The following is a 72,089-nucleotide window of genomic DNA, read 5'->3' as shown; positions in this document are numbered from 1 at the left end:
GCTCGTTAATCAAAGATGGTTATGTTTCCTAACCATGAACAAAGAGTTGTTATTTGATTAACGGGATCACATCATTAGGTGAATGATCTGATTGACATGACCCATTCCATTAGCTTAGCACCCGATCGTTTAGTATGTTGCTATTGCTTTCTTCATGACTTATACATGTTCCTATGACTATGAGATTATGCAACTCCCGTTTGCCGGAGGAACACTTTGTGTGCTACCAAACGTCACAACGTAACTGGGTGATTATAAAGGAGCTCTACAAGGTGTCTCCAAAGGTAAATGTTGGGTTGGCGTATTTCGAGATTAGGATTTGTCACTCCGATTGTCGGAGAGGTATCTCTGGGCCCTCTCAGTAATGCACATCACATAAGCCTTGCAAGCATTGCAACTAATGAGTTAGTTGTGAGATGATGTATTACGAAATGAGTAAAGAGACTTGCCGGTAACGAGATTAAACTAGGTAATGGATACCGACGATCGAATCTCGGGCAAGTAACATACCGATGACAAAAGGAACAACGTATGTTGTTATGCGGTCTGACCGATAAAGATCTTCGTAGAATATGTAGGAGCCAATATGGGCATCCAGGTCCCGCTATTGGTTATTGACCGGAGACATGTCTCGGTCATGTCTACATCGTTCTCGAACCCGTAGGGTCCGTACGCTTAAGGTTTCGATGACAGTTATATTATGAGTTTATGAGTTTTGATGTACCGAAGGAGTTCGGAGTCCAGGATGAGATCGGGGACATGACGAGGAGTCTTGAAATGGTCGAGACGTAAAGATCTATATATTGGACGACTATATTCGGACATCGGAAAGGTTCCGAGTGATTCGGGTATTTTTCGGAGTACCGGGTAGTTACGGGAGAAGCAATGGGCCTTGATGGGCTTTAGTGGGAAGAGAAGAAAGGGCCAAGGGGCTGCTGCGGCCCCCCCCTCCCCTCTGGTCCGAATTGGACTAGGGAAAAGGGGGCCGGCCACCTTTCCTTCTCCTCCACTTCCTTCTCCCTTCCTCCCCTCTTGGTGGACTCCTACTAGGACTTGGAGTCCTAGTAGGACTCCACATCCTGGCCGCACCAAGCCTTGGCCGGCCTCCTCCTCCTCCATCCTTTATATACAGGGGCAGGGGGCACCCCATAGACACACAAGTTGATCTTCGTGATCGTTCCTTAGCCGTGTGCGGTGCCCCCCTCCACCATATTCCACCTCGGTCATATTGTAGCGGTGCTTAGGCGAAGCCCTGCGACGGTAGAACATCAAGATCGTCACCACGCCGTCGTGCTGACGGAACTCCTCCCCGACGCTTTGCTGGATCGGAACCCGAGGATCGTCATCGAGCTGAACGTGTGCTAGAACTCGGAGGTGCCGTAGTTTCGGTGCTTGATCGGTCGGACCGTGGAGACGTATGACTACATCAACCAAACGCTTCCGTTGTCGATCTACAAGGGTACGTAGATCACACTCTCCCCTTCTCGTTGCTATGCATCACCATGATCTTGCGTGTGCGTAGGAAATTTTTTGAAATTACTACGTTCCCCAACAGTGGCATCCGAGCCTAGGTTTTTATGGTTTGATGTTATATGCACGAGTAGAACACAAGTGAGTTGTGGGCGATATAAGTCATACTGCTTACCAGCATGTCATACTTTGGTTCGGCGGTATTGTTGGATGAAGCGGCCCGGACCGACATTACGCGTACACTTACGCAAGACCGGTTCTCCCGACGTGCTTTGCACAGAGGTGGCTTGCGGGTGACAGTTTCTCCAACTTTAGTTGAACCGAGTGTGGCTACGCCCGGTCCTTGCTAAGGTTAAAACATCACCAACTTGACAAACTATCATTGTGGTTTTGATGCGTAGGTAAGATTGGTTCTTGCTTAAGCCCGTAGCAGCCACGTAAAACTTGCAACAACAAAGTAGAGGACGTCTAACTTGTTTTTTCCGGGCATGTTGTGATGTGATATGGTCAAAACGTGATGAGATATAAGTTGTTGTATGAGATGATCATGTTTTGTTAAAGTTATTGGCAACTGGCAAAAACCTTATGGTTGTCTCTTTATTGCATAAGATGCAAGTGCCAAATAATTGCTTTACTTTATCACTATGCGATAGCAATAGTTGCAAGAGCAATAGTTGGCGAGACGACCGTGTGACGACACATTGATATAGATCAAGATGATGGAGATCATGGTGTCATGCCGGTGACGATAGAGATCATGACAGTACTTTGGAGATGGAGATCAAAGGCGCAAGATGATGATGGCCATATCATGTCACATATTTTGATTGCATATGATGTTTATCTTTTATACATCTTATTTTGCTTAGTTTGACGGTAGCATTTTAAGATGATCTCTCACTAATTATCAAGAAGTGTTCTCCCTGAGTATGCACCGTTGCGAAAGTTCTTCGTGCTGAGACACCACGTGATGATCGGGTGTGATAGGCTCTACGTTCAAATACAACGGGTGCAAAACAGTTGCACACGCGGAATACTCAGGTTATACTTGACGAGCCAAGCATATACAGATATGGCCTCGGAAAACGGAGACCGAAAGGTCGAGCGTGAATCATATAGTAGATATGATCAACATAGTGATGTTCACCAATGAAACTACTCCATCTCACGTGATGATCGGACATGGTTTAGTTGACTTGGATCACGTGATCACTTAGAGGATTAGAGGGATGTCTATCTAAGTGGGAGTTCTTAAGTAATATGATTAATTGAACTTTAATTTATCATGAACTTAGTCCTGGTAGTATTAGCATATCTATGTTGTAGATCAATAGCTCACGTTGTTGCTTTCATATGTTTATTTTGATATGTTCCTAGAGAAAAATTGTGTTGAAAGATGTTAGTAGCAATGATGCGGATTGGATCCGTGATCTGAGGTTTATCCTCATTGCTGCACAGAAGAATTATGTCCTTAATGCACCGCTAGGTGACAGACCTATTGCAGGAGCAGATGCAGACGTTATGAACGTTTGGCTAGCTCAATATGATGACTACTTGATAGTTTAGTGCACCATGCTTAATGGCTTAGAATCGGGACTTCAAAGACGTTTTGAACGTCATAGACCATATGAGATGTTCCAGGAGTTGAAGTTAATATTTCAAGCAAATACCCGAGTTGAGAGATATGAAGTCTCCAACAAGTTCTATAGCTAAAAGATGGAGGAGAATCGCTCAACTAGTGAGCATGTGCTCAGATTGTCTGGGTACTACAATTGCTTGAATCAAGTGGAAGTTAATCTTCCAGATAAAATAGTGATTGACAAAATTCTCTAGTCACCATCACCAAGTTAGTAGAACTTCGTGATGAACTATAATATGCAAGGGATAACGGAAACAATTCCCAAGCTCTTCGTGATGCTGAAATCGACGAAGGTAGAAATCAAGAAAAACATCAAGTGTTGATGGTTAACAAGACCACTAGTTTCAAGAAAAGGGCAAAGGAAAGAAGGGGAACTTCAAGAAGAACAGCAAGCAAGTTGCTACTCAAGTGAAGAAGCCCAAGTCTGGTCCTAAGCCTGAGACTAAGTGCTTCTACTGCAAAGGGACTGGTCACTGGAAGCGGAACTACCCCAAGTGATTGGCGGATAAGAAGGATGGCAAAGTGAACATAAGTATTTTTGATATACATATTATTGATGTGTAGTTTACTAGTGTTTATAGCAACCCCTAAGTATTTGATACTAGTTCAGTTGCTAAGATTAGTAACTCAAAACGGGAGTTGCAGAATAAACAGAGACTAGTTAAGGGTGAAGTGACGATGTGTGTTGGAAGTGGTTCCAAGATTGATATGATCATCATCGCACACTCCCTATAATTTCGGGATTAGTGTTGAACCTAAATAAGTGTTATTTGGTCTTTGCATTCAGCATGAATATGATTTGATCATGTTTATTGTAATACGGTTATTCATTTAAGTAAGAGAATAAATTGTTGTTCTGCTTACATGAATAAAACCTTATATGGTTACACACCCAATGAAAATAGTTCGTTGGATCTCGATCGTAGTGATACACATAATCATAATATTGAAACCAAAAGATGCAAAGTTAATAAGGATAGTGCAACTTATTTGTGGCACTGCTGTTTAGGTCATATTGGTGTAAAGCGCATGAAGAAACTCCATGCTGATGGGCTTTTGAAATCACTTGATTATGAATCAGTTGATGCTTGCGAACCATGCCTCATGGGCAAGATGACTAAAACTCCGTTCTTCGGAACAATGGAGCGAGCAACAGATTTGTTGGAGATCATACATACTGATGTATGTGGTCCGATGAATATTGAGGCTCGCGACAGGTATCATTATTTTCTGATCTTCACAAATGATTTGAGAAGATATGAGTATATCTACTTGATGAAACATAAGTCCGAAACATTTGAAAAGTTCAAAGAATTTCAGAGTGAAGTGAAAAATCATCGTAACAAGAAAATAAAGTTTCTACGATCTGATCGTAGAGAAGAGTATTTGAGTTACGAGTTTGGCCTTCAGTTAAAAAACAATGTGAAATAGTTTCACTACTCACGCCACTTGGAACACCACAATGTAATGGTGTGTCCGAACGTCATAACCGTACTTTATTAGATATGGTGTGATCTATGATGTCTCTTACCGATCTACCACTATCGTTTTGGGGTTATGCATTAGAGACAGTTGCATTCACGTTAAATAGGGCACCATCTAAATTCGTTGAGACGACACCGTATGAACCATGGTTTGGCAAGAAACCTAAGCTGTCGTTTCTTAAAGTTTGAGGTTGCAATGCTTATGTGAAAAAGTTTCAACCTGATACGTTGAGACGACACCGTATGGACATGACGAGGAGTCTCGAAATGGTCGAGACATAAAGATCGATATATTGGACGACTATATTTGGACATCGGAAAGGTTCCGAGTGATACGGGTATTTTTCGGAGTACCGGGTAGTTACGGGAGAAGCAATGGGCCTTGATGGGCTTTAGTGGGAAGAGGAGAAAGGGCCAAGGGGCTGCTGCGCCCCCCTCCCCTCTGGTCCGAATTGGACTAGGGAAAAGGGGGCCGGCCACCTTTCCTTCTCCTCCACTTCCTTCTCCCTTCCTCCCCTCTTGGTGGACTCCGACTAGGACTTGGAGTCCTAGTAGGACTCCACATCCTGGCCGCACCAAGCCTTGGCCGGCCTCCTCCTCCTCCATCCTTTATATACAGGGGCAGGGGGCACCCCATAGACACACAAGTTGATCTTCGTGATCGTTCCTTAGCCGTGTGCGGTGCCCCCCTCCACCATATTCCACCTCGGTCATATTGTAGCGGTGCTTAGGCGAAGCCCTGCAACGGTAGAACATCAAGATCGTCACCACGCCGTCGTGCTGACGGAACTCCTCCCCAACGCTTTGCTGGATCGGAACCCGGGGATCGTCATCGAGCTGAACGTGTGCTAGAACTCGGAGGTGCCGTAGTTTCGGTGCTTGATCGGTCGGACCGTGGAGACGTACGACTACATCAACCAAACGCTTCCGTTGTCGATCTACAAGGGTACGTAGATCACACTCTCCCCTTCTCGTTGCTATGCATCACCATGATCTTGCGTGTGCGTAGGAATTTTTTTGAAATTACTACGTTCCCCAACAGTCCCATGATCAGTACTTTGATCACTTTAGTATCCATACTCGCAACACCTTGGGAGTATCAGACATATCTGGTTGTTTTACATACCATGGAGTATATGATTAATCCAAACACAAGAGTGCATGGAATCTGCATCATGTATTTTGCTCATCAGTGTTTTGGGACACCGAGTCTTGCAAAAAACTCTTCCATGTGACTCCGGCAAGAATCACTCCTTGGCGGTTTTAAATGCTAAAAGGTTTTAGCACCTTGTCAATATGTATTCATTGCTTAGCCCTATTAGGTAAATCTAATTGCCATAGATCATTATGCCTAATATTGAGGCTATTTAGCCTAAGCACTTCATCAAAAAAACTATTTTCAAATGAAGTCCTAATTTGTGTTAAGAAATTTATTTCCATTTAACAATGTGTCAAGGACACAAGGTTTTTAGAAATATTATTATGCTCCCACTTACTTTCTTGAATTCAAGCATCTTCGTTACCCATTGACGAGGTCAGAACCCTTTGACCATTTCATCAAAGCACGAAGATTCAAATTCCATTTTTCTCTCTTATGTCCATCGCTGGAACTCTGAAGTTTGCACCCTTACTAGCATCCTCTGGATAGACAAAATGCCTTGAACTGTAACACATGCAAGTCCTTAGTTTCATTTCCATCAGATGGAAATCCTATTGTCATCCATGTTTCGTATCTCATGATTGAAATATGTATTAATTGCTAGTTCAACCCGAACTGACTTTAAGCATCGCTACGATGAAAACAACCTCATTGCAGTCAACTCTTGAACTTGTTATTTCAACAAGTCGAGCTTTATGGATAAAACATTTTTATCCATATCAGTTTTAAGTTCCATAAATATTCGTTAGACTCTATGTCTTCCTAAAGGTGTATCAAGGTTTTAATCTTGAATCACTTATATGGAAACTAACTCGGGTTGTATTGGCATTTAGCCAATTCCGGAGTCAAGGCCCATCAACGCTTCCTTTTGTATTGTAGGTATAATGTTGTATAACAACAATATCTCGTTTGCGCACCTGAGAGGTTTGCACGAGCCTTGCCTACGTGGTTCAGCTGCAAGTTCGACTGAAGTTCATACAATATTGTAGAGACTTCCGTATCAGTCGCAGTAGGAAACTCTGGAATTACTTCCAAGGTCTCTTTCCTTTGATCTGATGACAAAGATACTGTTTATCTCGTCGAGTTGCGCTATTCTCCCACTCACCTTTTTGAAAGAACCATTCTCTTTAAAAGCACACCATTTCGCGGCAAAACTATTTGCCTCGGTATAGTAAGGGAGTAACACCCAACATTTTGGTATAACCTACAAAGTAGCACTTGTCTGATTTGGATTAGGTTTGTAACCTTTTACACAAGCTCCATATTCCAAATGTTAAGAAAATATATAACATGGTTGGGCGTACCATACCATGGCTTTATTTCAACAGACCCGATGTAGCTCTTTTCAGTGTAAAAGCCGCAGTCTCTAGAGCATCACTTTAAAAGGGATAATGGCAAATTTATTTATGTCATCTTTGACCTTACCATGTCATAAATGGTTAGATTACATCTCCATGGACTTTCCACTTGCAGTGGTGTTCCGGGAGGTGCAAGTTATGAAACCCCTTTCACAACTCATCAGACATTCGCTAAACATGTAACTCAAATATTCCTTTGTGCAATCAAATTGCAGAAACATAATTTTCTTGTTACAATAACTTCTACTTCATTTTTGAAAACCTTTCGAATCATTTCAAAAGATCCAGATTTACGTCTCATCAAGTAAATATCCATATATCTACTCGAGTCATTTCCAAAGATAAATAAATCCACCACTTGCAACAACATTTATTGAACCACACACATGAAAATGTATGATCACCAATAAGTTTGTTGCTCGTTCCTTATGGCATGTGAACGGTATTTCAGTCACTTCACTTTTCGGAGGAAAGTTGCAAGTGTCCGATGATTCAAAATCAAACGACTTCAAAATCCATCATAATGGAATTTTTCCATGCGGGTTTCTCCAATGTGACCAAATGCAGTGCCACACATGTGTGGTATTCTCATAGTCTCGCGACATTTAGCATCAGCGTTATGGATGTATCATATTACCATCAATATTCATAGCATACATCCCATCTCGGATGGAAGCATGACACTTCATGTTATTCATAATACTTAACAACAATTTTTGGTTTTATGAACAACTCATTTGCAACAAACATTGTGCAATGGGCTAGAGTGTATGAAACTCTAAAATGAATTATGAAAGTAAACCCAGAGGTATTGTATTATTATCAATATTCATAACATACATCTCATTCATAATGAAAGTATGGCCCTTTTGTTATTCATAACATCGAACATAAAAAGTTCTCTTATGAACAACCTTCTTGCAAGATACCTTATGCAATGGGCTAGAGTTTGTAAAACTCTAAATGAATTATGAAAATAAATACAGACGGCAATACACCGATGGAAGGTATAGTAACATTTACAATGTTCCCTGTGTATACCTTAACCTCATTTCTGGCTAGTCTTTTTAGGCCATAGTAGCTCTTACATTGATTCGCAACAGAATGCAATCGAGCGGGTATCTTTCTGATTAACTCACAATACCCAAGAATTAGTGATTAACATTTTTAACCATAATTCCCAAGAACTATATCTTTGACCAGCCTACTATACATCAAAAACTTGTATGACATTCATACATGAGCTGGATATTCCAGTCATCTTTCTTACTGCCTTTATACTTCTAACAGTTTAACTTTTAGTATTTCTCCTACTCCCAAAAGAAGCACCCAACTTAAGAGTGGCGTTAGCCCTGGACTTCCTAGGCGTGTAAGTCATACTAAAACCCTTTGGACACTTCCTTTCTCTTTAAGTTGTTGTTTTATTCACCTTTCATTATATGACAGGCGTTCTTCTGGATCCCTTTGTCACAGCCCCAGAATATTGCTTGTATTAGTTGCATGATAGAGCACTCATGCATCATGTCTAATTTATGAAACTTGAATTGAGGAAAGTGGAAGCCTCGAAATTTTAAATAAAGGGCAAGAACCCTGAAAATGCATTCTGTGAAGCCAAAATGCCCTAAAAATAGTTTTGGTAATTTTGGAAAGAGCTATACATCAAACCAAAATTCTGGAACACTTTTACGGAATATTTTGGGACGTTGAATTTAAATCATATTGTATTTGAATTTGGATCTATATTCTTAATATATACAAAATATATATATATATATATATATTCAAATAACTTTGAAATATTTTATGTGCATGAGGAACAATCCAGTTAGCAACATAAAAATACTCAAAGGTTTATTGGCACTGTTTGGATTCTATTTTGAATTTGAAAACAGTGGCAAAAGACAGAAATAAAAAAACAGAAAGAAAAAATAGAAAAGGACAAAGTGAGAGAAGCCCAACCACTTACCTGGAGCTGGCCCAGTTGGCCCAGCCCACCAACCTACCCTGCCAATCGTCTCCTTGCTTCTGCCAGGAAGACGACGCCGTGTCGACGCGCGTGCAACCGAGCTCCACATCCTGCTTCCCCTTCGCCCTGTCCTCGCGCCACGGAGACGGCCACGAAGCCCCTCGCTCTCTGGTTCTCTCTCCCCTCGCTCCTCTGCTTCCCCTCCCGATGGCCGAGCGCTGCCGTCGTCGCCGCTCGTTGTTGTCACGGCCACCGGCCCTCCCTCGCCCATCCAACATGCTCCAGAGATCCTCCACGCTGTTCCCGTCAACTCCACCGAGCCACATGAGCTGGGAAGCACTGCAACGCCCTCGACGTTGCCGTCTTCTACCATGGGCCACCGAGATCGCCGGCGCCGATTCGCGCCACCCGGGTCGTCCCCAGCCCCACCGTCCGCACCCTTCACCTCGCCGTGAGCCCTGGTCCCTTTCCCCCCTTCTCCCCTCGTCGTCCTCGTGTCGCAGCGCAGTACCCCGCGAGCTCCCGCGCCGCCGTCCGCCATGGCCGTCAGGCCCGTACTCCTGAGCTCTTCCCCTCACGGTCGAGCATAGCAACGTGATCAGCGCGTCTCCAGGAGCTCAAAACACCCAACCGCTGCTCCTAACGTGCTCTGAGGCGTCAACTCGGTCGATACCCGAACTCCGGCGCCGCCGCGAGCTCACTTCCGATGAGCTCCGTCCATCCCACGGCCTCCCACCTGCTCTTTTAGATGCGCGCAAGCGCCAGCCACCCTCGGCACCCATCCACGCATCGAATGGACGCCGGAGCCGCGATTCCGGTGTGCCTCCGCCGTCGGCTGTGGTCGTCGCCGCCATGCTCCGGCGAGTGTCGACGTGGCCGTCATTAAACGCTAACCCTGCCACCTAAGCAACCCTAATAGCCACTGACCAGTGGGCCTAGGCCCTAATTAATCTAGATTAGGTTTAGTTTAATTTTATTTAACTGTGTTAGTTAACCGTGTCACTGACATATGGACCCCACACATCAGGTTTGACCTGGACCGAGCCGTTGACCTACTGACGTCACTGTGAGGTCATGCTGACACAATAATTCCTTTCTAGAATTTAAATAAATCTTAAATGATTTATTATTTTCAGAAAATGCCCAAAACTTCTAAAAATCATATAACATCAATCGTAGCTCAGAATGAAATAATTTATATATGAAAAATGACCAGAAAAATCCAATCTATCCATCCGTACCATTTTCATGCATGTTAGAACAACTTATACCTACTTATCAGGTCAAATCAATTAAATGGCATTTAAACCCTCACATGTGGAGTTTGAATTTGAACCTTGGGTTCAAACCAACTACACTTAATTGTGTTGCTAGTTGCATTAGGCCAAATCACATCATATTGCCATGTCATAATCATGCATCATAATTGTTGCATTGCATTGATTGTGTTCTTCCTTGTTTGCCGGTGTTTGTCCCCTCTCGATAGACGTGGTTTCGATGATGTGATCGATGACACTGATGAAGAACTATACTATCTTCAGAAGTGCCAGGCAAGCAAAACCCCCTTGTTCATTCCGATACAATTCCACTCTTTCGCTCCTGCTCTCTTTTACTGCATTAGTACAACAATGATTCAACTGTTACATGTTGCGGTAGTTGAACCCCTTTCCTCTGCATGACCTGTCATTGCCACAGTAAATAGATGAAACCCACTAGCATGAGTAGGAATTGTTTGAGCCCTGATGTGCTTACTCATTCATGCTTGTTGTCATGCCTGCTATTGCTTAGAGTTGAGTCAGGTCTGATTCATCGGGAATGAATTGGAACGTGGTGAACATGTCCTACTATTGAGAGCTAAGTGTGTGAACATGATTTGGTAAAGGTAGTGGTGAGAGGCCATGTAGGAGTACATGGTGGGTTGTCTCATTGCAGCCTTCCTCAGGAACTGAGTTCTGTGTTTGTGATCCATGAACAGTTACTACCACACATTGGGCTCCGGGCGCTCCAAGCTCTCTCGACTTATTAATCAACCTGATCTGTGTCCAGGAGTTGCAACTAGTTTCTGGTGTTTGTAGGTAGTGTTAGTAGTCTACCAGGTGGCACCCGGTACAGGTGGGCTTGGGACAGACTAGGCACAGTGGTCCGATGTACCAAGTGGCACCCGGATGGTGGGCTTGGGAACCCTGCTCACATCGTTTGGGGCCGTGAGCAACAACCCGGCCGGATCTCCTTGCGGATGGAACCCGAATAGGCGATAAACCTGGACTAGAGACTTGTTGGTTAGTCAGGTCGTGGCCGACTCCCTCGCCAGGCTTCCGCTTGAAGGTTGCCGAGATACACGATGTGTACATGGTGGTAAGTGGCGAGAGCGTGTGTGAAGAAGTACACCCCTGCAGGGTTATCATTATCTATTCGAATAGCCGGATTCCTCGGATATGGAAACTTGGACCCTTTGCATAGTTCATAGACAAGTGAAAGTGGATACTCTAAAATGCGCAAGATAAGTGTGAGTGGTATGGATGGCGTTCTCGCAGGGATACGGGAGCGGATCCATAGTGGTGTATTGGTATGGTGAATATGTGGACTCGTGTGTGCCACCTCAAAAGAGTTACTTGCAGTCATAGTTCAGGATAGCCACCGAGTCAAAACTGGCTTGCTGCAGTTAAACTCCACCACCCCTTTGTTGATACCGATGCATATGTAGATAGTTCTGATGTAAGTCTTGATGGGTACATTTGTAATCACGTTTGCTTAATTTATGTTTTTGCAGAGAGACTTCAGTCTCGCTAGTAGTTCCGTGTGGACTTCGACGTTTAGCTTGATACCTCCGCTACGATCTTGTGCCCTCGGCAGGATCTGGTAGATAGTCAGGCTTCTCAGCCTTCTTCATTTGTAGTTGTCTGTACTCAGACATGTTAAGCTTCCGCATGTGCTTTGACTTGTATGCTCTGGATGTTGGGTCATGAGACCCATGTTTGTTTTATCTGGCTCTTCAGAGCCTAATGAATAAATACTCTGAGTCATAGAGTCTTGTTGTGATGCCATGTTGTATTGCACATATTAAGCATATTGTGTGTATGATTGAAATGCTTGGTATGTGTGGGATCCGACAACCTAGTTGTTTATCCTTGGTAGCCTCTCTTATGGGGAAATGTAGTCTTGTGCTTCCATGAGCCATAGTAGTCCGCTACAGCCTGGTTCACCGTAGTCCTGCTAGCCCAGCACTTCTGCTTTGGAACACTTGACTGGCCGGCATGTGATTCACTTTGTTCATGTGTCTGTCCCTTCGGGGAAATGTCACGCGGTGACATCCGGAGTCCTGCCTAGCCTGCTACAGCCCGACTCACCAGAGTCCTGTTAGCCCAGTGCTACAGCCCGGATTCGCACGCTGCTGGCCGACATGCTCGATGTTGATTCATGTATGCATGTCCCCGTAAGTTAGTGCCACTTTGGGTTCACGACTAGTCATGTCGGCCCGGGTTCTTTGTCATATGGATGCTAGCGACACTATCATATACGTGAGCCGAAAGGCGCAAACGGTCCCGGGCCATGGTAAGGCGACACCCATGGGAATACCGTGCGTGAGGCCGCAAAGTGATATTAGGTGTTATCGGCTAGATCGATATGACTTGGAATCGGGGTCCTGACACCCTTTCCCAACAGTCAAATGCACAGTAAACACTTTTACTAATACTTGCAAACAAACATTGCTTTTTTTGTATCTTTTTCAGTTCCATGAATATCATATAACTATGCCAACTTTCGAAGTTTGGGTTTCATGGAAGCAAACATATTCCACTTGACCGTAGCAGAATTCTAGCTTTTGGATCGAGGGACGAGTGTCACATGATCCATAGCATTAGCGGGAGGATACGGAAAGCATATGATAGGACAAAGTCCTTCTCGGCACTTTTGAGGACAATCCTCACATTACGTTACCAATCGTAAAGTTTTAACTAGATATTTAACAGTTATTCAATTTTAACAGGGAAGGTGGAAACGCGAGCCATTATTCTACAACTATTTTGCAAGAAAAACTTAGACAGTGTTCATAATTAATTGCACTGAGAATTAAACATGTTAATTCAACAATGCGCTCCCACTCAAATCAATATCCCTCATAATTAATTTTGAGTGATACAAGATCCAGACTTCAATTCATCGCCATAGAATCATCATCTCATAACGGGAATTTTAATCGGTAGGCCAACTTGCCGATCACATCTCTATGTGACTCTTGCTCATCTTTCGATGTGCGTGTTCTGAGCTCAGGACGATCTTACCATGAAAGTCAAGACAACCAAGTGATCTTGCTGCGAGGTCTGACCTCACCCGCCTCACACTTCTCTAATCGTTCGTACCCATGCATCCATGGCGCACCCCAAAAAGATAGGTGCTGTGACGGTGCTACACTTGGGAGAACACTAACTACTTGATATTTTAGTGAGAGATCACCCTAATAAAAAGTGACTACCGCGCAATCAAGAAGGGTGCATCATAAGGGATAAACATCTCAGGCAATTCATAATAGCATGATATGGTATAACCCTTTCTGACGAAGAAGTCTTTCATTTCTTCGTCTTCGGCATATGCGTCGGTGTTCACCTTCACGAAGATTGCCACCACCTTGTCGATGCACCGGATAATATTGCTATCTCTATAGCTAATAAAATAAGTGCATTACTTAAGGTTGACACGCAGGTCATTAAAGTGACAATCATATGGCTCCAACCATCATGCTGAATCATGACACACCGGTCATGTTAATTACATCATATAGTCATCTCATACACAATCAAATTGAATATGAGCATTGCTATACCACATCACATGCACATCCTACAAAACCAAGTTAGACGCCTCTAATCGGTTTATGCAAAATTTTAATTTACGTGGCTTCTAAGGTTTTGACTTAAACCGCAGCTATCAACGTTTTATCACCAAGTATGATTATTCAAGTTGCTAGATTAACATCTCGGGGTGTATGAAACACGAGATAATTAAATCTCGAGCCCCATACTAAACTTCGTCATACGCATGACCCCCGTGTAGATCATATCTGCAATGCCCTTTCATCTGCGAATTTCATCTTTCTTTTGACTACGACAGAACCCAAAGAACTAATAGCACTTCCAAGATCAATTAGGATCACGGATTGCCAGAACTTTGTCAAAATTCCACCATGTTGTCTCGAGATTGAGAAAATGCAAGTTCTAGGAAAGCAACAAGAACGTCGGGTAATAGATTTCATCTGTCACCCGCATAAATAATTTTCCGCAATCGATCTCATCTACTACCCAATTATATTATGCAATACCCATACATCTCCATGTATTCTAGATCGAAACCTGCATCTACGCATAGCACGGCTCTTGATGCCACTGTAGGGTAACGCAGCAGAAAACAAAAATTTTCTGACCTACTCACCAGCCCAGGACCACTATGGAGACTGCATACATGGTTTGATCTTTTTCGTTACCGACTCGTACCATAGCGGGAAGTAGAGTCGATGACGATCGGCGGTGCAGATCCCCGCAGCTAGGATTTACAACCTCCCAACCGCGAGGATGCATACCCTCATCTGCTCCTCAGACAGCCCTCCGGGAGGCGGTCGAATAGCCCCCCGGACGGTGTCGCGGACAGCCCTTCGGGAGGACCTTCGAAACTCGAACGGTCACTCGGACAGCCCTTCGGGAGGACCTTCGAAACTCGGACGGTCACACGGACAGCCCTTCGGGAGGCACTCGCCAACTAAGACCGAAACTACGATCTCTCTACAGAGTTGCACACATACGATGTCATCTATCCGGCAGGGCTTCGCCGTCCAGAACTAGTTCTTGCCGGAACCCAGACAGCCTTTCGGCTCTACGAAACTATTTCGCGGGGAGGGAGAGAGAAGCCAGATCATTGCATGGCATTTGTATGTGAGAAGGGATGAGGAGAATGGCAGCCCCTTCTCCTCCTTTTATATGCCAAGGCAAGGGGTGGGGTGGTGGAGGAAATACCAAAACACCCATGCTACATGTCCCACATGAAGGGTGAAATGGTAACTCAAGTGGGGCACCAAGGGGACACCATGGAGGCACCCCCTTAGCCAGCCACAACCTTGCCCCCTCCCATGCCCCCCCCCCAACAAGCCACCAACATGTCTCCTAGAAACATGGGTGCTCCCTAGACAAAAAGCCACCAAACATGTAACCCCCGATTCGTGGGATCTTGTCCCCTCGTGCTGAGACAAGATGTTTTCGGCGAAACATTTTTTCTAAAAAATTCCGGAAGGTCCCAGAACATTTCCGGCACCCTCTAAAATTCTTCTGGGCATGACCCGAAACATTCCCGGTGTGCTGTTTTTTATCAGTGAAAAGCAACAACGGCGGTTATGGCAGCTCCGGAACATTTTCGGTTTTTCTCTCCTAAATTTCCCAAAAGTTCCTAGACCAATTCTGGGGCCCTCTAAGAATTTCCAGGTGAGTGCCGAAACCATTTTGACCTAATAATATATTCCGAAACAACCTTTTGGTTTTACCGAAACTCTTTCGGTGTTCTCTCTCCGGAACTCTTCCGTTGTCTCTGAAACTTTTCCTGTGACTTTCTGTCAGACTCCCTCTCTAGTATTCAGTAGATAGATGACCCTTAAGCGTGTGACCCTATAGGTTCGGTGAAGTATAGACATGACATGTAACCCCTTCCGATCAATGATCAACATCGGAGCCGTGTACACCCATATTGACCCCTATACCCACACGAATGAATATTCGAGTGAACCTCCAGTTGCTGTGTGCTATTCCTGTTGCTTCGTAATATGTTACAAATACCCGAGGTGAGATTTACTTGCATCCCCGTGGATCAACGACTTGTCCACTATGCTAGTTACCTCGTTACCGGTTTTGTTCTCTTTTCTCGTTTCCGTGTTGCAGCATCCCTGTGATCAAAGCACACTGTGTCTGGCCAGACGATGATGGATACCGTCACACCGAGAGGGCCCGAGAATATCTCTCCATCGTCGGAGGAGCAAATCCCAATCTTGAGCTATCAAGTTACTTGACACACTTTTCCATGAACCCGTAAGCCGCCGTAATAGCCACCCATTTACGGATGACGTTTAACAAACCCCAAAGTTCATGAAGCAAGTATGAAGAAACTCGATACTCTCATGGTCTAAGGAATTATGCAAACGTTAACCATCTCTGTGTTATGTACCATTAACTTGTGACGAACGAATCTCATAGCATAACATAAATCCGGGTCGATTCAACACAAATGTTCTCTTAACATTGTGCCCTCAAAGTTGCTGGCATAGACATGCCAATGACCAGGAAAACAGAATCATCATGCAACACTTGAGCTAGTCTTAGAGGCCAGACTAGGAATACTTCTTACCATTTATTATTCCACACGTGCATATGAGTCTTCCTTCGAGCCTCGTGTTATTGCAGACTCGAGAACCATAACAGTTATAGCGTGGAACATAAACATAATTATGAACATGGAGATAACTAATAGCATTTATTATTGCCTCTAGGGCATATCTCCTACAGTACAATGGAAACCTAATGATAGTTCTGAATATTTAATCTCCCATTCAATAACTAATATAATTGATCAACAGTGGTTACATGGCTCCTGAGTATGCAATGGAAGGTGTCTTCTCTACCAAGTCTGATGTCTACAGGTTTGGCGTGTTACTACTGGAGGTTGTCACTGGAATACGGAGAAGCTCCTATAGTCAAACCATGGGCTTCCCTAGTCTCATTGTCTATGTGAGTATGCGCAAGGCTTATCTCGAGTTCTATTTAATGCAAGGGGACCAATTTTTGAAGTGTTTTTAGTTTTACAAACAAATTAATATTGGTATGTTCTTGGTTTTTTCAGTCATGAAATATGTGGAAGGAAGGGAAGACCGAGGATTTGTTGGACTCAGCTATCATGGATACTTGTTCACCGGATGAAGTTTCGCTTTGTGTCCATGTAGGACTCTTGTGTGTCCAGGAGAACCCAGATAACAGACCACATATGTCATATGTTGTGTTCGCCCTAGAGAATGGAAGCACCACACTTCAAACCCCGAATCGCCCTACCTACTTTGCACGACAAGGTTCCCATATTGAGCAAATCAGAAATTATATTCAAACTTCTGTGAATAGGTTTACACTTACAGAGATAGAGGGGCGATGAGATAATATTTGTCTTGTTTCTAGATATATTGAAATATTCTTGGAATAGCAACTTCATATGTATCGCACGCCATACACATTTTGGAAATAATGCACTGCACACTATCAAAATGATTATGTTTTGTTTAGAACTCATTACCAATGAATGTGTTCCTATTCTGTTTTTGGCATCGATAGCAGTCTTGGTAGCAAAAACAAGATATAGTAAGATGTACCTAAAACACAATTCAATATGTGAAGAAAAAGCAATTCCATGAGAGTGATTGTACATCAGACATAAGTGATTTTGTGGTGCTCCAAACAAAGGTGCTCAGGCAGTGAGACAAAAAAAATCAAGGTGCACCATCATGTATAAGTAAGGCAAGCATGTTGACTGCCGTGTAGTGCATGTGTTCGCACGCAGCTTTGGAGTCTGCAAGCCATTCAGAATGACCATGCAGTGAAGTTCCATCTGATCATCAAAAGCAACTCTTAAAGGTAACACAAAGCCTGGTTTGAACACGTCATTCGAATTCAGAAAGGGGACATAGTAAAAATGATGATGTACACAGATTAACTACGATTGTTAAACCATGGTAGATTGATGCTTCTCCGGAAATTCGAAGATCACGAGCACAAATCTGCATCGCAAACGCGCACTTAGCACGACAGATTTTGATCATTGATTACAAGTTTACTTTGGCTTTGGCGTGGTAAGTTTACCTGCCAATCTGGCTTGTTGACTCAGTTGCATCCTCGTGCCAAAAGCAGAAAATCAACTGCAGTTGTCGGCCAACAACATCACATACAGAGAGGACAGCATATTTTTCCATCTCCCAATACGCCAGCACGCTGACCAAAAAGCAGTTACAATGATAGAGAGAGCAAATCGTCAAGGCCACACCAAAGCTGGGTTTAAAGTTCAAATTCCCCTTACTCTGAATGACTTCACAAAGAAACATAAGAAATTGTTTAAGTACTAGCTAGATCTACTGGGTATACATATCACAGTTTGCAATTTAATAGAATGATTTTATTTGTAACAAGATCCAACGCATCGGGGCCATAGCAGCCGGGCCGGTATCGCTTAATTAGTACTCCCTCCGTTCCAAAATAGATGACTCAACTTTGTACTAACTCTAATACAAAGTTGAGTCATTTATTTTGAAACCGAGGGAGTAAGCAAGTGACGATGGCATCCCAACTCCAAAATGAACCTCTGAGATGTCAACTCCATCCAACGCCACGCTCAACCCCACTCCAAGCCAATCTACCATAAATCCAAAAGACTTTGCATCATTGAATCATCTTATTCGACATGTGGATACATGCTGAACGCTTCATCGGAGCATTTTTTTTTTCCTTGTGACCGGTGCTCGATGAAAGCTTACCATTGTAGCAGGCTAGCAGCACCAATAACCTACTGGCTACGGATGAATATTAGCCGGCTCACCCATGCTTCACCTGCGCTGCAGTTCTGATCCTTCTAATCCTCCAACCATTGAGCATGTCCGACGACCGGCTGGTCCCCGACAAGCCGCTCTCGACTGGCAACACCAACACCAACGTACATCGGCGTGTAGACCAGTTTGTCCAACAATTGAAATACTGGGGTTTAACCGCGCGGCCATATGAGTATATGACCCAGGTCGGGTCAGTATTGTTTAATGTCTCAGTCACTAACTCGCTAGTCGAAAATAGATCATTGGTTAGATGGTTACAACTTAGAAAGATTATTGTACTCGCACCCACGACGTTCCGAATATAATTTTGGGCTCGATCTGTGTGTCTCGCCAATGCAGATCTCGCCTTTTTGTGGGAAGAATGATAAATAAATGTAGCTATATAGTAGTTAGCGGTGATGTTGGCAGCCTAACTCCGACGTGTGCAGCTGAATTATAGATCCCAACACACGCAGACTTCGAAAACTAACTCTTCTAAAACTGGGCAACTTTGCATTAGTTATTCATCTGTCTTTTTTTTAGAAAAGGAGGATGACCCTCGGCCTCTACATCTAGGAGATGCATGCAGCTATTTTATTGATTATTATTCTTGAGGACCTTACAAAGTAGTACAACAATATGTCTGAATCCATCATCTTGGCAACATCCCCCGCTACTCCAATCCATATGATGAAGGGGTGCAAGCTGGGCCAAATACTCAGACCTCCCACCTAAACCTAACATCTAAAGCCAGAGGCCCCGACCGAACCACATACCGGGTCCGGGGCACAAATCGGTCCGATGCACTCACATGTGTCGTCGCCGCCATCTCCAACTGGTCCATCTTCAGAGCAGATTGAGGTGCCAATCTTGGCAGGTGCCTCCACCATCGACGCCACCATGACGCCAAACGACGACATCCACCTACGCGAGTCCATGTCCAAGCAACGGACGCAGATCCATGCTAGGATAGGGCCGCACCACCGCCGTCGCCCACCACCGCCAAGCGCCATCTAGCCCCAAGGTTCCCAAAGCGGCGCCTTCAAGAAGGGAACGACGCCGTGAGTGTCGTCGCCGCCCAACAAAGTTAGGGCTTTCGCTTAGAAGACCTAGCGGAAGGGGAAGTGAGGGATCAATCCATACCAATGCCTCCAAGGAGGAGAACGATGCCCTCAGGCATCGCCGTCGACGCGGCCCGCCATGGCCGACCAGGGATTTCGCCCGAACTAGATCCCCGCCACCAGCAGTGCCTCCTGAACAGAACTGGCGACCCAAGGGAGCGCGGCCCGACGAGGCTTGGCCCGCACGCCGGACAGGGGAGGAGGGGAGGCGCCAAATCACGCGCACCGGTCACCGCAGAAACCGTCGCCGTCCGCCAACAACCACCGGATCCCGTCGCCAGCGCGGCCGGGACGCCAGATCCACCGCCCGCATGGCTGCTAGCCGGCTGTGCCTTGCCAATGAAGCCGCCGCTCCAGATCGAGGGTTCCCCACGCAGAGGCAGGGCAACCGAGGCCCCGCCGCCACCATCCTTGGCGCGCCGGGCTTGCCCGGCGGGTGCCTCAGGCGGCAGTGAGGAAGGGAAGCGGAGGAGGGGCGGCTAGGGAAGAGGAGGGAGGAGGAGGAGGGGCGGCTAGGGTTGGGAGGGAGGAGAAGGGGCGGCTAGGGTTTGCGGCACCTGCCTCCGTGGTCCGACATTCGTGAATGATGCGTGCCTCCGAGCATTTTGTCCTTTGTAAGGCCAAGGTTCCATGCCAGTGCTTTCTACATTTAGCAGGATCTATATATAGCCTATAGCTAGTCATAGGCTTACAGCTCAGTGATTAAGATTTTGGCTGAACAATCAATGGATTCGCCAGCTCTTCTCTGCTACACCACGGCCCTGATCATTATATTCCTGCCGTTGAGTGCTTCCGACGATTGCCTTGTCTCCGGTAAGCCGCTATCCCCTGGCACAACCATCGTCTCTGACGGTGGCATGTTCGCCTTGGGCTTCTTCAACCCCTCCAACTCCACTCCAGCCAAGCTGTACCTAGGCATATGGTACAACCACATATCTGAGCTCACAGTTGTTTGGGTTGCCAACCGTGAAACTCCAATATCTAATAACACCTCCTCTGCACCGATTCTCTCCCTCGCCAACACCTCCAATCTCATTATCTCCCAAGGTAATAGTGATGGCCGTGTCCTTTGGACAACGGCCAACATAACCACTACAAACGGCTTTTGAACAGCGGCAACCTCGTCGTCCAGTCGGCGAACGGTACCACGTGGTGGCAGAGTTTTGACCACCCCACGAATATGCATCTCCCGGGGATGGAGATACAGATCAAATACAGCTTGCGCAACATTGGCGATCGTTTGGTATCCTGGAAGGGCCCCGGCGACCCTTTGCCAGGGCGCTTTTCCTTCGGTGGCAACCCAGACACACCCCTCCAAGTATTCCTGAGGGACGGGGAGAGCTTGGTTGTGAAACTATGGAGATGTAGATTAGAATTGGCTCCCCTGGAATGACGGCCTTTGAGTTCATTATATACTCAGGCATCTAGGGCCGCGGCGGTGCTGGATATATACAGAAGTTGTTACAGAGGATATACATAACCCTAGATACTAACAACCTTCTTATCCTAACAACATACGGTTTAACACCCCCCTCAATCTGAACTTCCTACAAGAAGATTCAGATTCTACCGATTTGAAACAAATGAAGTCTCGGCTAGCGGCTTTGTGAAAATATCAACCACTTGTTTCTTGGAGGATATGAACCGAACATCAAGTGCCTTGGCAGCAACGCGTTCTCGAACAAAATGAAAGTCCACTTCTATATGCTTTGTCCTGGCATGAAACACCGGATTTGCAGATAGATATGTGGCTCCGATATTGTCACACCACAAACAGGAGGGCGTGACAAGAAAACACCAAGCTCACCAAGGACTGATTGTATCCAGATTAATTCCGGCGTTCCATTGGCAAGGGCCTTCTACTCAGACTCCATGCTTCACCGAGAGACCATAGCTTTGTTCCTTGAACTCCAAGATACAAGGTTGGGACCAAGGAAAACAGCAAAACCTCCTGTAGATCAACGATCATCACAACACCCTGCCCAATCTGCATCTGAGAAACAACTCAGTAGCATCGAAGGAGACTTCATGATAGAAAGTCCCATGGTACGTGTACTTCAAGTATCTCAAGATCCTCTTAGCAGCCGATAAATGCGTAGTTGTTGGTGCATGAAGGAACTGAAAAACATGATTTACTGGAAATGAGATGCCCGGCCTCGTGAGTGTCAGGTACTGAAGAGCTCCAACCAAACTACGGTATTTTGTGTTGTCTTCTAGAGAGAGAGGTGTTCCGCTGCCTTTATCTAGTTTCTCACTTGAAGATTACACATGGACGCCAAGAAAATAGTGCAACGGGCCAAGATCTTTAAGAGCGAAAGAAGCCTAAAGATCAGCAAGCATCTTGGTGGTTGCAATAGGAGAGGAGCTTGCCACAATGATGCCATCCACATAAACGAGCATGAAGATAGTAACACCAGCACGATTGAAGACAATAAGTGAGTGTCAGCCTTTGACACTGAAAAACCAAGTTGCTGCAGCCGAGAACTCAACCAAGAATACCACGCTTGAGGGGCCTGTTTGAGACCATTAATAGCCTTGTGGAATTTTCATAGGTGTTGAGGAGCGGAGGGATCAACAAAACCAGGGCTACCGTATGTATACTTCCTCTTGAAGAATGCAATGAAGGAATGCATTTTGAACATCCATCTGACGCAAACACCAACAATGTGAGACTGCAATGGATAGAACCAGTCGAACGGTGACAGGTTTGACAACCGGGCTGAATGTATCATCATAGTCCAAACCATAGCCATGTTTTAACCCCTTGGTGACAAGACGTGCCTTGCAAAGATCCACAGAGCCATCGGGTTTATGCTTGAGCTTGAAAACCCATTTGCAATCAATGACATTAGCACGAGATGGAGGAGGAACAAAAGTCCAGGTACCATTCTGATGTAGAGCGTCAAGCTCAAGTTGCATGGCGCGATGCCACTCCTGAGATGTCACTGCCTCACAGTGATCAGTAGGCTCCCAGGTCGTCAAGAACGCACGGCGAGACGGGTCATATGTGACCGTACCATCCTTGCGCTGCAGAAGAGTACGAGTGTTGTTGCGGGTGCGCATCACCATTGCATGAGCTGGAGCAGCGGATCCAGATGCCAAAGACGATCCAGCAGGGGCGCATGCAGCCGTACGTGTAGGAAAATCCACCTGGGATCCCGCGTCGTGAGCTGGTGTAGGGGCGGCCGACAGATCTGTCTCGGATCCCGAGCTACAGGTGGGATCAGTAGGCGACCCCACAGCAGACTCTCGCCCTACAGAGGGCACCTGGACCGGCCCATCCGCAAGACGGTCGACCCAGAGGCAGGTCCCGCCAGGTCGGCGGACGAGCGTGCATGGGAGGCAGGTGATGCTGGCGAGGAGATGTGCCTCCCATCCGCAGACGCCACGCGGCCCACTGGAGACTGGGCTCGCCCCGGTCACTATTGCCTGTCGCGCGGAAGGACGCGTCACTGTCGCCTGATAGCGCGTGATCCGAGGAAGGATCTGCTCCAGATCCAGCGCCCGGATCCTGTTGGGATCCCGTAGTTGGGATTTTCTGTGGCGATGATGATCCTGCATCCAGGTTAGTTCGCGAAATAGACGTGCCATAACTTAGGTGGTCATGCGGAAATAGGAGAATGGCATTTTTAGCAATGCGAGTTGGAACAGGGGTAGTTTGGGCAGTGGCAAACGGAAACATATTCTTGTCAAAGATTACATCACGTGAAATGTAAACACAGGCCGTGGGCAAGTGAAGACACTTGTAGCCCTTGTGGCGAATACTATAGCCGACAAACACACATTGTTGAGACCGAAAAGCAAGTTTTTGATTGTTGTATGACCTTAAGTTGGGCCAACAGGCATAACCAAATGTGCGGAGAGAGTTGTAGTCGGGTTTAGTATTGAATATTTTTTCCATAGGGCTCATGTTGCCTATGACAAGGCTAGGGAGGCTAATGAGATAACAGGCAGAAATATACGCCTCATCCCAGAACCGCAAAGGCATAGACGCATGTGATAAGAGGGAACGACCCATGTCAACAATGTGACGATGTTTCCGTTGGGCGGAACCATTTTGCTGGTGTGTGTGTGTGTTGGCAAGATATGTGATGTGTAATGCCAAGTTGGCGAAAAAAGTATTGTTAAGTTTCTCGTATTCTCCACCCTAGTCAGATTGAACGCATATGAGTTTGCGAGACAGTAAATGTTTAACATGGGCAAGAAAATCACGAAAAACATGAAACACATCACATTTTCTTTTAAGGAGATAGATCCACACAAACTTACTATAATCATCAATAAACTATACATAGTACTGGAACCGACCAGAAGAAGTCTTGGCAGGTCCCCACACATCCGAAAAAACAAGTTCTAACGGGAACGAGGAAACACTTGAAGATCTATGAAAAGGTAACTGATGTGCTTTGGCTTGTTGACAAGCATTACACACATGCATCATAGACCTCCTAGAATAAGGCAATTTATTGAACACGAAAACATGTTGAACGACTTGTGTGGATGGGTGGCCGAGCCTAGGATGCCAATCTTCGACAGAGAGGCGAACCGAAGATAGGGCACCAAAAGGTGAAGGCCGAATAGGATAAAGTCCATTCTCACATCTTCTTTGAAGAAGGACCCTCTTGGTGATCAAATCCTTCATAAGAAAATGGGTTGGATAATATTTTAGATAAGCATGATTATCAATGGAAAGGCGATTAACAGAGAGAAGATTTTTATCTGCATCGGGGATATGTAAGATGTTGTGAAGTTTAAGGTTGGTAGAAGGGGTAGGAAGGATTGCATGACTATGATGAGCTATGTGCAAACCTGAGCCGTCGGCGGTGTGGATGCGGTCCCTCCCCGGATACTTCTACCTTATAGTGAGGCGATCCAGATCTGATGTGATGTGGTCGGACGCCCCGGTGTTAGTGAACCAGGTCGGGTCACTGAGGATGGACGGCGGGGAAGTAGCCGCGAGGCTGGCCATCTTGGAGTGTTGGGGTTGAAAAGTATGATTGTAGTGCTGGCCACATTCCCCGGCATAATGCCCAGGGCCACGGTAGAGTTGGCATTGGACGCGAGTGTCAGCACCACCCCCATAGTCGCCACGGTCACCACCACAGCGGTTACCGATGTAGTCACCCTGCTGGCGATTGCCACCGCAGTCACCATGATTACCACTGCGGTTGTTGTTGTTGTAGTCGCCGCGGTCACCTTGATTGTCGTGGCCCTTGGTACGGTAGTTGCCATGGTTGCCACCGCAGTTGTTGTTGTTGTTGCCGTTCTTGTCGTGGGCGACGTAGTTGACAGAAGAGCCACCGACATGAAGATGAAGGCGAGCAGCATGGTACTCGCGGCGACACTCGAAGGAGAGAGCGTGAGAGTAGAGCTCCCCCCCAGGGTCATCTCATCGATCCGGGTCGTAACAGCGGTAATGAGAGGCTTATAGTCGTTGTCAAGACCGATGATGACGGTGGTGATGATGTCATCATACCGCATGGGACGCCCAACAGCCGCTAGCTGGTCGGTGTAGGAGCGGATCTTGGCGAATTATTCCACCATGGATAGGTTGGCCTTGCGGAAGTTGGCCATGTCAAGCTTGATCTGCACAACACTAGCACGACAATGGGCAGAATATATCTCCTCAAGATGCGCCTAGATGGCGCGAGAGGTGTCAGAGAGAATAACCTGCTGGAGAACATCATCAGTGAGGGATGCGAGCAGGAAGATAAGAACAATTTGGTCCTGACGGTACCAGATAGCATACTCGGGATTGAGCGCACGTTCCCCCTTGTCATCGGGTGGAAGGAGCCAAGGGGGAGTGGGAGAAGTGCCATCGACATAGCCGGTGACATTGGCGATGCGGAGAGGAGGGAGAATTGTGGTTTCCACAGAAGGTAGTTGGAAGTGGTGAGTTTGGCTGTGACGAGGCTGGCAGAGGGAGGAGTAACGGAAGAGGTGGACGTCGCCGAGAGGGAAGCCGGCAGAGCGAAGGAGGTCATGGCCGAGGAGGTCATGGTGCCAGCGGAAGGAGAACCCATCGAGCAGTTATGCGAGAGGGCCTGATACCATGTGAAACTAGGGAGATGTAGATTAGATTGGCTCCCCTGGAACGGCGGCCTTTGAGTTCATTATATACTCAGCCATCTAGGGCTCCGACGGTGCCGGATATACACAAAAGTTGTTACAGAGGATATACATAACCCTAGATACTAACAACCTTCTTATCCTAACAACATACGGTTTAACATTGGTGACCCGTAGCAACCCATGGACGAGGAACCAAGTGTTTAGCTTTAGCAAACAACAGCTAGTAGGGGCAATAAACGTTAGTGATCTTATCATGTACATGACCATCATCGACAACAGTGATGAGATCTATGTCACATATAGCCTCTCTGATGGCGCCCAACCCACAAGGATAGTGTTGACCTATTCTGGTCAGTATCGGATTGAGATCTGGAGCAGCAGGTCGTCGATCTGGGTTGTCATTTCGATCTGGTCTGTTGAATGCAATTGCTATGGATACTGTGGCCCGTATGGCTACCGTGACGAGACAGTGGTGCCGATCCCAGCTTGCAAGTGCCTAGATGGCTTTGAGCCAGCAAACAAGTTGGAGTGGACCAATGGCAGGTTCTTGGCGGGGTGCCGGCGGAAGGAGCTGCTGCACAGGTGCAGCAGTCGCTACTTGGCCGTGTTGGGGATGAGGTCACCAGATAAATTTGCGCTCATTGGAGGCGGCAGAAGTACATCTGAGGAGTGTCTGGCGGAGTGCAACCGTAACCGCTCCTGTGTGGGGTATGTGCATTGCAATGTCAGTAGGAGCATATCCGGAGGAGCTGCGACAATGTGCTTGCTGTGGGCTGGGGATTTCATTGACACGGGAAATTTACTCGAGAACGGTGGGGAGACGCTCTATCTTCGACTTGCGGGTATAGATGCAGCAGGTGGCAAAAAACTTTCATTTTGTCTCTTTCTACTACTAGTTTTGCCATTTTTACTGTTGTTTTTGTCTTTTCTAATAAACTTCTAGTTGTATCAATTATTATGCTTTTCTTTTATGGTATATGTATGTATGGCACAAGTAAAAGACCAAAAGGCAACGCAGTTAGGATTATGTTGCCAGTTCTAAGCAGTAGTTTTCTCGTACTTGTATGCATCTCTCTTGCATGGTTAAAATGCAAAGGTATGTTTAGTTGAATCTACTTAAACTTGTTTTATTTGACGTCCTTATGAGAAAGCCAGTTTTAACTACATGAAATTGGAATTCGTCATCTACTACCACAATATGCCCTCAGGTTCTAGTATCCTCTAAGCCACTTGAATAGTGAACTAGAGCAAATAATATTTCAAGGTGGTTTTTTTTGTGTGTGGCTTAGCCATCACATGGGATCAATGTAACAATAACTGGCAACCTACTAACAACTCCAAGATTTTCCACACGTCAATCATAGTGATTGTTGCTTCCCATGCTCAAGCAAGTTTGCTTTAGAAATACTTTGTGTCAATGCATGGAGTTCGAAAAAACAGAGTGAGGTTAGGTCACGGTGCTATGGAATAATGGGTTGTATGTGTGCGCACACATACAGGTTTGTTTTCTTCTCGAGGGGGTTCTAAGTGTGTTTTTTCAAACATTTGGACCTCATTTTCTAGGTCAAGTGATAGAGATACTTTATGTTCTATGATTTTAACATGGCGGTAAATTACCTCATGGGTAATTTATGTGAGTTCATAAAGGGTATAACAACAATAAAAAAATTCAAGGTGTCACATATAACTTTTTGTTTCTTGTGTCTGCGGTATCACTACAAGAAATATGTCAACTAGTGACCTTTTGTCAGTGACCCTGTAAGAATTGGTCATAGATCTACGACCATTTGAGATCAATTGGTCAAAAGTTATTCGGGGGGCTCCAAACCCTCAACTATATCGACCATTTTGGTCAGAAAGGTCGTAATTTCCTTACACGAAATGGTCATAAAGCAGACATCACTGGTCTGCTGCCTTATTTCTAGCTGATCACGACCAATATATATGGTCATTACCTTGTAAATTGTGGTGGATTGCTATGACTAGGCGCCACCTAATCAGTTTTGCCTATGTGTCATGTCCATGTGTCAATGTTTGCCCTAGGTTGTGAGGCAACCTATATTTCTGTCATTCCCCAAATTCCCCAAAAAATCTCATAAATTCTTTGGGTCATATCTTCGTCAAATATGTAAAAATCCTTCCTTGCCTAGTTCGAAAATAATTCAACAATATTCATTTTCCTATTCTATTCACAACAATACTTTGTGAAGGAAGTGCTATTTATATATTCTTGATTGCCCTCAAATTTTTTGGGCACTCTTTCCTATCCAAATCATTGCCTCGTGACAAAATTCAGCTCCATTTTCCCAGTAAATCTTCCTCGGCAAATTTCCAAAGTCTTTTTCCACCTAGAAGCATTGTGAATGAAGTACCATTTTTATATATCCAAATGACATGAAATTTATACAGTTCATTCATATGCCCAAATTATCACCCTCCACTGGTAGAAAAAGGGCCTATAGTCCCGGTTCGTAAGGGCCTTTAGTCCCGGTTCCCAAGCCAGGACTAAAGTGTCGGTACTAATGCCCTGTACCTTTAGTCCCGGTTCAATCCAGAACCGGGACTGATGGGCCTCCACGTAGGCAGTGCGCAGAGCCTAGGCAGGAGACCCTTTAGTCCCGGTTGGTGGCATCAACCGGGACCAATAGGCATCCACGCGTTAGCATTTCTGTGGCTGGGGTTTTTTTTTGAAAGGGGGGGGGGGGTTTGGGGGTTTTGGAGGATTAATTTAGGTGTTTCATATATTGTGTTAGCTAGCTATAATTAATAGAGAGAAGTGTCCTCTCTTACGTCCGTGCTTGGTCGACCCTACGTACTATACAAACGTATAGAGAGGACTAGACACGCTAGTTAGCTAGTAAGCAAACGAAGGAAACAGAAGATCGTCATGAACATATATGCATACAGAGAGAAGTGATATCGACCACCTCTCCTTATCCGAGAGATTGGTCGAACAACAAGTTCTCGTATATCTATCCGACACTACCGGCTAGATATATACAATAATTATCTCTTACAAAGATAATCATACGGACTCATGGTCCACATAGTATTCTCCGTCTTCAGCGATCACTTGGTCAAGAAAGAATGCCGCCAATTCCTCTTAAATTGCTCGCATGCGAGCTGGTGCTAGGAGTTCATCCCGCTTCCGAAACATCTAATTTGAAGAAGGGGGTCAATACATATATATATGAATGAATGAAACTCAATACAAATAATGGTAATAAAATAAAATTGTGAATGTTGTTATTTACGTACTTCATATTGTTCGTCAGAGTACCCGCCCCGCTCACAGGTCGTGTAGCGGATGGACTCACAGACGTAGTATCCACAGAAATCATTCCCTTTTTCCTGCCACAACCACTTTACAAGAAATAGAGGTCAATCAAACTAATAAGCAAGAATGCGAAATGGTATTGATGAAACTAGCGCTTGAATCACTAGGAGATGCGCGGAACATGCTACTATAGTACTTACTTTCGGGTGTCTAAATTCCAGCTCCTTCGGCAGTCCCGGAACTGTTTTGGTGAATTTTCTCCAAACCCCGCCGGACAAAGAAAACAATTACTTGATATCAGGAAATGAACAAAGTTGCTGATATGGTGGATAATGATCGATTTAACTTACTTCTTGAGGATTTCAGTCATGTCCGCATACTCCTGGGCATCTTTTCGTTTAGAGTCCAAGACGGTTACTACTCCCTGCTCAAGCCTAATCTCTAGGAGAATATAGTGGAAACTGCACGCGCATGCATAACTCATCAATTACATTACTATAACCTGGACTAATATATAAGGGAAACCGAATATGCACAAGACAGTAACACTCACTTGAAGTTGTAAGGAAAGAGTATTATATCTTTGTTTTCATTTTTTTGAATGATCGTAGCAAGTTGGCCTCGGTATCTCCGGGACGATGTTGAACCTCAGTTGCATCTATGAGATATGTGTTAATGAACCCAATATCACCGATTTTTTTTTCAATTCGGCGAACATATATAGATAATCCTTTTTATATAGATAATCCTTTTCTAAATATATAAATCTAACTTTTTTGCATATATGAACATATATACACAGAGAACATACAAACATATATACATTTTTATAAAAAAGCAAAATACAAGTATATAATATATACACAGAGAACATACAAACATATATACATATATATATATATAATCTGAAGCAAAAACAAGCATATAATATATGAAAAATCAGAAAGCAAAACATATATACATATATACACAGAGAACATACAAACATATATGCATATATATATATAATCTGAAAAAAATAAGCATATGAAAAAACAGGGGAGGGGCGGCGCCGGCCGGACCAAGGGAGGGGCAGGGGTGCGGGTTCGGCGGCGAGGACGGCGACGGGGCAGGGGGTGCGCGTTCGGCGGCAAGGAATGGGGCGGGGCAGGGCGACAGCGATGACGGGGGCGCGCGGGCCGGGGCCGGAGATGGCGCACGCAGCGACGAGGAGGAGGCCGGCGATGGCGCAAGCAACAATGGGGACAAGGCCTGCGGCGGCGCGGGGCGACGGCGACGAGGAGCGGGCGACGACGGGCTCGGGGCGGCGACGACGACGATGAATGGCCTGGCGGCGTCGGGGCGAATGGGAGCGGTTGGCCAAAATTTCGCAAGTGTTGGCTTATATAGCCAGAGCAATGGTCCCGGTTCGTGAAACCAACCGGTACTAATGCCCCTCTTTGGTCCCGGTTGGTGCCACCAACCGGGACCAAAGGCCTCTTTTCAGCAGCCGAAAGGGCGGGAAGCGGCGGCCTTTGGTCCCGGTTGGTGGCACCAACCGGGACTAAAGGGGGGCACACTGATAGAAAAAGGGCCTATAGTCCCGGTTCGTAAGGGCCTTTAGTCCCGGTTCCGGAACCGGGACTAAAGTGTCGGTACTAATACCTCCCCCCTTTAGTCCCGGTTCAATCCAGAACCGGGACTAAAGGCCCTCCACGTGGGCAGTGCGCAGAGCCCAGTCAGGAGACCCTTTGGTCCCGGTTGGTGGCACCAACCGGGACCAATAGGCATCCACGCGTCAGCACTTCTGTGGCTGGGGTTTTTGTTTTTTTTGAAAGGGGGGGGGGGTTGGGGGTTTTGGGGGGTTAATTTAGGTGTTTCATATATTGTGTTAGCTAGTTATAATTAATAGAGAGAAGTGTCCTCTGTTATGTCCGTGCTTGGTCGACGCTACGTACTATACATACGTATATAGAGAGGACTAGACACGCTAGCTAGCTAGTAAGCAAACGAAGGAAACAGAAGATCGTCATGAACATATATGCATATATACAGAGAGAAGTGATATCGACCACCTCTCCTTCTCCGAGAGATTGGTCGAACAACAAGTTCTCGTATATCTATCTGACACTACCGGCTACATATATACAATAATTATCTCTTACAAATATAATCATACGGACTCAGGGTCCACATAGAATTCTCCGTCTTCAGGGATCACGTGGTCAAGAAAGAATGCCGCCAATTCCTCTTGAATTGCTCGCATGCGAGCTGGTGCTAGGAGTTCATCCCGCTTCCGAAACATCTAATTTGAAGAAGGGGGTCAATACATATATATATATATAAATGAATGAAACTCAACACAAATGATGGTAATAAAATAAAATTGTGAATGTTGTTATTTACGTACTTCATATTGTTCGTTAGAGTACCCGCCCCGCTCACAGGTCGTGTGGCGGATGGACTCGCAGATGTAGTATCCACAGAAATCATTCCCTTGTTCCTGCCACAACCACTTTACAAGAAATAGAGGTCAATCAAACTGATAAGCAAGAATGCTAAATGGTATTGATGAAACTAGCGCTTGAATCACTAGGAGATGCGCGGAACATGCTACTATAGTACTTACTTTCGGGTGTCTAAATTCCAGCTCCTTCGGCAGTCCCGGAACTGTTTTGGTGAATTTTCTCCAAACCCTGCCGGACAAAGAAAACAATTACTTGATATCAGGAAATGAACAAAGTTGCTGATATGGTGGATAATGATCGATTTAACTTACTTCTTGAGGATTTCAGTCATGTCCGCATACTCCTTGGGATCTTTTCGTTTAGAGTCCAAGACGGTTACTACTCCCTGCTCAAGCTTAATCTCTAGGAGAATATAGTGGAAACTGCACACACATGCATAACTCATGAATTACATTACTATAACCTTGACTAATATATAAGGGAAACCGAATACGCACAAGACAGTAACACTCACCTGAAGTTGTAAGGAAAGAGTATTATATCTTTGTTTTGATTTATTACGAACGATCGTAGCAAGTTGGCCTCGGTAGCTGCGGCATGAAGTTTAACCTGAGTTGCATCTATGAGATATGTGTTAATGAACCCAATATCACCGACTTGTCTTTTCTTCAATTCGGCGATCTTCAATCTGCATAATATAGTGAGGATGATTATAAATACATGCAATGAAAGAGCTAAGCTATATAGAGAAACTTAATGACAGAAGTAGTACTACTTACAGACAGTAGCAGGCGACCGTTGTTTTATCGAGGGCCAATTGATTGAAAAACTGATAGAACTCCTCAAATGGAACAGGCAACAGATCAATTCCAACGAGGTCATGCTCCTTTTTAACTTTCACATACAAAGTACTCCTCCCCCCAGAGTCTCTGCAGATTTTCAAGTACCAATCATGCAATCTTCGCATCATCGTTGATAGAGATCTTTCATCTTTGACGAGAGGCTTCCCGTACTCGTATCTTTGTATCTGCACCTCCATGGGTTCATAATGTACTTCGTCGGGCAGGTAATCTGCAAGATTGCTATAACCGGGCACCATCCTCGGATCATTATCGACGTTGTGGCTAGGCACCTTGAGCGGGGGGCACGATTGCTTCGCTTGTTCGCCGAGCTGGGCAATTTGTTTCCCAGCTCGTCGTTCTTTCAGCCTTTGATCACTGACAGTACTTCCCGACCGCTCCGCTTCGGCAAATTCCTTTCCAATAATGCGGTCATAGTTTCCTTTCGGCGGATCAGACTTCGGTGGTTTTGTCAGGGCAGCCAGAGTGCGCTTCACTTTCACCCGATCTACCTTCTCCTCCGGAGGTGGATGTTTCTTTGCTTTCACCCCTTCAAAGAAGTTCCTCACTTCTTCTCGCGCGATCTCGGCGTTCTCCTCCAGGGTCCTCTCATATGGTAACTTCTCTGGAGTCTTCAGAGAAGGACCGAATCTGTATGTCCTCCCGCCTCTGGTTGTACTGCTAGACGCCGACCGAGCAGACGGAGCGGTTGTCTTCTTTACTTGCTTAAGCGGCGGAGGAGAAGGACTACGACGCGCCGGAGCAGCTGGAGCGGCGGCAGGTCTCTTCCGCCCTTGCTGACGAGGCGGAGAAGGAGGAGGCTGGCTGCTCGGGCGCGTCGGCGCAGGCGGAGAAGGAGGCGGAGTGCCGCCACGCGCCGGAGAAGGAGCCGGCCGAGGGCCCTGATCGTCACTCGCCGGAGGAGGAGGCGGTGGAGGCGGAGTGCCCTGACTCGCCGGAGGAGGAGGAGGAGGCGGTGGCGTCCAGTTCGGAAGGTTGATGAGCTCCTTCCGCCATAGGCATGGAGTCTTCAGAGCAGACCCCAGCCGAGTCTCCCCTTCACCGGTAGGGTGGTCAAGCTGGAGGTCCTCAAATCCCTCCGTTATCTCATCCACCATCACCCTAGCATATCCTTCTGGAATCGGCCGGCAGTGAAAAGTTGCGCCGGGTTCAGTAGGATAAACAGAGCCAACAGCCGCCTTGACCTTCAAATTCATCCATTGCGTCATAAGGTGGCAATTTTGAGACTCCGTTATAGCATCCACGGGATAGCTGGCAGGAGCCGTCAAGGCATGCTCCAGCTGAAGCAGCTCGGTGGAAGCCACGCTGCTTCTGCGCTGAGATGGCGGGGTAGCTTCGGGGGAGGCTTCGGCAGTACGTTTGCTGCGATTTGCTTCTCGTTCCTCTATCGCGTCTACCCTTGCTTGCAGCGCCTGTATTTGGGTCTGCTGCACTTTTTTCCTCCTCTCATGGGATTTGTAACCGCCTGCGTCCGGAAACCCAACCTTCCACGGAATGGAGCCTGGCGTGCCTCGTGTCCGTCCAGGGTGCTCAGGATTCCCGAGGGCCATTGTGAGCTCGTCGTTCTCTCTGTCTGGAAAGAACGTCCCTTCCTGCGCTGCTTCGATATACTGCTTAAGCTTACTGACTGGTATGTCCATTTGATCGTTCGTCCAAATGCACTTCCCTGTTACAGGGTCCAGTGTTCCGCCAGCCCCGAAGAACCAAGTCCGGCAACGGTCTGGCCAGTTAATTGTCTCTGGTTCGATCCCTTTATGAACCAGATCATTCTCAGTCTTGGACCACTTAGGCCGGGCTACGAGGTAGCCACCTGACCCCGTGCGATGGTGAAGCTTCTTCTTCGCAGCATTTTGCTTGTTTGTCGCCGACATCTTCTTACTCTTTTCTGATGTCTTGTGGGCCACAAATGCGGGCCAGTGATCTCTGATCTTCTCATATCTGCCCTTGAATTCTGGTGTCTCATTATTTTCGACAAACTTATTCAGCTCTTTCTTCCACCTCCTGAATAGTTCTGCCATCCTCTTCAGAGCAAAAGACTTGATTAATTTCTCTTTAACTGGGTTCTCTGGATTATCCTCAGGCGGTAGGGTGAAATTTGACTTCAGCTCAGTCCAAAGATCATTTTTCTGCATATCATTGACATAAGACACCTCAGGGTCTTCTGTAGCCGGCTTAAACCATTGCTGGATGCTTATCGGGATCTTGTCCCTAACCAGAACCCCGCACTGAGCAACAAATGCGCTCTTTGTCCGGAGGGGTTCAATAGGTTGGCCGTCGGGCGCGATTGCTATGATCTCAAACTTTTCATCCGAGCTCAACTTTTTCTTCGGGCCTCGTCTCTTTACCGAAGTTGTGCTCGATTCGGAGGGCTAGAAAAAAGAACAAAGACTTAATTAATATGTGTACATACCAAAACAATGAATGCATCAATCAGCTTGTCAGCATAGGCTTAACTAATATATATACCTGGCCGGACTCGGTTCGGTCACCGGAGCCGTCATCACGGTCTCCTTCTTGCACCGGCATTGGGTCACCGGAGCCGTCCTCATGTTCTTCTTCTTGCACCGGCATTAGGTCACCGTAGCCAGCTTGTTCACCCTCTCCTTCCAGACCATCGGTTTCGTTGAGAAACAACAAGATGGCATCACTTCCTTCTGCGATTATGTCCCTCAACAACGCTTCTTTTGTTGCTTCGTCTAGGGCGGTGTCCATAGTTTCTACAAATATTTACAACATGGCAATTATTATTCAAACATGACAGATGGATATATTAGTGCCAAACGTAGAACTAGCTACCTAATCATAGTAAGCTATCGGGAGGGGGTATATATCGACAATGACGACACTACATCTATTCTTTCTTCTCCTCTTTTTTTTCTTCTTCCTCTTCTTTTTTTATCCTCTTCTTCCTCTCATGTTCGATAGGATCGCCGAGGGGTCGGGAGGTTGCCTAGTGTCAAGGGATTCAACAAAACCATGTCTTCATCATTAGGCGAAAGTAACATGTGCATGATGGTACGAAGCTCTTCAAAGTTGTTCTGGAACGGAGTCCCAGATAGGATAATTTGCTTTTTGGTACAAAGTTCAGCAAGAGCCTTCCGAATATCGCTATTTGGAAGGCCTTTGCTGAATTCGTACCAAAAGGCGGATTATTCTATCCGGGACTCCATTCCAGAACAACTTTGCAGAAATTCGTACCAACATGCCCTAGTTACTTCCGGCTAATGATGAAGGCATGGATTTTTTCAATACTTTGACACTAGGAAACCTCTCTCTACTTCCGGCTAATAAGAATAAGAATAAGAAGAAGAAGAAGAAGAAGAAGAAGAAGAAGAAGAAGAAGAAGAAGAAGAAGAAGAAGAAGAAGAAGAAGAAGAAGAAGAAGAAAAGAAGAAGAAAAAGAGAAGAAGAAAGGAATAGTGGAGAAAAGAGAAAATAGAATATATTCTATTTTCTCTTCTTCTCCACTATTCCTTTCTTATTCTCCTCTTCTTTTTCTTCTTTTTTCTTCTTCTTGTTTATTTTTCCTCTTCTTTTCGGTAGAGGAAACCCTAAATAGCTAGCAAGTATCGTGGGTGTGAGATACATGTGGCCTTCGGTGTCGGACACTACATCCACGTCCCACAAGTGACGTGGGCGTCGAAGCCCGCGCCACTTGTGGGATGTGGGTGTAGTGTCCGACACCGACGGTACATGTATCTCACACCGACGATACTTTCTATTTAGGGTTTCTCCTCTACCGCTCCTCGACCTCTCGACGACCCTCGTTCCCGATAAAATAAAGAGGAAGAAGAAGAAGAAAAAAGAAGAGAAGAAAGAATAGAGGAGAAGACTTCCTCTTCTTCCTCTCCTCTTCTTCTCCCTCTTCTTCCCCTTCTTCCTCGCCTCTCTCATGAATGTCCGGCGTTCTCGACCCCCCCCCCACGTGTCGAAGAAAAAAAGAAGAAAAAAAGAGGAGAAGAAGAAAGGAATAGAGGAGAAAAGAGAAAATAGAATATATATTCTATTTTTCTCTTCTTCTCCTCTATTCCTTTCTTCTTCTCCTCTTCTTTTTCTTCTTTTTTCTTCTTCTTATTTATTTCTCCTCTTCTTCCTCTCCCCTCTTCTTCTCCTTTCTTCCTCTTCTTATTTCCTTTTTCCTCTCATTCTTTTTCTTCTTCTTCCTTCTTAAAAATACAAGAAGTAGTATTGCCTAATTCATTGTTCATATGAATATACAAACATTTGCATATTTACAATAATTAATATCACCAAAAAAATCTATGAACAGAAAAAAATCCTAATTTTTCTAAAAAACAATATTTTGCATTGTTCACATACACATATACATTATAGCCACATACACATATACATCACATATGAACAAAAAAATTAAAGTAATAAAAATAAAAAAACAGAGCCGGGCGGCGGCTCACAGCGCGGGGCAGGCGAGGGCGCCGGCGCGCGGGGGCGGGACGGGGCAGGGGCTGGGCGACGGCGAGCACGGGGCGGCGACGGCGAGCCCGTAGCAGGGGAGCTCGAGGCGACGGCGGGGGCGGTGAGGGCGCCGGCGCGCGGGGGCGGGACGGGGCAGGGGCAGGGCGACGGCGAGCACGGGGCAGGGGCGCGGGGCGACGGCGACGGCGAGCACGGGGCAGGGGCGCGGGGCGACGGCGAGCCTGACGGCATCGTCGGGGCGAGCTCGGATAGCCTGGTGGCGTCGTCGGGGCGGGGAACTGGCGATGAAATATGAAAAAACGCTAAGTCTTTGCTTATATAGACGGAGCATTAGTCCCGGTTGGTGGCACAAACCGGGACCAATGCCCCCTTTAGTCCCGGTTGATGCCACGAACCAGGACCAAAGGCCAATTTTCAGCAGCCCAAAGGGCGAGAAGTGGCGGCCTTTGGTCTCGGTTGGTGCCACCAACCGGGACTAAAGGGGGGCATTGGTCACGGTTGGTGCCATGAACCGGGACCAATGCCCCCTTTAGTCCTGGTTGGTGCCACCAACCGGGACCAATGGCCTTTGCTGCCCCGAGCCCAAAAGTTTAGTCCCACATCGCTAGCTGAAGGGCGTCGGCACTGGTTTATAAGCGCTGGTGTGCCTACCCATTCGAGCTCCTCTCTAATGCAGGCTTTCAGGCCTAAACTTGCTACTGCCTGTGGGCCTATTGGGCCTTCTGCGGGCCTGAATCCTGGCCCATGTAGGGTTTCTAGTCGTATTCAGGCCGTGGAGGCCCAGTAGGAGGCATTTTTTTGGTTTTTTCTTTTTTATTTCTATATTTTTTTGGTTTTTTATTTTTTTATTTCTACTTACAACTAAATACTTACAGTTTTTTAGTGATTTCTTTTTGCTTTTAGGTCACAAAAATTATAAACTTTCTGTTAGTGCCATTAGTTTTAAATTTTAAATAGTTTAAATTTGAATTTTTAAAAATTCGTGTGAATCGCTAGTTTATGAATAACTTTACTATAAAAATAGAATTTTTTTTCTATTTATTTTTTTATTTCTACTTAAAACTAAATACTTACAGTTTTTTAGTGATTTCTTTTTGCTTTTAGGTCACAAAAATTATAAACTTTCTGTTAGTGCCATTAGTTTTAAATTTTAAATAGTTTAAATTTGAATTTTTAAAAATTTGTGTGAATCACTAGTTTATGAATAACTTTACTATAAAATTAGAAATTTTTTCTTCTTTGCTATTTATTTTTTATTTATACTTACAATTAAATACTTATAGTTTGATTTTAGGTCACAAAATTATATTCTTTTTGCTATTGAAGAATATTATAGTTTTATTTTAGTTGATCATAACATAATATTTTAATTGATTGTTTTTATTTTCATAAAAGTTTTGTAGTTTATTCTGTTTGCTATTAATTCATTCTTTGAGCTAAATGACTCTGAAATTGGAAAGCATTTCAAAATGAACTCTGAAAAGGTTGAAAGTTGGCATGGTATCATCATTTCACCCACATAGCATGTTCCAAAAAGTAGAGAGGGTTACGACAAAAACTTGATGCACTTCGTGTACAAAATGGACAATCACTTTCGAAGTATCAAAGTTTCAAACCATAAGACATGAAAGCATTTCAAATGAACTCTGAAAAAGTTGAAAGTTGGGATGGTATCATAATTTCACCCACATAGCATGTGCATGTACAAAACGGACAATGGTAGCATGTTCGTCTGTTACAAATTTGGCATGGTATCATCATAATAGTTGCGGGAGAAAGTCTTCACTTTTTCTTCGCTTGTGTCATTTGCTTATTGCGCCGTAACCATGGATAATCTTCATTGTTTATCAGGATGCTTGGGTCAGCCTTGACATTGAAGGGAGGAATTTCATGAAACTTTTCATAATCTTCAGACATGTCTGTCTTGCCGTCCACTCCCAGGATGTCCCTTTTTCCTGAAAGAACTATGTGGCGCTTTGGCTCATCGTATGATGTATTCGCTTCCTTATCTTTTCTTTTTCTCGGTTTGGTAGACATGTCCTTCACATAGATAACCTGTGCCACATCATTGGCTAGGACGAACGGTTCGTCAGTGTACCCAAGATTTTTCAGATCCACTGTTGTCATTCCGTACTGTGGGTCTACCTGTACCCCGCCGCCTAACAGATTGACCCATTTGCACTTAAACAAAGGGACCTTAAAATCAGGTCCGTAGTCAAGTTCCCATATGTCCACTATGTAACCATAATATGTGTCCTTTCCGCTCTCGGTTGCTGCATCAAAGCGGACACCGCTGTTTTGGTTGGTGCTCTTTTGATCTTGGGCGATCGTGTAAAATGTATTCCCATTTATCTCGTATCCTTTGTAAGTCAATACAGTCAAAGATGGTCCCCTGGACAACAAGTACAACTCATCACAAACAGTGTTGTCACCTCTGAGACGTGTTTCCAACCAACTGCTGAAAGTCCTGATGTGTTCACATGTAATCCAGTCGTCGCACTGCTCCGGGTGTTTGGAGCGCAGACTGTTCTTGTGTTCATCGACATACGGGGTCACCAAGGTAGAGTTCTGTAGAACTGTGTAGTGTGCTTGAGACCAAGAATATCCGTCCCTGCATATTATTGAGTCTCTTCCAAGAGTGCCTTTTCCAGTCAGTCTCCCCTCATACCGCGATTTAGGGAGACCTATCTTGTTAAGGCCAGGAATGAAGTCAACACAAAACCCGATAACATCCTCTGTTTGATGGCCCATGGAGATGCTTCCTTCTGGCCTAGCGCGGTTACGGACATATTTCTTTAGGACTCCCATGAACCTCTCAAAGGGGAACATATTGTGTAGAAATACGGGCCCCAGGATGACAATCTCGTCGACTAGATGAACTAGGACGTGCGTCATGATATTGAAGAAGGATGGTGGGAACACCAGCTCGAAACTGACAAGACATTGCGCCACATCACTCCTTAGCCTTGGTACGATTTCTGGATCGATCACCTTCTGAGAGATTGCATTGAGGAATGCACATAGCTTCACAATGGCTAATCGGACGTTTTCCGGTAGAAGCCCCCTCAATGCAACCGGAAGCAGTTGCGTCATAATCACGTGGCAGTCATGAGACTTTAGGTTCTGAAACTTTTTCTCTGGCATATTTATTATTCCCTTTATATTCGACGAGAAGCCAGTCGTGACCTTCATACTGAGCAGGCATTCAAAGAAGATTTCTTTCTCTTCTTTCGTAAGAGCGTAGCTGGCAGGACCTTTATACTGCTTCGGAGGCATGCCGTCTTTTTCGTGCAAACGTTGCAGGTCCTCTCGTGCCTCAGGTGTATCTTTTGTCTTCCCATACACGCCCAAGAAGCCTAGCAGGTTCACGCAAAGGTTCTTCGTCACGTGCATCACGTCGATTGAGGAGCGGACCTCTAGGTCTTTCCAGTAGGGTAGGTCCCAAAATATAGATTTCTTCTTCCACATGGGTGCGTGTCCCTCAGCGTCATTCGGAACAGCTAGTCCACCGGGACCCTTTCCAAAGATTACGTAGTGTAAATCATTGACCATAGCAAGCACGTGATCACCGGTGCGCATGGCGGGCTTCTTCCGGTGATCTGCCTCGCCTTTGAAATGCTTGCCTTTCTTTCGACATTGATGGTTGGTCGGAAGAAATCGACGATGGCCCAGGTACACATTCTTCCTGCATTTGTCCAGGTATATACTTTCAGTGTCATCTAAACAGTGCGTGCATGCGTGGTATCCTTTGTTTGTCTGTCCTGAAAGGTTACTGAGAGCGGGCCAATCGTTGATGGTCACGAACAGCAACGCCTTAAGGTTAAATTCCTCCTGTCTGTGCTCATCCCACGTACGTACACCGTTTCCATTCCACAGCTGTAAAAGTTCTTCAACTAATGGCCTTAGGTACACATCAATTTCGTTGCCGGGTTGCTTAGGGCCTTGGATGAGAACTGGCATCATAATGAACTTCCGCTTCATGCACATCCAAGGAGGAAGGTTATACATACATAGAGTCACGGGCCAGGTGCTGTGATTGCTGCTCTGCTCCCCGAAAGGATTAATGCCATCCGCGCTTAAAGCAAACCATACATTCCTTGGGTCCTTTGCAAACTCATCCCAGTACTTTCTCTCGATTTTTCTCCACTGCGACCCGTCAGCGGGTGCTCTCAACTTCCCATCTTTCTTTCGGTTCTCACTGTGCCATCGCATCAACTTGGCATGCTCTTCGTTTCTGAACAGACGTTTCAACCGTGGTATTATAGGAGCATACCACATCACCTTCGCAGGAACCCTCTTCCTGAGGGGCTCGCCGTCAACATCACCAGGGTCATCTCGTCTGATCTTATACCGCAACGCACCGCATACCGGGCATGCGTTCAGATCCTTGTATGCACCGCGGTAGAGGATGCAGTCATTAGGGCATGCATGTATCTTCTCCACCTCCAATCCTAGAGGGCATACGACCTTCTTTGCTGCGTATGTACTGTCGGGCAATTCGTTATCCTTTGGAAGCTTCTTCTTCAATATTTTCAGTAGCTTCTCAAATCCTTTGTCAGCCACAGCATTCTCTGCCTTCCACTGCAGCAATTCCAGTACGGTACCGAGCTTTGTGTTGCCATCTTCGCAATTGGGGTATAACCCTTTTTTGTGATCCTCTAACATGCGATCGAACTTCAGCTTCTCCTTTTGACTAATGCATTGCGTCCTTGCATCGACAATGACCCGGCGGAGATCATCATCATCGGGCACATCGTCTGGTTCCTCTTGATCTTCAGCAGCTTCACCCGTGGCAGCATCATTGGGCACATCGTCTGGTTCCTCTTGATCTTCACCAGCTCCCCCCGTTGCAGCATCACCGTATTCAGGGGGCACATAGTTGTCATCGTACTCTTCTTCTTCGCCGTCTTCCATCATAACCCCTATTTCTCCGTGCCTCGTCCAAACATTATAGTGTGGCATGAAACCCTTGTAAAGCAGGTGGGAGTGAAGGATTTTCCGGTTAGAGTAAGACCTCGTATTCCCACATTCAGTGCATGGACAACACATAAAACCATTCTGCTTGTTTGCCTCAGCCGCATCGAGAAACTCATGCACGCCCTTAATGTACTCGCGGGTGTGTCTGTCACCGTACATCCATTGCCGGTTCATCTGCGTGCATTATATATAATTAAGTGTCCAAATTAATAGAAGTTCATCATCACATTAAAACCAAAGTGCATACATAGTTCTCATCTAACAACATATAGCTCTCCAGAGCATCTAATTAATTAAACCATACATTGAAACTATGTAAAACATTTCAATGCGAAAACAAATGCGATCATAATCGCAACCAAGGTAACAATTGATCCAACGGCATAATGATACCAAGCCTCGGTATGAATGGCATATTTTCTAATCTTTCTAATCTTCAAGCGCATTGCATCCATCTTGATCTTGTGATCATCGACGACATCCGCAACATGCAACTCCAATATCATCTTCTCCTCCTCAATTTTTTTTATTTTTTCCTTCAACAAATTGTTTTCTTCTTCAACTAAATTTAACCTCTCGACAATAGGGTCGGTTGGCATTTCCGATTCACATACATCCTAGATAAATAAAATCTATGTCACGTTGGTCGGCATAATTTTCATAAACAATAAATGAACCAATAGTTATAAAGATAATATACATACCAAATCCGAATCATAGACAGGACGAGGGCCGACGGGGGCGGATACCAAAACCATCGCACTATATAAGATGCAATAATAAATGTAAGAAAATGATACAAGTATCTATCTAAACATACAAGTAAGAATATTTTTCCTTTCAGAAAGAAGATAAGAACAAGAGGCTCACCACGGTGGTGTCGGTGATGAGATCGGCGCGGGTGATCGACGGCGGTGAAGACGGGGACGGGGCGTGACGGACCGCTAAATCTAGACAAATCTCGAGGAAAATGGAGCTTGGAGGTCGAGCTTCGAGAGGAGAAAGCTTAAGTAGTGTGGCTCGGGCATTCCATCGAACACCTCATGTGCATAGGAGGTGAGCTAGAGCACCACAAAGCCCTCTCCCCCTCGGCCAGAAAAAACAGAGCACTGTGCTCTGCTCTTGCGCGAGGGGGTATATATAGGCACCTCATTGGTCCCGGTTGGTGGCATGAACCGGGACTAAAGGGGAGCCTTTGGTCCCGGTTCAAGCCACCAACCGGGACCAATGGTTGTGGGCCAGGAGCGAGGCCCATTGGTCCCGGTTCGTCCCACCAACCGGGACCAAAAGGTCCAGACGAACCGGGACCAATGGCCCACGTGGCCCGGCCGGCCCCCTGGGCTCACGAACCGGGACCAATGCCCACATTGGTCCCGGTTCTACACTGAACCGGGACTAATGGGCTGAGCCAGCCTGGACCATAGCCCTGTTTTCTACTAGTGGCAATGGTCACGGTTGGTGCCACGAACCGTGACCAATGCCCCCTTTAGTCCCGGTTGGTGCCACCAACCGGGACCAAAGGCCTGTGCTGCCCCGAACCCAAATATTTAGTCCCACCTCGCTAGTTGAGAGGGAGGCGCACATGTTTATAAGGTGCGGTGCGCCTTCCCTCTCGAGCTCCTCTCTAAAGCAGGCTTTCGGGCCTAACACTATAATCTGTGCATGTGGGCCTACTGGGCCTCCCACGGGTCTGAATCCTGGCCTATGGTAGGGTTTCTAGTCGTATTCAGGCCGTGGGGGCCCAGTAGGTGACATTTTTTTGTTTTTTTGTTTTTTTGTTTCTACTTAGAACTAAATACTTATAGTTTTGTAGTGATTTCTTTTTTATTTTAGGTCACAAAAATTATAAACTTTCTGTTAGTGCCATTAGTTTTAAAATTTGAATAGTTTAAATTTGATTTTTTAAAAATTTGTGTGAATCACTAGTTTATGAATAACTTTACTATAAAAATTGATTTTTGAGTCAATCTTTTTCCTGCTATTTAATATTATTGTGTTTTATCATTGTACTCAATTTGGTAATTTTAGTTAGTCGTATCAAATATTATAGGGGTGAGCACTATTTTTTCCAGTTTTTTTGTTTTGTTTTCTGCATTATTTATTTCCTTTTGTTTTTTGCTTTATTTTTTAATTCTTTTTGCCTTTAGTTTTAGAAAAATTATAAACTTTCTGTTAGTGCCATTAGTTTTCAAATTTGAAAACACTTTTTTCGTTTTTTTGTTTTCTTTGTTGCTTTATTTATTTTATTTTATTTATACTTACAACAAAATACTTATTTTTGCTATTTTTATTTTTGTTCCAGTTTTTTTGTTTTGTTTTATGTATTATTTATTTTCTTTTGTTTTTTGCTTTATTTTTTAATTCTTTTTGCTTTTAGGTCAGCAAAATTATAAACTTTCTGTTAGTGTCATTAGTTTTAGAAAAAATATAAACTTTCTTTTCGTGCCATTAATTTTCAAATTTGAATAGTTAAAATTTGAACATAGATGCACCTATAGAGAAAATTCGACCTAAATTCATAGTTTTCAAATGAACTCTAAAAAAAGTTGGCATAGCATACTCGTCTGTTACAAATTTGGCATGGTATCATCATAATAGTTGCGGGAGAAAGTCTTCACTTTTTCTTCGCTTGTGTCATTTTCTTATTGCGCCGTAACCATGGATAATCTTCATTGTTTATCAGGATGCTTGGGTCAGCCTTGATATTGAAGGGAGGAATTTCATGAAACTTTTCGTAATCTTCAGACATGTCTGTCTTGCCGTCCACTCCCAGGATGTCCCTTTTTCCTGAAAGAACTATGTGGCGCTTTGGCTCATCGTATGATGTATTCGCTTCCTTATCTTTTCTTTTTCTCGGTTTGGTAGACATGTCCTTCACATAGATAACCTGTGCCACATCATTGGCTAGGACGAACGGTTCGTCAGTGTACCCAAGATTTTTCAGATCCACTGTTGTCATTCCGTACTGTGGGTCTACTTGTACCCCGCCGCCTAACAGATTGACCCATTTGCACTTAAACAAAGGGACCTTAAAATTAGGTCCGTAGTCAAGTTCCCATATGTCCACTATGTAACCATAATATGTGTCCTTTCCGCTCTTGGTTGCTGCATCAAAGCGGACACCGCTGTTTTGGTTGGTGCTCTTTTGATCTTGGGCGATCGTGTAAAATGTATTCCCATTTATCTCGTATCCTTTGTAAGTCAATACAGTCAAAGATGGTCCCCTGGACAACAAGTACAACTCATCACAAACAGTGTTGTCATCTCTGAGACGTGTTTCCAACCAACTGCTGAAAGTCCTGATGTGTTCACATGTAATCCAGTCGTCGCACTGCTCCGGGTGTTTGGAGCGCAGACTATTCTTGTGTTCATCGACATACAGGGTCACCAAGGTAGAGTTCTATAGAACTGTGTAGTGTGCTTGAGACCAAGAATATCCATCCCTGCATATTATTGAGTCTCTTCCAAGAGTACCTTTTCCAGTCAATCTCCCCTCATACCGCGATTTAGGGAGACCTATCTTGTTAAGGCCAGGAATGAAGTCAATACAAAACCCGATAACATCCTCTGTTTGATGGCCCATGGAGATGCTTCCTTCTGGCCTAGCACGATTACGGACATATTTCTTTAGGACTCCCATGAACCTCTCAAAGGGGAACATATTGTGTAGAAATACGGGCCCCAGGATGACAATCTCGTCGACTAGATGAACTAGGACGCGCGTCATGATATTGAAGAAGGATGGTGGGAACACCAGCTCGAAACTGACAAGACATTGCGCCACATCACTCCTTAGCCTTGGTACGATTTCTGGATCGATCACCTTCTGAGAGATTGCATTGAGGAATGCACATAGCTTCACAATGGCTAATCGGACGTTTTCCGATAGAAGCCCCCTCAATGCAACCGGAAGCAGTTGCGTCATAATCACGTGGCAGTCATGAGACTTTAGGTTATGAAACTTTTTCTCTGGCATATTTATTATTCCCTTTATATTCGACGAGAAGCCAGTCGTGACCTTCATACTGAGCAGGCATTCAAAGAAGAATTATTTCTCTTCTTTCGTAAGAGCGTAGCTGGCAGGACCTTTATACTGCTTCGGAGGCATGCCGTCTTTTTCGTGCAAACGTTGCATGTCCTCCCGTGCCTCAGGTGTATCTTTTGTCTTCCCATACATGCCCAAGAAGCCTAGCAGGTTCACGCAAAGGTTCTTCGTCACGTGCATCACGCCGATTGAGGAGCGGACCTCTAGGTCTTTCCAGTAGGGTAGGTCCCAAAATATAGATTTCTTCTTCCACATGGGTGCGTGTCCCTCAGCGTCATTTGGAACAACTAGTCCACCGGGACCCTTTCCAAAGATTACGTAGTGTAAATCATTGACCATAGCAAGCACGTGATCACCGGTGCGCATGGCGGACTTCTTCCGGTGATCTGCCTCGCCTTTGAAATGCTTGCCTTTCTTTCGACATTGATGGTTGGTCGGAAGAAATTGACGATGGCCCAGGTACACATTCTTCCTGCATTTGTCCAGGTACATACTTTCAGTGTCATCTAAACAGTGCGTGCATGAGTGGTATCCTTTGTTTGTCTATCCTGAAAGGTTACTGAGAGCGGGCCAATCGTTGATGGTCACGAACAGCAACGCCTTAAGGTTAAATTCCTCCTGTCTGTGCTCATCCCACGTACGTGCACCATTTTCATTCCACAGCTGTAAAAGTTCTTCAACTAATGGCCTTAGATACACATCAATTTTGTTGCCGGGTTGCTTACGGCCTTGGATGAGAACTGGCATCATAATGAACTTCCGCTTCATGCACATCCAAGGAGGAAGGTTATACATACATAGAGTCACGGGCCAGGTGTTGTGATTGCTGCTCTGCTCCCCGAAAGGATTAATGCCATCCGCGCTTAAAGCAAACCATACATTCCTTGGGTCCTTTGCAAACTCATCCCAGTACTTTCTCTCGATTTTTCTCCACTGCGACCCGTCAGCGGGTGCTCTCAACTTCCCATCTTTCTTTCGGTTCTCACTGTGCCATTGCATCAACTTGGCATGCTCTTCGTTTTTGAACAGACGTTTCAACCGTGGTATTATAGGAGCATAGCACATCACCTTCGCAGGAACCCTCTTCCTGGGGGGCTCGACGTGAACATCACCAAGGTCATCTCGTCTGATCTTATACCGCAATGCACCGCATACCGGGCATGCGTTTAGATCCTTGTATGCACCGCGGTAGAGGATGCGGTCATTAGGGCATGCATGTATCTTCTCCACCTCCAATCCTAGAGGGCATACGACCTTCTTTGCTGCGTATGTACTGTCGGGCAATTCTTTATCCTTTGGAAGCTTCTTCTTCAATATTTTCAGTAGCTTCTCAAATCCTTTGTCAGCCACAGCATTCTCTGCCTTCCACTGCAGCAACTCCAGTACGGTACCGAGCTTTGTGTTGCCATCTTCGCAATTGGGGTATAACCCTTTTTTGTGATCCTCTAACATGCGATCGAACTTCAGCTTCTCCTTTTGACTAATGCATTGCATCCTTGCATCGACAATGACCCGACGGAGATCATCATCATCGGGCACATCGTCTGGTTCCTCTTGATCTTCAGCAGCTTCACCCGTTGCAGCATCATTGGGCACATCGTCTGATTCCTCTTGATCTTCATCAGCTCCCCCCGTTGCAGCATCACCGTATTAAGGGGGCACATAGTTGTCATCGTAGTCTTCTTCTTCGCCGTGTTCCATCATAACCCCTATTTCTCCGTGTCTCGTCCAAACATTATAGTGTGGCATGAAACCCTTGTAAAGCAGGTGGGAGTGAAGGATTTTCCGGTTAGCGTAAGACCTCGTATTCCCACATTCAGTGCATGGACAACACATAAAACCATTCTGCTTGTTTGCCTCAGCCGCATCGAGAAACTCATGCACGCCCTTAATGTACTCGCGGATGTGTCTGTCACCGTACATCCATTGCCGATTCATCTGCGTGCATTATATATAATTAAGTGTCCAAATTAATAGAAGTTCATCATCACATTAAAACCAAAGTGCATACATAGTTCTCATCTAACAACATATAGCTCTCCAGAGCATCTAATTAATTAAACCATACATTGAAACTATGTAAAACATTTCAATGCGAAAACAAATGCGATCATAATTGCAACCAAGGTAACAATTGATCCAACGGCATAATGATACCAAGCCTTGGTATGAATGGCATATTTTCTAATCTTTCCAATCTTCAAGCGCATTGCATCCATCTTGATCTTGTGATCATCGATGTCATCCGCAACATGCAACTCCAATATCATCTTCTCCTCCTCAATTTTTTTTATTTTTTCCTTCAATAAATTGTTTTCTTCTTCAACTAAATTTAACCTCTTGACAATAGGGTCGGTTGGCATTTCCGATTCACATACATCCTAGATAAATAAAATCTATGTCACGTTGGTCGGGATAATTTTCATAAACAATAAATGAACCAATAGTTATAAAGATAATATACATACCACATCCGAATCATAGACAGGACGAGGGCCGACGGAGGCGGATACCAAAACCATCGCACTATATAAGATGCAATAATAAATGTAAGAAAATGATATAAGTATCTATCTAAACATACAAGTAAGAATATTTTTCCTTTCAGAAAGAAGATAAGAACAAGAGGCTCACCACGGTGGTGTCGGTGATGAGATCGGCGCGGGTGATCGACGGCGGTGAAGACGGGGACGGGGCGTGACGGACCGCTAAATCTAGACAAATCTCGAGGAAAATGGAGGTTGGAGGTCGAGCTTCGAGAGGAGAAAGCTTAAGTAGTGTGGCTCGGGCATTCCATCGAACACCTCATGTGCATAGGAGGTGAGCTAGAGCACCACAAAGCCCTCTCCCCCTCGGCCAGAAAAAACAGAGCACTGTGCTCTGCTCTTGCGCGAGGGGGTATATATAGGCACCTCATTGGTCACGGTTGGTGACATGAGCCGGGACTAAAGGGGAGCCTTTGGACCCGGTTCAAGCCACCAACCGGGACCAATGGTGGTGGGCTAGGAGCGAGGCCCATTGGTCCCGGTTCATCCCACCAACCGGGACCAAAAGGTCCAGATGAACCGGGACCAATGGCCCACGTGGCCCGGCCGGCCCCCTGGGCTCACGAACCGGGACCAATGCCCATATTGGTCCCGGTTCTAGACTGAACCGGGACTAATGGGCTGACCCGGCCTGGACCAAAGCCCTGTTTTCTACTAGTGCTCCTCCAAATTGCAGCTCAGTCAAATGATCTATGTGAGCCCAGGTTCAATTTATATTTTATTGTCAGATTGGCACATTGCAAAGCAACTGTTATCCAGATCCCTCCTATTACCCTCAAACTTTTTGGGCACTCTTTCATACCCAAATCATTACCACATGAAAATATTCAGCTCCATTTTCCTGGTAAATTTTTCTCAGGAAATTTCCAAAGTTTCTATCTCGAGAGAAGCTTTGTGAAGTAAGTACTAGCTAGGCTTCTCCAAATGATCTTAAAATTTACCAGGGCATGACCATACCTGTGTTACTTACCTACACGAAATTTGAGCTCATTTCATTTAACCAAATTCTCTTGCTAATTTTCCCGAGTTTCTGTCCAGGGAATAGCATTGTGAAGGAAGTACCACTTTAGCATGTCCAAATGGTATCAATTTTCTACAGTGCTTTCCTATGCTCAAATAACCACCCCCACCAAATTTCAGCTCAATCCATTCATTATTTTGAGCCCAGCTTCAATATTCATATTTCTATCCAGTGTGGTACTTTGCAAAGCAAGTACCACCTAGGATCCTCCTTTTGAGCTAAATTTTTTTGAAGACAGTCTTCTTAGTAGATGATCATCCTCAGCCAAAACTCACGCCCATTGGCCACGTGCATTTCCTGTATCGCTAATCAAACACTTGGCCGCTAATTCATGATTGAGCATAGTTCGGCCAGGAGATGGCTGAGCTGGAGGTACTGTCGTTGTTTATATTTTCAGTGTTCTTGATCTGATCCGATGCGCTAGGCGTTCCTGGAAAGTGTTGGAGATGACTGATCTCATACTATCTCTGTAACTTAATAGTGTAAGACAGGTTTCTTTGACACTGAGGGAGTATTGTCTTTGTACTTGTATATCCATCAGCTGTTACTGTGCCTTTGTGGCGCAGTCTGAATCTCTGTAGACCGATCATATCTGAAGCATGAGCCAAGCACAACATGTCTACAGTTTCAGAACGGAAAACCAATCATGCTACAAGTATTAAGCAACTCCATTGCAGTGTAATTTGTTCAGAATGGAGATAATAACTTTGGTTGGTTCGCATCATACCTTATAGCCATATATATATAAAGCTTCCATTTAACGTCCAAAGAATGCATACCTGATTTGAGTTAGACTCTAGTCTTGACTATTTTATGTAGGTGGCAACTGACAAGTTGAGTTTCAGTCTAGCTCATCTGAAGTTTCTCTGTATGCGCAAGCTGGAGGAGCTTGAGAAGGGCGTGGAGCCTGCATGGGAGCGCTTGGTCCACCCGCTCGAGCGCATCGTCCATAGGATGAACGTCATTGACCACATCAAGGCCGTCAAGGACTCGCCCGACCTCCGTGCCACCGTCGAGGATGTCCATGTAGTCTCTTCTTCTGTCACGCCGCCTGTGATCTGGATGAACGAAGCCGTTGATTGGTTAGCGCATCATCAGATGATGATGTTGTCTCTGTATTTCTTCTTACTCCATGAATTAATCCTGATGAATGCTGCTTGTTTTGCACAGGCTAACAAGGACAGTGACGAGGTCTACGCACAGATGACTCTGCAACCAGTAAACTCTGTAAGTACTATCGAAAACGGAGCTTGGTGAAGATATTCAGAACATGCCGAACTGTATTTTCTCTACAGTGTTGACTGAAAGTGTAAAACTGTCACAACCGAATAGTGAAACTCAGCGCACTCCAAGTCTGCAACCGCCTAAACCGACGCTCTCTATGGTCTGCCATTATTTTACTCGGACGGATCTAGATTCTAGTACAGTCCACCCTGCTGCTCTTGTTGTCACACCACGCGCTCTTATCCTGGCGTACTACTAGCTAGAGAGCACTATCGCTCCTCTTCTTGCATGCAACATAATCTGAAATTCTTTCAGTTCCACTGTGCGTAAACACTATAGTGTACAACTATCAACTTGTTTCACTATTCAGTTTGTCACCCATTCAGCTTACTTACTGGGGCATCTTTCTTGTAAGAGTTTACTTGATAATACAATATGTTAGAAGAAACTACCATGTCTCTGGAGTGGATCATCAATCACTCTTTAGACACTTGCAACTCAGTTTCTTTCATATATGTTCTGTTGCCTTTCTTTAGGTTGAGCTACTGCCCTGTTAATTGCTTTAACAAACATTATCATTTGCCAGTTTGATCTGTGTTGGGAACTATGACCAGTAAGTTTTGTTTGCCAATTAGCTTTCTGTGTGCATGCTCTTAATCCCCATAGCACTAAGATAGGACCTTACTGAGCCTCACATTACTAATTTATGTATCAAACATTATTATTTCTGTCCTCAACAAGTCGCGGTGCTATGTTCTCTTTTTTGTTCAGTTAGCTCTGTCAAATATAATCAACCTGCCTATGTTCCATTTTGCTATTTGTACTTAGGTAGAAAAAGCTAAAATTTGTACATGTGACTAACTCTCCCGTGTAACTGCCTATGTCAAATATAATCATCAAGCTCTTCACACCGTTTGCCCTTGAATAACTCGTGCTTGACTCTGGCTTATGCAAAATCTCAAAATCTCGATTAATTTGTTTGTTGTGTTTGTTTGTGTGCATGTTCGAGCGGCTACTGTGTCTCGGAAGTTGCTTAAAGCTGGAGGAGTGGATGCATGCAGAGGTGGATAGAACGACAACTTCAGAGTAGAAGTTTGATAATCTCTAGAGTCAAGAGGTAAAGGTTTATTTTGTGTGTGTTTATACAATTAGGTTCTGGTTCTTACTGTTCTTGTTCTGGTATGTGAGGTGAACAAAAGTCAAAAGTCATGCATTTGACCAGATTTATCTTGTTCTTGTTCTGGTCGATCGTGAGGAGGTTCTTACTGTTCGCTGACTCTGTTCTGTTTTCGTGGTGATATAACCTGGTTATGAGGAAAATGCCTCACCGGAATGTCGATGGAACTGACGGGAGGTGGATCCCTGCTCACCGACGCCAACCTCATCCATATCATCATCGACGCCATCATTAACTAGTACTAGCCTATCTATTCCCTTCCCTCCCTCCATGAAATAGATGTTGTCAGCTGAAGGGATGAGAGTGGCAGTAGGACAGTGTTTTTCTTCATGCGCTGTGGTGGGATTATTGCACTATTTGCTTGTTGCTGTGCCATTGTACCTACAGGTTATTTGTATTGTTGATCCTGACCATGAGCTTGAATGGTCTAGTAGTAGAAGAGCATCAATTTAATTTGTAGCAGTCATGTCACACATTTTTTTCCTATGTCATGGTACAATTATGATTGGAATGGTAGCCACTTAACATTTTAGAATGTACTGATAATTTGGGTTGATTACTGGTTTGTATCAGGGGTACAAGTTTGTTACTTTCTATCTAGGTTTATTGGTTTCTATCTAGGTTTACCTGTTGTTGTTTACCGTCAGGTATCTTAGTCTTGATATAACTCTACAGTTTACTTGAATCTGTACTTCTTTTCAAAAGTATATGCCAAAGTGTGTGTGTGTGTGTGTTGAGCAAATCTGTAGTAATTACGGAGTACACTATTTGCTTTCTTTTAGTGGCTATTTTCTGCTTATTTCTCTTTTGACATATAGTTTGTTCTCTTTGAATGTGCAGATAGTATGCTGTGCTGGTGATGTTTTTTCGTTGTTGGGGTCATTTGAACCTGGATGTCATGTGTTGTGTGATCTGAGCCATATGGCATATTGTAAACATTTTATTGCTGTTATTATGTATGATGTCATGAAGATGTACGTTTGGAATGCTGCTTTGACAGCAAAATTGTATTCCTGTGTACATCCTGCTTTGACAGCAAAATTATAAAAATTTCTCAACAATATATATGGGTTAAATATATGTTTTCCAATTTTCAATGCTTAAAGTTGTACTGCACATTAAAGGCTACATCCTAACTGAAGATGTTGTTGTGGAATTGTTTTTTTTTTTTAAATAACGAAAATAATAATAATTCTGCATAAGTTATAAAAAACAAAATGAAAAGGCAAACAAAAAAGAAATTTACTAGAAAAAGTAAAGGGCCCAAAAAAGAAAATGGTTGTAAAATTGGTCTTGGCCCATTTAGTTGACCATGAAAAAGACATAAATTTGTTGAATTAGTGGGCTCGGCCCATGTAAAACCTCCAATTGGACCGGGCTGATTCTTATGAATGACCTTTTCATTTGGTCGCAATTTTGCCATGTCAGCTTGCCACGTCGGATCCGACGTGGCCTGGGCAGACAGCGAGTGACAAAACATAAGGTCATTGGTTCAACGACCTTTTGTTTTGGTCGTAAACGTTTACGACCTTATCCCGAAGAAGGTCATTAATTTCAGTTTACGACCGCCAACTTTTGACTATCTGTTTTTGGTCAAAAAAAAAGGTCGCAAATAAAAAACAATGACCTTTCAGTGACCAATAGTGATGGCCGCAAGTTGACATATTTCTTGTAGTGTATGCTTATTGGAAGGGAAATGACTACTACATTGTGGAAGCAGGCAAGAACAAAAATTGGATAAAGCACAAGAATATACTCCCTCCGTCCGGAAATACTTGTCGAAGAAATGTGTAAAAATGAATGTATCTAGAACTAAAATGTGTCTAGATACATCCATTTCTCCGACAAGTATTTCCGGACGGAGGGAGTAAGATTGGATGGTCTAAGTACCTCCGAAGAACATGGCGGAGAAGGCCCTCCTCATGATCAACATTTTAGATTCGTAAGATTAGAAGAAATTGTTCTTGCGACCCACAGTTTCTCTGAAGCATGTAAGATTGGACATGGAGGATTTGGCAAAGTTTACAAGGTAGCTTGTTCAATATGTAGTGCGTGTTCTTCTTTCTAAATTGGGAGACTGGCTTATTCACATGTAAAACTCTACTCTATGTTCACCTAGGGACTATTAGGTGCTCAAGAAGTCGCAATCAAAAGGCTAAGTAGAGATTCTCAACAAGGAACAACAGAATTCAAGAACAAAGTAGTTCTAATTGCAAAATTGCAACATAGAAACTTGGTTCGACTTCTTGGGTGTTGTGTTGAAGGAGATGAAAAGCTCTTGATATACGAGTATCTTCCTAACAAGAGCTTAGATGATACCCTTTTTGGTACATATTCTAATAACAAGCCATAATTTCCTAAGATAACCCAAAAGTTACAATTTTCTTATATTTGTTTCTTTGTAGATGACTCAAGAAAATTGTTGTTGGATTGGGCAACACGGTTCAATATAATCAAAGGGGTTGCAAGGGGGCTTCTATATCTTCATGAAGACTCAAGGTTCACCATAATTCATAGGGATCTAAAAGCTGAAAATATTTTGCTAGATGCATATATGAAACCCAAGATAGCAGATTTTGGTATGGCGAGGATCATTAGTGATAACCAGCAAGATGCAAACACCCAACGCGTAGTTGGAACATAGTAAGTATTAATTGCGAAAACTCATATTAGTAAGTTCAATTCTTGTTAGATAAATTGAAACAATTTTAGTGTGATCATGCAGTGGCTACATGGCTCCTGAGTATGCAATGGAAGGTTTCTTCTCTACCAAGTCCGATGTCTATAGCTTTGGCGTGTTACTACTGGAGGTTGTAACTGATATAAGGAGAAACTGCAATAGTCAAACCATGGGATTCCCTAGCCTCACTGTATATGTGAGTACGCACAAGATTTCTATCAAGTTTCATTTCTAAAAATAGATCAAAGTTTGAAGTAATTTTTTGTTTGAGAGATAAAATTAGTAATGATATGGTGTTCTTTCTTGTTTTAGTCATGGAATATGTGGAACGAAGAGAAGACCGAGGAACTGCTCCCGCACCGCGCGCCTGTGCGTAGAGCGAGCTCTCCTAGCAAGACCCCGTCGTCCCCGCCCAGCTCGGCCTCGACATCCATCTCGCCAACTACTAGAGCATGGTGAACGGTGGCGGGAACAGTCCTCTTGTGCCCCCTCGTGTGGCGTGGTGGAAACAAGACATCACGCGGCACAGCTGCAACTCGATCGAAAGAAACTGGGATGTCTGAGTTCCGTTCTTCCCCAAGATTTGCAGATATACTGCAATTCTATCGCATTCGCAATGATAAAATTACCTAAATTTCTAGGGATACAGAATTGATTCTGTTGGGAACTGCCACTCTTTTAGCACCTAATTGTGCATCGCTGAGCTATCTTTTTTTCACTCTTAGGGCATCTCCATTATGAACTCTCAAACCGTCCGCACACGATTCGGACCACGCGGCCTATATCGGTCCGCTCGGCGGTCCGGACGCATTTTTCTCGTAAACAATAGATAAACAAGGAGGGTTTGCGGGCGTTCGGACCGCTGCCACGTCCGCTTCTGACTGCCCTAGCCCACCAAATAACCCTCCTACCCCCTTCCTCGCCCGTGCGAAACAGTCATCGCCGCTCCAGACCATCAGTGCCGAATTCATACCCGGCCAGAGCGGATGCGACCTCTCACTGTTGCTGACAGTAAAGTGGTGCGCCATGCCGAGAAATCGCTGCCTCTGCCGCTTCCTAGTGCACGCGACTGCTCGACACCACAGCGGTCCGTGGCCCTACATTTATGATACTCGGTTGCCGAGGAACCTACTCTGACGCCACCCGTCCATCTGTCTGCCGCCCACCATTGCCATCCGGCCGCTATATAAACTTCTTCCCTAGCCATAGTCGCAGTCGTTCTCCTCCAGTCTCTTTCTCCTCTCTGCACAATGCCCACTACAGCCTCCTCATGCTCCAAAGCCCTTTGGGACAGCCTCTTGTCTGACGAGAAGAAGATGGCTGCAATTGCTGCCGACTGCCAGGACGGCAGACAGACAGAGGTCGATGAAGTCCCAACGGAGGACGATGTTGAAGATGAGCCGATGCCACCCTCCACGCTAGTGCATGCCGGCAGCACCATCATCGGCGAGGCCTGTGCCCACTATATGAACATGCTGCGAGAGGCCAAGTTCCACGATGCGTAGGCCGACCAAACCTACTTCCTCCAGCTCCTCGACGAGCACCGGCAGGCGGAGGAGCAACTCGCCGCTGGCATGACCATTGCGCCGGACGCGCACGTGGCAGAGCAGGCGAGACTGCTCAACTCCTACCACTCTACTTGTGACATCCGCCGTGAGGCCCTTCATGGCCTGTTCGGCCGCCTTGTGAAGCTCGACCAGTTGCTTCTGCTGGTCGCTCAGGGGCACGGGGTGTCCGGCCTCAGCATACTGAAACCAGAACACCTTCTCTGTCGAGCTGCCCTCCTCGGCTCGATAGAATGCGGCGGCATCGGACACACTCCGAGAAAGATCTGCGAACACTCCTGGAGAGCTCCAGATTCGGGTAAGTAACAAGTAACTCACGTTTATGTGTTTGCTTTGCATAAAGAATGCCTTACCCGCCGCTATCTTCTTCACCACATGCAACTCCTGGAGGGTCTTCTGGAATTCGGGCTTGGCACACTAGGCATTTTCAATAGCCACTGCGAGCTCGGACGCTCGCGTCTTTGAATCAAGCTCCAAACTCTCATGTTTTTCCATGAGAGCCTGGAGCTCTTGCCGTACCTTGCCAACTTCGGCCTCATACTTCTCCCGCTCGGTGCGCTTCGTGGCCGCCCTCTTCTCGGCCTCGACCAGCGCTTGCTTAAGGGTCGCCACCTCAGACGTGGCCCCTACAATAGCCACGGTAATCCTGTTATTTTTTGCAATTGCACATTTTTATATATATTTAAAAACAAGGTATTTCTTACCTTCATTGTCCTCGAGTTGCTTCTTGGCACGCCCCAGCTCTTGCTCGGACTGCTCGAGGTTCTGCTTTAGCGTGTCCACTTCCGCAGTCAGTGCGGCGGACGCAAGCAGAGAAGCCTGCATACGCATATTGACTCATTTTTGTTAGACTCCTGCGAATTTTATTTGATCCTCTATTCGGCTTTTCTTCTCGAACGCCAAACAGAGCATCAGGGGTTACTGTCTATGTGGTAATATTATTTACACATTCTTTACTTACCTCAAAGCCTGTTAGAAGGCTAGTACAAGCTTCAGTCAGTCTGCTCTTGGCGGACTGAACCCTCTGGACCACCACACTCATAATGGTGCGGTGCTCCTCGTCGATGGAGGCGCCTTGAAGCGCCTCCAACAGATTGTCCGGCGCCTCCGGTTGGACGGGGGTCACCGGCACGATGGGCTTGCTCCTCTTGGAAGGAGATCCCCCGCCGGACTCTGGAACCTTTGAAGGTTCCGGAGCGGTGTCCGGCCTAGAGCCAGACTTGGAGCCCTGGGGGGGTTTCACCCCCTTTACTACTGGAGTCCGGGAGGTCGCCTTGCGGCGCCTCCAGGACCACCTCCTCCCGGCTTGGAACCTGTTGGGACAACACTTCGGTGTCGTCCGTAGGGCGGGGGGAGGAAGCCGTCGGAAGCGAGTTCACATCCGACGAGTCTAGTGAGCCGCTCGACGACGCGTCGAGCCGGTCTTTGGGTGGGCTGCATAAACATATTCGACGTAAGGAAAAGTTGTGCAATAAACGAATACTATGAATTACTCTGGTATCCGGATACTTACGATTTTGCCAGGGGCTTGGCCCTGGGCAGCCACTCCTCTCCGCCGACGTCGGCGTCGGTGGAGTAGTCCGGAGGAAGGGTTTTCCCCTTCTTGGACCCTCCGGCCTCCCCAGAGAGGGCGGCCTTCCTTTTCTTCTCTCCTCCCGCTGGAGGGGGAGAGGTCTCTTCTTCTTCCTCCTCGTCTTCACGGGAGGAATGCGCCTCGGAACCGTCGGATGATGGATCCGACACCTCCAGGCGTCGGGCACTCTTTCGAGTCCCCGTGGCCTTTTTCGCGGCCTTCTTCTCCGACACCACATAGGGTGCCAGAACCAGCAGCTTCGCCAAGCGAGCATCCGCTGGGCCTTCGGGCAAAGGAGCCGGACAGTTGATCTGTCCGGACGTCACCTGCCAATCCCGTCAAAGGTAAGGGAGCTTAGATCCCGCATGGAGTCAAACTATGAAAAACGGATACCCTGTAAAAGGAAAAAACAGCTTACTGCATGAGCGTGACGCTGCGTATTGAATCTGCGATCCTCGGTAGCGGATGCGGGGGCCTCGGCGCCCTTGAAAAGCACCTTCCAGGCATCTACGTACATCATGTTGAAGAGCCTGCTCAGAGTTTGGTGTCGCGCCGGGTCGAACTCCCACAGGTTGAAAGCCCTTTGTTGACACGGGAGGATTAGGCGGATGAGCATAACCTGGACTACGTTGACAAGTTTGAGCTTCTTGTCCACACCAGGGTTTGGATGCATGTTTGGAGTCCGGTCAGCTCTCCTTTCTTACCCCACGACAGGCTCGTCTCCTTCCAGGAGGTGAGCCGCATAGTGGGTCCAGATCGAAACACAGGGGGTGCGACCCATTCGGCATCGCGCGGCTCGGTGATGTAAAACCACCCCGATTGCCACCCCTTCAAGGTCTCCACAAAGGAGCCCTCGAGCCATAGGACTTTGGCCATCTTGCCCACCATGGCGCCTCCGCACTCCGCCTGGTTGCCGCGCACCACCTTCGGCTTGACATTGAAAGTCTTGAGCCATAGGCCGAAATGGGGGCGGATGCGGAGGAAAGCCTCGCACACGACGATAAACGCCGAGATGTTGAGGACAAAGTTCGGGGCCAGATCGTGGAAATCTAGGCCATAGTAGAACATGAGCCCCCAGACAAATGGGTGAAGAGGGAAGCCCAGTCCACGAAGGAAATGGGGGAGGAACACCACCCTCTCATGGGGCCTAGGGGTGAGGATGAGCTGACCCTTTTCGGGAAGCCGGTACGCGATGTCGTTAGACAGGTATCCGGCCTTCCTCAGCTTTTTGATGTGTCCCTCCGTGACGGATGAGACCATCCACTTGCCTCCCGCTCCGGACATGGCTGGAGAAGGTTGAGGTGGGGAGTGCGGACTTGGGCGCTGGAGCTCGAGTGCGCGAGTGCTCGAGGGCGCGGGAGGAAGAAGGCGTAGGTGAAAAGGTGGATCCCTATCCCCTTATATGGGTGGACGCAACTACATGTCCCCACCAGCCTGGTAAAACTCGCTTATCTCCAAGCACCGTAATTAATGGCGCGGTTGGGTTACCCACGCCCGTATTGATGAGAATCCCGGAATAAGGGGACACGATCTCTGCTTTAACAAGACGTGCCAAGGAAACCGCCTCGCATGACGCGCTGAGGTGGGATAATGAAACGACTCGGATAAAGGCTTGGCCGTGGTTTGTCACATTACGGAATACGTCAGCAGATTAGATTTGTGTAAATATTATTCTCTCTACGGCAATATGTGGAAACTTATTTTACAGAGCCGGACACTATCTTTGTGTTCAAAATCTTCTATGAAGTACTTGGAGGAGGAACCCGCCTTGCAATGCCAAAGACAATCTGCGTGCCGGACTCGTCGTCATTGAAGCCAGGTTCAGGGGCTACTGAGGGAGTCCTGGATTAGGGGGTGTCCGGATGGCCGGACTATACCTTCAGCCGGACTCCTGGACTATGAAGATACAAGATTGAAGACTTCGTCCCGTGTCCGGGAGGGACTTTCCTTGGCATGAAAGGCAAGCTTGGCGATATGGATATGCGAAAAAGGGCCTTCAGTCCCGGTTCATAAGGGCCTTTAGTCCCGGTTCTGGAACTGGGACTAAAGGGTCGGTACTAATGCCTCTCCCTTTAGTCCCGGTTCAATCCAGAACCGGGACTAAAGGGCGCGGCCACATGGAGCTCCACCTTTAGTCCCGGTTGGTAACACCAACCGGGACTAAAGGAAATTTATGATTTTTTTTGAAATGTTTTTGAATTTTTTTTATTTTCAAAATTTTGAATTATTTTAACCTCTAGTCTGTAATCACCACCCCTCATCACTTCTCAATTTATCGTCTAATCACCCCTCACCATTCCAAATCATCTAACTTCCCGAACAGTCACCCATCCTCTCACTCCCCCAGCCTAAGCACGCTTAACTTCCGGGTTCTATTCTCCCTCGCTCCAAATCTGCACTTATTGTTTTCCTGACAATACTAAGATGTTAATCCTATTAACCTTCAGGAATTTTGCTTGAGCATGAAGTGACACATCTCATAGTTTTATTTTGAAACTATTGTTTTAAAAAACAATAATTATTTAGTAACACTAATATTTCTTGAATAATTAGTTTGACCACAGTTTGAATTTTTTTCGATTTTTTTCACTCTCGATCTTAAAAGCCCCGTAACTTTTTACTATTAGGTTTTTGAGGATTTTTAAAATGTTTAACGGGGTTCCCCTTGTTAAATTCGGATGTAACTTTTCGAGTAGATGATTTTTCATATAAAAAACTTTTTCATCCCAGTTAGTATGCAAAAGTTATGCCCATTTTTACAAATTTCAGAGAGATTTTGCAAATAAAGTCATTATGTTTCATGGCTTGAGGATCTTGATGCTGTCAAGACAAATTTCTTTCCTGCACTTAGAAATGTTAGTACACAAAACATGCGACCAATAGTGTTCATACTGAACTACGGTCACATATATTTAGGAAAGATGGTAAGATTTCTACAAATGCTCTCCCTCACCAACAGCTCAAAAACTTTTTCATATAAATGTGGATGTAACTTTTCGAGTAGATGATTTTTCATATAAAAAACTTTTTCATCCGAGTTAGTATGCAAAAGTCATGCCCATTTTTACAAATTTTAGAGAGATTTTGCAAATAAAGTCAAAATTCACATTTGCAAATTTTCCCAACAACTAGACCACATATCACATGGGAAACTTATTTTCTTTTATTTTTTGACATTTCCATCATTTTCTTTTATTTTTTTAAAAATTGAAAAGGCGATCCACAGGGGGGGAGGGGGTAGAGTTTGAAAATGGGACCTTCAGTACCGGTTCGTGGCATGAAGCGGTACTAAAGGTCTCAACCCCATTAGTTCGTGCCTCAAACCGAGACTAAAGGTCTAATCTTTAGTCCCGGTTTGAGGCACGAACCGGGACCAACGGTTGTGGGCCAGGAGCGAGGCCCATTGGTCCCGGTTCATCCCACCAACCGGGACCACAAGGTCCAGATGAACCGGGACCAATGGCCCACGTGGCCCGGCCGGCCCCCTGGGCTCACGAAACGGGACCAATGCCCCCATTGGTCCCGGTTCTGGACTGAACCGGGACTAATGGGCTGACCCGGCCTGGACCAAAGCTCTGTTTTCTACTAGTGAGATCTCCTACCATTGTAGCCGACTCTATGTAACCCTAACCCTATCCAGTGTCTATATAAACTGGAGGGTTTTAGTCCGTAGGACAACATACACAACAACAATCATACCATAGGCTAGCTTCTAGGGTTTAGCCTCTCCGATCTCATGGTATATCTACTCTTGTACTACACATATCATCAATATTAATCAAGTAGGACGTACGGTTTTACCTCCATCGAGAGGGCCCGAACCTGGGTAAAACTTCGTGTCCCTTGCCTCCTGTTACCATCCGGCCTAGACGCACAGTTCGGGACCCCCTACCCGAGATCCACCGGTTTTGACACCGACAGCCGCCTCCCGCATTCATGTCCGTGGACTAGTCCGCCGATCCGCGGACAGATTCTGTAGTAAATTTGCGGGCCAGTGTTAAAGATGCCTTTAATCACTGCCTAATAGCTGTAACTTGTGAGATCATCGTGCTCTTGGAGAAACAAAATGGCATGCATCAGTTGGTTAGAAGTCGTTATATTCCGATGGCTTTATTCTCTTTCGTGGGAGGCAGTGATAGGCTGCTAGCCACATCACTTTGCAAAACAAAGTTTCATTTATGATTTTTTTTATCTATTCATCATTAATTATAATAATATAGTAAACACTAATAATAATGCAGGCCCTGAAGGGCCATCAGACTCACAGGGCAGCGCGCCCTAGTTAGGCCGAGAAGCCTCCTATATAGAGAAGCTCGAAGGAGCAGCTCCTGCTGGGCTTATAAAACCAGTGCGGCTGCCCCTTAGTACCGGCCGGTGGCTCCAACCGGTACTAAAGACCCCTCCTATATATATGGCACTTACGAAAAAATCAGTTTCATCGACCACCACTTCTTCTTGATCCAACTTCTTCGCTGCGCCCGTCGCCCATCACGCGTCGACCCCGCCGCCCGTCGTCGCCGTCACCGCCATCGCCCCCGCCACCCGTCGTCGTCGTCACTGCCGTCGTCCCCGCCACCCGTCGTCGCCGTCGCCCCCGCCGCGCCCGTCGCCGCCGCCTCTCGCCTGCCGCCCGTCCCCGTCGTCGCCCGCCGCCGCCCATACGCCGCCGCCCCCCGCTCGTAGACACACACACACACATTGTTTTTACTTATTTTCTATTTTCTGTTGTTTAGATTAATATTATATAAATTACGTACATAATAATGTTAGAATGTTAATGTTAGATGAATTATATGGAAAAGATGTTAAATATTAATGTCAAATATATTTTACATGAATTAGAACAAGTTGAACTAGTTGAATTAGTATAGCTAGATATTAATTAGGTATATATATAAGATTTGAACTAGTTGAATTAATATAACTAGTTTATTTCTAGTACGAAACTTAATAGAACAAGTTTATTTTTAGTTGAACTAGTTAGTTGAATTAGTTCAATTAATTAGGTATATTTTTCGTAAATGCTTAGTTAAATTAGTTTAATTAATTAGTGGAACTAGATGAATTAACAGAATTAGTTGAATTAATAGAACTAATAAGTGTTTAATGTTTCACCTATGAACATAGGAATGTCGTCTGATGACGAACACGGTTTCATTATGTGCGAATACTGCGAAGACCAGCGCGGCCTGTGCGGCAGAAATTTTCTAGTTGATGGTAGACGCTTCAGCATCAAGCTGGATGAGAACTTCGAAATGGATACAGTAAGTCACAACGACAAGTCTTTTTCGTAATTAAGCATGACTTATGCTTCATTTGCTTCAACTTTTAATTTTAATTTTTCACTATTCTACTAGCGTATCCCCTACCATGCAAGAATTTTTGTCTTGGATAAGATAGGTTTCAGTCCTAACGAAACTATGGAGGTAAAAAGAATTTACTTGAAGACCGAGCATGGTTATACCTTCAACGTCAAATTATACAATGCAGACAGATACACCTATTTTGAAAGCAAAACTTGGCAAGCAGTATGCAAGGCTTATGCATTTGAGTCTGATATGGTTATCACCTTTGATATTCGTCCGGAAGATGATATTGAAGGTAATAGAGACATCTGGGTGCAGACGGCTCCAGTTCTACCATTATGTGAGTTTCTCAACCATATTTATGTCTTCGATATGACATTATTTGAACCAGTTGAATAATTAATAGATCTCAATTTATATTGAAAGCTTACTTGCAATCAAGCAAACATGTCCGGCGCTTGGTAGACAGGACCGTCCACTGTCCCGGGGCTGAACTAAACTGCGAGGAGACAAGTCATTATGTTTCATGGCTTGAGGATCTTGATGCTATCAAGACAAATTTCTTTCCTGCACTTAGAAATGTTAGTACTCAAAACGTGTGACCAATAGTGTTCGTACTGAACTACGGTCACATATATCTAGGAAAGATGGTAAGATTTCTACAAATGCTCTCCCTCACCAACAGCTCAAAAACTTTTTCATATAAATTCGGATGTAACTTTTCGAGTAGATGATTTTTCATATAAAAAACTTTTTCATCCGAGTTAGTATGCAAAAGTTATGCCCATTTTTACAAATTTCAGAGAGATTTTGCAAATAAAGTCATTATGTTTCATGGCTTGAGGATCTTGATGCTGTCAAGACAAATTTCTTTCCTGCACTTAGAAATGTTAGTACTCAAAACGTGCGACCAATAGTGTTCATACTGAACTACGGTCACATATATTTGGGAAAGATGGTAAGATTTCTACAAATGCTCTCCCTCACCAACAGCTCAAAAACTTTTTCATATAAATTCGGATGTAACTTTTTGAGTAGATGATTTTTCATACAAAAAACTTTTTCATCCGAGTTAGTATGCAAAAGTCATGCCCATTTTTACAAATTTCAGAGAGATTTTGCAAATAAAGTCAAAATTCACATTTGCAAATTTTCCCAACAACTAGACCACATATCACATGGGAAACTTATTTTCTTTTATTTTTTTGACATTTCCATCATTTTCTTTTATATTTTCAAAAATTGAAAAGGCGATCCACAGGGGGGGGTAGAGTTTGAAAATGGGACCTTTAGTACCGGTTCGTGGCATGAAGCGGGACTAAAGGTCTCAACCCCATTAGTTCGTGCCTCAAACCGGGACTAAAGGTCTAATCTTTAGTCCCGGTTTGAGGCACGAACCGGGACCAACGGTTGTGGGCCAGGAGCGAGGCCCATTGGTCCCGGTTCATCCCACCAACCGGGACCACAAGGTCCAGATGAACCGGGACCAATGGCCCACGTGGCCCGGCCGGCCCCCGGGCTCACGAAACGGGACCAATGCCCCCATTGGTCCCGGTTCTAGACTGAACCGGGACTAATGGGCTGACCCGGCCTGGACCAAAGCTCTATTTTCTACTAGTGAGATCTCCTACCATTGTAGCCGACTCTATGTAACCCTAACCCTATCCGGTGTCTATATAAACCGGAGGGTTTAGTCCGTAGGACAACATACACAACAACAATCATACCATATGCTAGCTTCTAGGGTTTAGCCTCTCCGATCTCATGGTATATCTACTCTTGTACTACACATATCATCAATATTAATCAAGCAGGATGTACGGTTTTACCTCCATCGAGAGGGCCCGAATCTGGGTAAAACTTCGTGTCCTTTGCCTCCTGTTACCATCCGGCCTAGACGTACAGTTCGGGACCCCCTACCCGAGATCCGCCGGTTTTGACACCGATAGCCGCCTCCCACATTCATGTCCGTGGACTAGTCCACCGATCCGCGGACAGATTCTGGAGTAAATTTGCGGGCCAGTGTTAAAGATGCCTTTAATAACTGCCTAATAGCTGTAACTTGTGAGATCATCGTGCTCTTGGAGAAACAAAATGGCATGCATCAGTTGGTTAGAAGTCGTTATATTCCGATGGCTTTATTCTCTTTCGTGGGAGGCAATGATAGGCTGCTAGCCACGTCACTTTGCAAAACAAAGTTTCATTTATGATTTTTTTTATCTATTCATCATTAATTATAATAATATAGTAAGCACTAATAATAATGCAGGCCCTGAAGGGCCATCAGACTAACAGGGCAGCGCGCCCTAGTTAGGCCCAGAAACCTGCTATATAGAGAAGCTCGAAGGAGCAGCTCCGGTTGGGTTTATAAAACCAGTGCGGCTGCCCTTTAGTACCGGTCGGTGGCTCCAACCGGTACTAAAGACCCCTCCTATATATATGGCACTTACAAAAAAATCAGTTTCATCGACCACCACTTCTTCTCGATCCAACTTCTTCGTTGCGCCCGTCGCCCATCGCGCGCCGCCCCCGCCGCCCGTCGTCGCCGTTACCGCCGTCGCCCCCGCCACCCGTCGTCGTCGTCACCGCCGTCGCCCCCGCCACCCGTCGTCGCCGTCACCGCCGTCGCCCCCGCCGCGCCCGTCGCGGCCGCCTCTCGCATGCCGCCCGTCCCCGTCGTCGCCCGCCACCGCCCGTTCGCCGCCGCCCGCCGCTCGTAGACACACACACACACACACACACACACACACACATTGTTTTTACTTATTTTCTATTTTCTGTTGTTTAGATTAATATTAGATATATTACGTACATAATAATGTTAGAATGTTAATGTTAGATGAATTATATGGAAAAGATGTTAAATATTAATGTCAAATATATTTTACATGAATTAGAACAAGTTGAACTAGTTGAATTAGTGTAGCTAGATATTAATTAGGTATATATATGAGATTTGAACTAGTTGAATTAATATAACTAGTTTATTTCTAGTATGAAAATTAATAGAACAAGTTTATTTTTAGTTGAACTAGTTAGTTGAATTAGTTCAATTAATTAGGTATATTTTTCGTAAATGCTTAGTTGAATTAGTTCAATTAATTAGTTGAACTAGATGAATTAACAGAATTAGTTGAATTAATAGAACTAATAAGTGTTTAATGTTTCACCTATGAACATATGAATGTCGTCTGACGACGAACACGATTTCATTATGTGCGAATACTGCGAAGACCAGCGCGGCCTATGTGGCAGAAATTTTCTAGTTGGTGGTAGACGCTTCAGCATCAAGTTGGATGAGAACTTCGAAGTGGATACAGTAAGTCACAACGACAAGTCTTTTTTCGTAATTAAGCATGACTTATGCTTCATTTGCTTCAACTTTTAATTTTAATTTTTCACTATTCTACTAGCGTATCCCCTGCCATGCAAGAATTTTTGTCTTGGATAAGATAGGTTTCAGTCCTAACAAAACTATGGAGGTAAAAAGAATTTACTTGAAGACCGAGCATGGTTATACCTTCAACGTCAAATTATACAATGCAGACACATACACCTATTTTGAAAGTAAAACTTGGCAAGCACTATGCAAGGCTTATGCATTTGAGTCTGATATGGTTATCACCTTTGATATTCGTCCGGAAGATGATATTGAAGGTAATAGACACATCTGGGTGCAGACGCCTCCAGTTCTACCATTATGTGAGTTTCTCAACCATATTTATGTCTTCGATATGACATTATTTGAACCAGTTGAATAATTAATAGATCTCAATTTATATTGAAAGCTTACTTCCAATCAAGCAAACATGTCCGGCCCTTGGTAGACAGGACCGTCCACTGTCCCGGGGCTGAACTAAACTGCGAGGAGACAAGTCATTATGTTTCATGGCTTGAGGATCTTGATGCTGTCAAGACAAATTTCTTTCCTGCACTTAGAAATGTTAGTACTCAAAACGTGTGACCAATAGTGTTCGTACTGAACTACGGTCACATATATTTAGGAAAGATGGTAAGATTTCTACAAATGCTCTCCCTCACCAACAGCTCAAAAACTTTTTCATATAAATTCGGATGTAACTTTTCGAGTAGATGATTTTTCATATAAAAAACTTTTTCATCCGAGTTAGTATGCAAAAGTTATGCCCATTTTTACAAATTTCAGAGAGATTTTGCAAATAAAGTCAAAATTCACATTTGCAAATTTTCCCAACAACTAGACCACATATCACATGGGAAACTTCTTTTCTTTTATTTTTTTGACATTTCCTTCATTTTCTTTTATTTTTTTAAACTGAAAAGGCGATCCACAAGGGGGGTAGAGTTTGAAAATGGGACCTTTAGTACCGGTTCGTGGTACGAAGCGGGACTAAAGGTCTCAATCCCATTAGTCCCGGTTCATGCCTCAAACCGGGACTAAAGGTCTAATCTTTAGTCCCGGTTTGAGGCATGAGCCGGGACCAATGGTTGTGGGCCAGGAGCGAGGCCCATTGGTCCCGGTTCATCCCACCAACCGGGACCAAAAGGTCCAGATGAACCGGGACCAATGGCCCACGTGGCCCGGCCGGCCCCCTGGGCTCACGAACCGGGACCAATGCCCCCATTGGTCCCGGTTCTGGACAGAACCGGGACTAATGGGCTGACCCGGAATGGACCAAAGCCCTGTTTTCTACTAGTGAGATCTCCTACCATTGCAACCGACTCTATGTAACCCTAACCCTATCCGGTGTCTATATAATCCGGAGGGTTTTAGTCCGTAAGAGAACATACACAACAACAATCATACCATAGGCTAGCTTCTACGGTTTAGCCTCTCTGATCTCGTCGTATATCTACTCCTGTACTACACATATCATCAATATTAATCAAGCAAGACGTACAGTTTTACCCCCATCAAGAGGTCCCGAACCTGGGTAAAACTTCATGTCCCTTGCCTCCTGTTACCATCCGGCCTAGACGCACAGTTCGGGACCCCCTACCCGAGATCCGCTGGTTTTGACACCAACAACCGCCTCCCGCATTCATGTCTGTGGACTAGTCCGCCGATCCGCGGACAGATTCTGTAGTAAATTTGCGGGCCAGTGTTAAAGATGCCTTTAGTAACTGCCTAATAGATGTAACTTGTGAGATCATCGTGCTCTTGGAGAAACAAAACGGCATGCATCAGTTGGTTAGAAGTCGTTATATTCCGATGGCTTTATTCTCTTTCGTGGGAGGCAGTGATAGGCTGCTAGCCACGTCACTTTGCAAAACAAAGTTTCATTTATGATTTTTTATCTATTCATCATTAATTATAATAATATAGTAAACACTAATAATAATGCAGGCCCACAAAGGCCATCAGACTCACAGGGCAGCGCGCCCTAGTTAGGCCCAGAAGCCTGCTATATAGAGAAGCTCGAAGGAGCAGCCGCAGCTGGATTTATAAACCAGTGCGGCTGCCCTTTGCTCGGCGAGGTGGGACTAAACATTGTGCACCGCCGGTGGCCGCGCACAACCATTAGTACCGGTTGGTGGCTCCAACCGGTACTAATGATGGGCCTTTAGTACCGGTTCGTGGCACGAACCAGTATTAAAGGGGTCGTTTCCCGCCCCTTGGCCTGGCGAAAATTGGCCTTTAGTACCGGTTGGTGGCTTCAACCGGAACTAAAGACCCCTCCTATATATATGGCACTTATGAAAAAATCAGTTTCATCGACCACCACTTCTTGTTGATAATTAATAGAGCAAGTTTATTTTTAGTAAGAAAATTTAGGTATATGAGATTTGATGATCTAATCAGAATATTACTATATAGAACTACCTACTTTATTTTAGTAAGAAATTAATAGAACTAGTTTATTTTTAGTAAATGCTTAGTTGAATTAATTGAACTAGTTTATTTAGTTGAATTAATAGAACTAGTAAGTGTTTAATGTTTCATCTATATATGAACATATGTTAGATATTAATGTCAAATGTTAGATGAATTAGATATAAATTATATGTTAGATATATATTTAATTTAGTTATATGAGATTTCATTATCTAATTAACATTTTATTATATAGAACTAGCTACCTTACTTTTAGTAAGAAAATTAATAGAACTAGTTTAGTTGAATTAGTTGAATTAATTAGTTGAATTAGTTCAATTAATTAGGTATATTTTTCGTAAGTGCTTAGTTGAATTAGTTCAATTAATTAGTTGAACTAGATGAATTAACAGAATTAGTTGAATTAATAGAAGTAATAACTGTTTAATGTTTCACCTATGAACATAGGAATGTCGTCTGACGACGAACACGATTTCATTATGTGCGAATACTGCGAAGACCAGCGCGGCCTGTGCGGCAGAAATTTTCTAGTTGATGGTAGACGCTTCAGCATCAAGCTGGATGAGAACTTCGAAGTGGATACAGTAAGTCACAACGACAAGTCTTTTTTCGTAATTAAGCATGACTTATGCTTCATTTGCTTCAACTTTTAATTTTAATTTTTCACTATTCTACTAGCGTATCCCCTGCCATGCAAGAATTTTTGTCTTGGATAAGATAGGTTTCAGTCCTAACGAAACTATGGAGGTAAAAAGAATTTACTTGAAGACCGAGCATGGTTATACCTTCAACGTCAAATTATACAATGCAGACACATACACCTATTTTGAAAGCAAAACTTGGCAAGCACTATGCAAGGCTTATGCATTTGAGTCTGATATGGTTATCACCTTTGATATTCGTCCGGAAGATGATATCGAAGGTAATAGAGACATCTGGGTGCAGACGCCTCCAGTTCTACCATTATGTGAGTTTCTCAACCATATTTATGTCTTCGATATGAGATCATTTGAACCAGTTGAATAATTAATATATCTCAATTTATATTGAAAGCTTACTTCCAATCAAGCAAACATGTCCGGCGCTTAGTAGACAGGACCGTCCGATGTCCCGGGGCTGAACTAAATTGCGAGGAGACAAGACATTATGTTTCATGGCTTGAGGATCTTGATGCTGTCAAGACAAATTTCTTTCCTGCACTTAGAAATGTTAGTACTCAAAACGTGCGACCAATAGTGTTCGTACTGAACTACGGTCACATATATTTAGGAAATATGGTAAGATTTCTACAAATGCTCTCCCTCACCAACAGCTCAAAAACTTTTCATATAAATTCGAATGTAACTTTTTGAGTAGATGATTTTTCATATAAAAACTTTTTCATCTGAGTTAGTATGCAAAAGTTATGCCCATTTTTAAAAATTTCAGAGAGATTTTGCAAATAAAGTCAAAATTCACATTTGCAAATTTTCGCAACAACTAGACCACATATCACATGGGAAACTTTTCTTTTATTATTTTTTTGACATTTCCATCATTTTATTTTATTTTTTTTAAAACTAAAATGGCGATCCACAGGGGGGGTAGAGTTTGAAAATGGGACCTTTAGTACCGGTTCGTGGCACGAACCGGGACTAAAGGTCTCAACCCCATTAGTCCCGGTTCGTGCGTCAAACCGGGACTGAAGGTCTAATCTTTAGTCCCGGTTTGAGGCACGAACCGGGACCAATGGTTGTGGACCAGGAGCGAGGCCCATTGGTCTCGGTTCATCCCACCAACCGGGACCAAAAGGTCTAGATGAACCGGGACCAATGGACCACATGGCCCGGCCGGCCCCCTGGGCTCACGAACCGGGACCAATGCCCCCATTGGTCTCGGTTCTGGACTGAACCGGGACTAATGGGCTGACCCGGCCTGGACCAAAGCCCTATTTTCTACTAGTGAGATCTCCTACCATTGTAACCGACTCTATGTAAGCCTAACCCTATCCGGTGTCTATATAAACCGGAGGGTTTTAGTCCGTAGGACAACATACACAACAACAATCATACCATAGGCTAGCTTCTAGGGTTTAGCCTCTCCGATCTCGTGGTATATCTACTCTTGTACTACACATATCATCAATATTAATCAAGCAGGACGTACGGTTTTACCTCCATTGAGAGGGCCCGAACCTTGGTAAAACTTCGTGTCCCTTGCCTCCTGTTACCATCCGGCCTAGACGCATAGTTCAGGACCCCCTACCCGAGATCCGCTGGTTTTGACACCGACAGCCGCCTCCCGCATTCATGTCTGTGGACTAGTCCGCCGATCCGCGAACAGATTCTGTAGTAAATTTGCGGGCCAGTGTTAAAGATGCCTTTAATAACTGCCTAATAATTGTAACTTGTGAGATCATCGTGCTCTTGGAGAAACAAAACGGCATGCATCAGTTGGTTAGAAGTCGTTATATTCCGATGGCTTTATTCTCTTTCGTGGGAGGCAGTGATAGGCTGCTAGCCACGTCACTTTGCAAAACAATGTTTCATTTATGATTTTTATCTATTCATCATTAATTATAATAATATAGTAAACACTAATAATAATGCAGGCCCAGAAGTGCCATCAGACTCACACGGCAGCGCGCCCTAGTTAGGCCCAGAAGCCTGCTATATAGAGAAGCTCGAAGGAGCAGCCGCGGCTGGGCTTATAAACCAGTGCGGCTGCCCTTTGCTCGGCGAGGTGGGACTAAACATTGTGCATCGCCGGTGGCAGCGCACAACCATTAGTATCGGTTGGTGGCTCCAACCGGTACTAATGATGGGCCTTTAGTACCGGTTCGTGGCACGAACCGATACTAAAGGGGTCGTTTCCCGCCCCTTGGCCTGGCGAAAATTGGCCTTTAGTACCGGTTGGTGGCTCCAACCGGTACTAAAGATCCCTCCTATATATATGGCACTTACGAAAAAATCAGTTTCATCGACCACCACTTCTTCTCGATCCAACTTCTTCGCTGCGCCCGTCGCCCATCGCGCGCCGCCCCCGCCGCCCGTCGTCGCCGCCCCCGCCGCCGTCCCCGCCACCCGTCGTCGTCGCCGCCGCCATCGCCCCCGCCACCCGTCGTCGCCGTCGCCCCCGTCGCCGCCGCCTCTCGCCTGCAGCCCGTCCCCGTCGTCGCCCGCCGCCGCACGTACGCCGCCGCCCCCCGCTCGTAGACACACACAGACACACACACACACACACACACATTGTTTTTGGAGAAACTTGTGAGATCATCGTGCCCTTGGAGAAACAAA

At 45.1% G+C, this 72,089-nt stretch overlaps 1 pseudogene; it reads left to right on the top strand.

Annotated features, from left to right (window-relative positions):
* The first annotated feature begins 20,514 nt into the window (after positions 1–20,514).
* Positions 20,515–55,244, top strand: LOC123101546 (putative G-type lectin S-receptor-like serine/threonine-protein kinase At1g61610; annotated as a pseudogene).
* The last annotated feature ends 16,845 nt before the right edge of the window (positions 55,245–72,089 follow it).

This window comes from Triticum aestivum, chromosome 5A, assembly GCF_018294505.1.
Source record: "Triticum aestivum cultivar Chinese Spring chromosome 5A, IWGSC CS RefSeq v2.1, whole genome shotgun sequence".
Lineage (NCBI taxonomy): Eukaryota > Viridiplantae > Streptophyta > Magnoliopsida > Poales > Poaceae > Triticum > Triticum aestivum.
This window is presented reverse-complemented; position numbering and strand designations above follow the sequence as displayed.